This window comes from Acomys minous (assembly GCF_964271855.1).
Source record: "Acomys minous genome assembly, chromosome: 6".
Taxonomy (NCBI): Eukaryota; Metazoa; Chordata; class Mammalia; order Rodentia; family Muridae; genus Acomys; species Acomys minous.
Genome location: NC_140487.1, coordinates 33,503,803 through 33,575,891, shown reverse-complemented (window position 1 = coordinate 33,575,891; position 72,089 = coordinate 33,503,803).

Here is a 72,089-nt window from a genome sequence, read left to right as displayed (position 1 = left end):
TGACCGCAATTGCATTTTAAGATCTTTAACTTAATTCATTTGGAAACTCTCACCCACCATGTAAAGGTAGATAGCCAATGTTCCTAAGATGAGAATACCAGCATCTTTGGAGTCATTAGCTGGCCTGCCTCAGAGGCTCATCTCATTACCTTCAGATCAAGAATGAAGTGCTCAAAGCCAAACAGAAGCCTATCCAAGATAAAATATTCAGCATTTTAATAATCCTGTGCACTTGCTAGGACAGTTAACTGTGACTTCTAAAACCAGTATCAGGCATGCACTGAAAAAAATATAGCCCAGAATTTGAGGGTAAGTCTTTAGATGTATGATGAAGTTAGGAGATGCCACTGCTGGAGGCCCTCATTATCTGAAAATAGTTGGTAATGAAAAGAATCCTAAACTGAGTTACCCTAAAATAGAGAAAAGAATCCATAAAAAAGTAATGGAAAATGAAGTGAGGTTAGGGTTTTTCCTTTTCTGGAAAATTAAGCTTAAAACTCTGAAAATATGTGGGCTACCATATGTTTACTAAAATGTAGGTGACAGTTTGAAATGTGCTGTAGTTGAACTAAGAATAAAGCAATGCCAACTTCATTGGCATAGTTTTAAAATAATAACAATAAGTAATAGAACATGACTGACTTCCAGTTTGGCTTTCATGGAATGGCCACAAAGAGTTGTTATTGTCAGACTATCACAGAAAGTTTGAGGTTTCTTACACACGTTTTAATAATTAACCTCTCAAGGCCTGTTGGATGACTCACCAGATGTAGACATTTGCCTCCAAGCTTGATGACCTGAGTTTAATTCCTGGAAGCCACACAGCGGAGGCAGAAAGCTGACCACAAGTTGTCTGACTTTACAGGTGTGCACACACATAAATAAGGGTAACAACAGTAAAAACAACAGCAACAAACATGGCAGGTAGAGAATGAAGATGAGGGGAGAAAGTTGTTGACAAAAAATGTGTAGCAAAGTATGGAGAGTAGAGATGTTGAACAAAGGTAGAGGAGATGGGTAATTAAAAGGCTGTGCTCTGCTGCAATGGAGAACCATGGGGAGAGGTTTATAGTGGAAGACAATTCCTGTCTTATCACTGACTGGAGTGCTCATAAGAGATGTTGTCCAGAGCTGATATTTCAGTTCTTTCTCTTTCAAGAATCCTCAGGACTGTTGCATGAATGACTCTTCAGCTCCCTAGTTCTTTTTTTAAATTAATTTATTTTTTATTTTATTAATTTTTTTCAGATTAGAACTCAGTTGTTATCCCATCACTTATATCCTCTCATTCCTCCCTCCCTCCTGCTTTCAACCTATTCCCTTCCCCTAGGTCTACTGAGGTACAGAGTCTAGAATATGCTCCAAAGATTTTTCGGATTGACTCCCACACAAGTTAATTTTAAGAGCCCTAAGGTAAATCATTATTACAATTATAGATATTGTGAATGATTATGCAAAGTGCAATGAGGTAGAAGGTATACATGCATATAGACATGAAATGTGTAATAAAAATATAACAAGTACACCTCCATGAGACATGAAGTTACATTGTGTTTGGGGCCTTGTTTCTTTGTCCCAGGTCACCTCTTTCTCTTTCTCTGTATGACTGACCAATGCTTCAATGTTTGTGTTGTTTTGCACGTTTTTACTCACTTAGTACATATATAATATATATCATATACATATATGGCATATATACATTAGCTATACACACACACACACACACACACACACACACACACACACACACACACACACTCCAGCTAGCTATTTAGTTTTGGCTTTAGACACATGACCCCAGCTTTCAGTTTCTTCTTATGACGTGCATAGGTAGATATTCTATACTATGAAATGCATCCATGTTGGCACTCGTTGTTCCTATCTTATTTTCACTGCTAAATCTTAACATCCTATATTCTCATGTACTAATTTATTTAGTAAATTTTCACAGCGGAACATTTTGTTAATTTCATCAATGTGTAGTTGGTACTGCTGTGGACACACTCCTCTTCAGCAGATAGTTGGGAAGGTATAATAAGTAGACCCAAAGTACACTAGACTTCACTAGATTGGAGAGTGTTTTAAAATGTGTTTTCAGGTTATTCATAGCTTCAAGAACACTTGGTTTACTTGAGCTTGCAGCCAATTTGCAGCACAGCTACAAAGTTTGTTCCACGAACAGCTGCTAGGAGGCAAAGCTTGTGGAATTTAGAGTTAACCCTCTAGGAACATCTTTGTTGCTTGTTCACACTCATCCTGAGTTCAGACTCAGCTAGTCTGGTGGACATCCTGTTAATAGGAGGCAATTTGTCTGAGAAAATAAATATTTATGTAAGATCTATCTCCTTACAGCCAAAAGACATTCTGTTCTTTGCAGGTGTTTGCACTGACAAGGGCACTGTTGTAACAAGAGAGCAAAACCTGTTGGACTATCTTTGTCTGGAATATGAAAACAGAATATTTTTCTATTGACTTAGCTCCCTGATTCTTGTAGGACTCTGTGGAAGATGAGATCAGAGAAAAAAATGTGCATTTTAAAGGGTACTTAAGTTAAATAAGAAAAGTTGAAAAATTGATGGAGATAAGTATGATTATCTTTTTACAGCAAGCAAGATAGACAAGACATTCTAAACTCATCTTAGTAAATAAGGTAAAAATGCTACTTTTGCCTCTTTTTTCACACTAAATCTAATTCAAGCTTCTCTGGTAAGCTATGCCCTAATCCTCTTTTATATTTATAACTAGCCAGGCCTATTTTTCACAACCTTATCCAAAATTTCACATTGTGTCATCAGACTGGTCTTCTCAAAGGCATGTGAATAGCCATATTCATTGTCAACATTTTTCTTTCCCTTGAATGACCTTGTCCTACTCTTCTGATATAAATAGCCTGTGAGGTTGTACAAAATTATTGTATTTTAAAATCACTGAGGTGGAATACTTCACTAATGTTACAGAAATTCCAGTAGGTATGAGAACTTCTTTTTCTGGAAACTTCCACCATTTAGTTCTAGAAATATAAGAAATATTTCCCTTTTGTCGTATATTTCAGAGCTCCGAGGAAGTAATACCCCAAGTAAATCTGTTAGAGGCCAAACTTAAGTCCCAACATCCTTTCTTCCTATGATTGATCATAGTCTCTGAGACTATGGATAATGCTCTTATTATCTCTGGTAAATATCAGATATAAAATGTTCCCATTAACTTGACTAGGAGCCTTAATAATCCTGCCAGTTTATAGCTCACCTGAACACCATTCACCTCCCCTATATGGTGTCTCATTTGTTCTCCAAGACCCCAAATAAATTCCCATCCTTGGCTCTATTGTTAGCTCTGTCTTGTGAACAGGATGGCCCATCCATTAATCAAACTTATTTGACCACACAAGTTAGTAAGGATCTGGTTTTCTTTGTGATGTATCTATCACTTACTATTTTCTTATTTATTTATACTCATAATCAAAAGTTTAACTCTGCAATCCAGGCAGACTTGGAGGGGAATGAAGGAAATATGAACCAAAAGAATCTCAGTGAGAGCAGAGATTACACAGTACTGCCAGCAGATAGGGTGGGGGCACTCTCCTGTGTTACATAAAGAATGGTCTGGTGGGTAAGATGCCTACAAGTCAAAAGAATTAGAGTTATCCACAGTTGGAAATGGTGATCTTCTTGTTGGTCTTGCCATTCCTGGGACCAAAGCTTCCATGATGCCCATGCCTTCTTTCATCTTTCCCAAAGACCACATGCTTACCTTCCAGCCATTCAGTCTTGGCAGGCAGATAAAAAACTTGGAACTGTCTGTGTTTGGTCCAGCATTTGCCAGGGACCTGATGCCAGGACCTGTATGCTTCCTAGGGGTGGTAGTGTCCACCTCTGCACTTGAGAACACAGAGAAGAGGATGAGCTCTGCCATATGCAATGATACTTGAAAGTTTTTATGCACTCTCACTATGTCCAAGATCTTCTAAAGTAAACTCAGTTAGGACACTACACTAAAGGCTTTCATGGAGGTGTGTGTGTGTGTGTGTGTGTGTGTGTGTGTGTGTGTGTGTGTGTGTGTGTGTTTAAGCTTTCCCTTTCCAGGGAGTTATAGAATAAATGCCTGAGATGTCTGAAAAGTCATTTTCCTCTGATTCCCAGGTACATTTCTTTTTGAGGAACAGACACTTGAGGACATGTAGGCTCCACTGGCACCTCGTCTGGTTTTAACATACTTAAAATCTCAGGAATCCTATTATCAAGACCTCTTTTCCTAGGAATCTCACAGACATAAAAAAACATACAAAGGAAGGGATGGCCAGGAGAGGCACATGAAACCCATCCACTAATACCAAAATCCAAACACTGTTCAAAGTAATCTGAGTTCCAAGTTCCAACTTTCTAAAGTTATGTGAAAATCGGAGGCTTACAAACATAGAGCAAAACTAACTGCTCTAGAAACCTCTACTGTTTATAGACACGTGTCAGCAAAGTGTTTCATTTGCAATTGACCTTGCCACTCTAAAAAATGGAAAGAAAGTGAGAGAATTGTCTGCCAGACATATCTTGGGAGAGCAGGCATAATGGACTCCAAAGCTGCTCATGCTTTCAGGTTGTGAGAACAGGCACATTACGGTTTTGGACTCACCCCTCCAGCACTATCTGACCCAGAGCTCACAGCTTTCCAGCTGCATGGTGCCTGCCAACCCTTTCAGCTCAGAGCTCAACAGGGCAGAGCAGCAACACCTGAGTTCTAAGTGCCTAAAATGAAATCTAAAATTTCTATAAAGATTGCTTTTCATTGATTTGGTAGATGGTGAAGCAGCAGACTGCCTCCACCTTTGGTTTAAAAGCCATCTTTCAGTAAAGCTGAACTAGGTTCACCCGTGTTTATGATTAAATCTGATTTTCAAGGATTGGGCTATACCCCACCTGTAACCTTAACTACAAATAGTTCTGCTTTCCAAGAATGAGAATCATGTCTTTGTTTCAAAAAGTTAATAACCATCTTGCAACCCTACCTTTGTTCAAAGATGGTTGTTTTGGCAATCTTAATATGACTACCTGTTGTTATGACCACCTTGCAATCATGTCTTTGTATCAGAAAGTTTTTATGACTAACTTGCTTTGCTTATTCTCTGCTCCTCTAATCTCACGTATTTTCCCCAGCAAATCTTCCATTTGGAAACTCTTTATCCTAAAACTATAAAACCTAATCTTCTGCACATCCAATGCTAATCTCTTGAACTCTGCCTTAGGGGGAGACAGCCTTTATGCATGAAATCTTGCTCTAATTAATTTGGCCATTATATTTTGGGCCAGTGGCCTTTCTCCTCCCATTTTTGGGATTAATAATGGCTCTACAAATAGACAAGGAGCATACATTTTACATACAAATTCCATATGTTATGTACACACACACACACACACACACACACACACACACACACACACACACAGAGTTGTCCTTATCCCTAAATACTTAACTGTTACAGCTCAACAATTTCCTGTAATCAATCAGCTTTTATTACCTAGTTCTCAGCCATTGTCTATTTTAACTGATTTTCCTGCTAATTAAATTTGATGACATTTTATTGGGTGGACCAAAGAAGAATCAGCATCTCCATTCATGATGGATAGCTTTGGAAACTTAGTTTGTACATCCTCACACAAAATGTGTACCCTGAAGGAAGATTGAGGCTCAACACTATGTGACATCACATATAAATTAGCAAAGGAAGGATAGAGATGCACTGAGAATGGAAGCTGACCTAACTTCAGAGAGAAAAGGAGTGTTGCAGGAGGGTTGTCAATTTAGAAAGGGTTTAATGGAAGGATATATGTGATACACAGAAACATTATTGATTCCTCTTCCTGCTCCTCTGGCTCTGGGCCACCAAGGATGCTGACAAAGGGCAAGAAGACAGTGGAAGTCACCAGAAAGATGGTAATCTTCCGATTGAATAACAAAGGGAGATGTTGGAGACCATATATAACATCAAAAGTCAAGTCTAGCCACCTGCGGCCAAGTTAAGGCTCTATGTACCAAAGGAGAAGATATTTTATGAAACATACAGAGTCCTATGTCACCCAAGAATCTTTTTCAAATAATGTTAGCTTCTTTGACCTGTACATCTGTGGTAAGTGCCTCTGAACATGTCTATCCAGCTGTTGTTATCTTTACTAATGAATCTGTGCTTATATCTTGGAACCTAACACCATAACAGACTCATTTTTCCATGTGAAGTAGGCACCTTGTTTAATTTTTCCTTGGGATTTTAATCACTTTTTATTTGTGTAGGACCTCATAATATCTGTACTTCTACAAGAAGGTATCAAAACGAAAAAGGGAAAATAATTCAGAATGAGGATCATATGTTAATCAACCAGGCTCTCCTAGAAGATTTATTTCTAACTGTTCTTTGGATTGTAGTCAATGGTTTAATTATAATCAATGAGTTTTATGGCATGTTCATAATCACATATGGGAATAGACTAATACCATCTACAAGAATTGTGAGAGAACGTAAGTTTTGTTGCTAAGTATGTACAGCATTTTCGACACATTCTCACATCACTTACCAGGCATTTCTTACAAGGATATTACTGAAAGAATAGCTAAGGAGTTGGAAAGAATAGATTCTTGTTCTTGGTTGCACAGTACAACTGAGTTCTTTCACTGATCTAATATAATTTACTGTATCTATAATTTGCTAACTTATAGGATACCCATGCATTAATGACAATAAGATTTATCAGCAACATCTCAAATAAAAACCCTTGTAGACATACTGTGCTAGAAAGAGAAAAAGGGGGAGATGTCAGAACAAGTTCTAAGAATGAAGTTATGTGAGGATATTTCTGAGACCCTCTGAGAAAGCACCAAGAAAACAAGAGGAGAGTCTTGCAATCTCTGTTCCTCCATAACATGGGTTGTTCTTAGAATGCCCTTTTGTGTCCCTCCCAGGTGTAATGATAGTAGTGGGTTTTACTTTCAATTACCGATTATCTTACCCATAATTATTCAGAAGGTGCTTCCAAGCTTGAGTTGTCCTCCTGACTCTGTAAGCCTAAACCTATGTGACCTTGCCTTTGTGACTGTATACAACTTGATCTCAAGCAAGCGTTGCTCATATGACCCTCAGAATATCCTAGATTATAAATTGTCTGATGCTGAATAAAGTTGGCTATTGCATGAGACTTTAGTCTGCCTCGATTTTAGACTCCACTTTCCCAGGCTCATGAGGCCAAATAGAGCAGACACAGAAAGTCCTAGGTGACAAGCCTCTGTGTATGAATATGAGGGATAGTTCAGACTTGTTCTGAACCTCTGGAAAAACACAGTTATTTGATTTATATTACAATTCAGAACAGTTGAAAATGACATTTATTAAGTAGCAAAAATATAATGTTATGGTTAGGAGGTCAACACAAAATGAAGATATGTATTAAATGTTTGAAGTCATAGGAAGGTTGAGAACTACTGATCCAGACTGTGTTAATTGAGGTGTGAAAATCCACATTAATTGTGACTGAATAAAAGTGAGAAACCCAGCATTGATCTCTCTTTGCCTCTTGACTGTGGATGTACCATGCCCAACTACTACAAGCTCCTGCCACTTTGACTTCCTTGTCCTGGAACTATTAGCCAAACAAAATAAATACTTTTTTCCCTTAAGGTGCTTCTATAAGGTATTTTGTTCCAGCAAATACACATGTCCACTGTAAAAATTATAATGGAGACAAAAGTGGAGAAATTTTTATATTATTTTATGGTATTATAAATTTGAGAAATAAATATGAAGTTCTTCAAAATATCTTTGTGAAGAAATACATTTTAAAATAATATTTAATTTTGGTTTAAATAGAGAATGAAACCAATGATTTGAGAAGAAGTGAAAGAACATACAAAATAATGTGAAGGTTCACCACTGTTTAAAATTTTATTAAAGAATTGTTCTCCATCCTCAATAGTGGTATGTCTGACCTACATTTCTTTCTAATTCAATATAGAGCCCAGGAACTGGCACTGCTAAATCTTATAACTCAGAGACACAATTCAGTTAAGTATTTTATGGTTTGTCTATACTAATTCATTATTGTTCTTCTGATTTTCCAGAAACTTTGGTTAATTTATAAAAGACTCCTTTTCTGGAGCAAAATATTACCAAGGAAAATTTGATTTTATATTCTAGTCTGAAGTGTTTCCCAATATACACTAATCACCTCAAAGTTCTCATAAATTAATATCTACTTTAACAAACTATCATGGTTTAATCAGATAAAATATAATTTAGGTCAAAAGTATAATTATTTTTTCATATTGTAACTTTTTATAAGGTAACTTCCACTTTAAAAAATACTATGCTACAATGTCAAATTACTTAGTTCTTATTATTACTCTTTTCTATGTAGCACAATTGTATTTCATGCTGTTGGTGAATAAAAACCAGTGGGCAACAATGCATTTTCATATTGAGAAAGAACAAATATTAAAAGACAAACATTGGCATACTTTTACAAACCATATACTTTCTTTCCCAAGTCTCTTTTATACTAGGAAAGAAAAACTGTGAAAGAGCCCAAAGTGTAAGAGTCACTTTAGCTCTTGCTTGTGAGATGCAATATAGGGTACCACGGAAACCACAAAGGCAAAATCAAAGCTGGCAAACTCAAATGAAACAAGGAAAGCTTGGAACCAAAAGCTCAGCTGCTTTCTCAGCAGTCAGAAAAAAAATCTGGCTTAGCAGATGGATTCTGCACTCAGCCTCAGGCAAACAGACTGGGCTTTGTTAGACCATGACCACTTCTCATGGCTTTGTCCTTCTCTTGTCTCTAAAGTATAACACTTTACTTTATAACCCTGGAAAATTCCAAAGCTAAGGTGACTATTAAATTAACATTGCAGAGCATGTTAAAAACTGACAGGAAATGTGAATGAACCAACCCTCTGTACGTACTTAGCATTCCAGATTATTATCATGCAACATATAAACTATAAACAAAATTGTCTATTTCTAATCTATTTTATCTTCACTCCAATTTTTCCTGATATATACTTCTTTCATATGATGGTTACTATTATTACTCTTATAAAATTCAATTATGACAGAAATAATGAAAAGGACCTAGAAAACTTTCTCATTTGAGTCATGCTAAATGGGTTTTGTATTTATTTATTTATTTAGAGACAGAGTTTCTCTGTGTAACTTTGACTATCCTAGAATTCACTTTGTAGACCAGGCTGGCCTTGAACTCACAGAGACCAACCTCCCTCTGCCTCCCAAGTGCTGGGATTAAAGACTTGCACCACCACGGACCAGTGGTTTTGAACATTATTATTGGTATCATTATTCATAGATGTCTTAATCACCAGTCAAACATATTTAGCAAGTAACAAGGTAAAACAGTAAACAAAGTCCTGTAGATCTACTTTTGTGCTAAATATATAGAGTATTTATAATTTGTAATCACATATAAACAGAAAAGACATATTTTAAGGCTTGTTATGGTGATAGACAATAGTAGTTTCAGTATCCACGAGGTTGAAGTGGGAAGCTGTTGAAGTCAAGGCAAGCTTGGATTGCTGTGTGTGTGTGTGTGTGTGTGTGTGTGTGTGTGTGTGTGTGTGTGTGTGTGTGTGTGTCTGTGTCTGTGTCTGATTTTACACTAGGTATCTGGGCTATCTTGTCTATGGTGCTTGGACACCTAAACAGCATCAAGCATGCATTTCTTCTTGTGGAGTGGGCCTTAAGTCAAATCAGACATTGGTTGGATAACCCACAGGTTTGGGCCACCATTGCCCTAGGATATTTTGCATGCAGGACAGATTGTAGGCCAAAGGTTTTATGGATGGGTTGGTGTTTGTTCCCCTTTGGTAGTCTGCAGAGTATCTCTCCTTTAGAAGGGGCTAGAAGGCTCGGTGTACACATCAGCTTGACTTCTACTTGCTCATTAAGCTGTATGGGTGTTGTTCACTGCAGTAGGGTCCCGCTGTCAGTTCACAGAGAACAACCTTTGTCTGAGAACAGTCAGTGATGTTTGGCTATTTTCATGAGCCTACTAATTGAATTCAACCCAGTCCTGCCACTGGAAACTTCATCTGAAGACAAGGGATGGTCTGTTGAAACTCCATGTCCTCCATTACCAGAGGTCCCCACTAGGCTCATCTTCATAGATTCCAGAAGTTTCCAGTCTACTAAGTTTCCACATCTTCCCCAATACCCCCAATTCCAGCCCTCTTTACTTAAGGTGGAGAGCTTTGTCACATTTTGCCACCCACCTGATCCCCTGACTCATCTCTTTACCTGCCCACAGTCCATTCATAAAATCTCTTCCATTTCCCTCTCCTAGGGAGATCCATGTGCCCCCACCTCATCCCTCCTCTTTAACTACCTCTCTGGACCTATATTTTGTAGCTTCATTTGCATTTACTTAATGACTAATATCTAGTTATAAGTGAATACATCCCATATTTGACTTTCTGGGTCTGGGTTACCTCACTCAGGATGATTTTTTTCCCCAGTTCCATCTATTTGCCTGAAAATATCATGATGTCACTTTTTTAAACAGCCAAGTACTTCAGTACACAATACTCTATTGTGTAAATGTACTACATTTTCTTTATCCACTCTTCTGTTGAGAAACATGAAGGTTGTTTATCGTTTCTGGATATTATTTGTAAACCATGTAAACATGGTTATGTAAGTGTCCTTGTAGTAGAATTTAACATCCTTTGGGTATATTCCCAAGAGTTGTATAGCTGGATCTTGAAATAGATCAATTTCTAATTTTTTAATAAGTTGTTGTGTTGATATCCATAATGGTGAAACAAGTATGTCCCCTTCCCCACCAGCAGTGAAGGAGTGTTCCCTTTACTCCACACTCTCAACAGCGTGAGCTGTCACTTATGTTTTTGATCTTAGCTATTCTGAGAGGTGTAAGATGGAATTTCACAGCAGTTTAGATTTGCATTTCCCTGATTGCTAAGGACATTGAACATTTAAAATGTTTCTCAGCCATTTGAATTTCTTCTATTGAGAATTCTCTGCTTAGATCTGTAGACCCAATTTTTAATTGGATTATTTGGATTGTTGATACCTAATTTCTTGAGTTCTGTTATATTTTGGATATTAGTCCTCTATTGAATGTTGAGCTAGCAAAACTCTTTTCCCATTCTGTAGAGTGCCGATTTGTCCGACTGGTGCTGTCCTTTGCTGTACGGAAGATTTTCAGTTTCATGAGGTCCCATTTATTGATTGTTGATCTTAATGTCTGTACTATTGCTATTCTGTTCAGGAAGTTGTCTCCTGTGCCAATGCATAAAAGGCTAGTCAGCAGTTTCTCTTCTGTCACATACAGTATATTTAGCATTATGCTGAGGTCTCTGATCCATTCAAGCTTGTTTTGTGCAGGGTGATAAGTATGAATCTATTTGCATTTTTCTTTTTTCTTTTTTTTAAATTGTATTTTATTAATTTATTCTTATTACATCTCAATGGTTATTCCATCTATCTGCATTTTTCTACATTCAGACAACCTGTTTGACAAACACCATTTGTTGAATATGCTGTCATTTTCCCAGTGTATACTTCTGGTTTCTTTATAAAAAAAATCAAGTGTTTATATATATGTGTGTGGATTTGTTTGGGGTTCTTCAGTTAATTAATTCATTTCCATTGACCAACATGTATGTTTTTACAGCTATACAACAGTGTTTTTATTACCATAGCTCTGCAGTACAAATTGAAACTGGGGATCATGAGGCCTCCAGCAGTTCTTTCATTGTTCAGGATTGCTTTAGCTATCCTCAGCTTTTTATTTTTCTATATGAAGCTGAGAATTCTCCTTTTGAGGTCTGTGAAGAATTGTGTTGAAATTATAGTGGAGATTGCATTGAATCTGTAGATTGCTTTTGGTGAGATGGCCATTTTTACTATGTTAATCTTATCAACGTATGAGCATGGAAGATCTTTTCATCTTCTAATATCTTCTTCAGTTTCTTTCTTCAGAGACTTAATTCTTGTCATACAGGCCTTTCACTTCCTTCATTAGTGTTACCTCAAGGTATTTTATATGATTTGAGGCAACTGTGGCAGGTATTGTTCCCCTAATTTCTTTCTTAGTACATTTGCCATTTGTATCAGAGACCTCAACAACTGATTTTTTTAAAAAGTTAATTTTGTATCCGGCCACTTTGTTAAAGGTGTTTATCAGCTTTAGGAGGTCTCTGTTAGAATTTATAAGGTCACTCATGCATACTATTATATCATTTGCAAATATAGATACTTTGACTTCTTTCATTCCAATTTTTTTTTTCTGCTTGATACAAATCTCCTTCGGTTTTCTTATTGCACTAGATAAAACTTCAATCACTGTATTGAATAGCTCAGCTGGTGTGTCCTTGAGGAGTGCTTTCTGGCGTTGGAGGCTGGAATATTGGGATGAGTGGGGGAGGGTAGGATGGAGGAGAAGTTCTTTGTGATCTCTTGGGAATGGTGGTCAGAAAGAAAAGGGAGAATACAGACAATTTTCTGATACTGAGCTGGGGTGAGAGTGGAGGCAGTTGGGGGGTGTTGGTGGGGGTCAGGGTGGGGGTTGTGAATATCAAAAGAGGTAGGAGAGGTATGGAGCTGCTTCCAGTCTACTATTGTCTGGGGAGGAGTGTCCCTTGGGTTAGTAAGAGGTGCCTGCTGGGCTGGGGTTTGGGGCAAACTGCCAAGTGGAGTGAAAAAGGGTAAAAGGGGAATATCTCTGGGATCCACAGGAGATAGGTTGTGAATGAGCTGCTGAGGGTTTTCTATGGTGAGCTGGGGATAAGACTCATATTTTGAACAAGTATTTTTTAAAATAAGAATTGGAAATTGAGATGAAATAGTGTTGCTGTAGATTGGATTTGTAATTTTTTTCCTGAAGGCATTTGTGTTGAAGGATTGGTCCTTTTGGGAGATGGTGGAACATTAAAAACCTGAAAGTGAGTTCAATCATTGGGGCATGCTTCTTCCTGTCCCTACCTTGGCTTTCTGGCTGCCATAAGGCTAGCAGCTTTTTCTGCCACTGATTCCTATGACCCACTGCCCCTTCAGGAGCAACAGGGGCAAGTAACTATGATGCAATCTCTGAGACCAGCATCCAAAACAAGTTTCCTAATTAAAAGTTGCCAAAGCAATGGAAGCTCAAGGCAAGATTTTAGGGAATGTAGGCTTGGGATATTATAAGTATTCAGTCTTTTCCTTTGGGAGTAAAATCTAATTCAGTTGACTGGAATTACACAGGAAATTGATTGTTATTTAAATAGTTTTAGCAAATACACAAAACACGATTTCAGTAAGTGGCTCAAAGTATGAACAAAATATTTAGAGCATTCTTGTCAGTCTTCTTTGTGCCTGTTTTGTACTGACAAGAGTGATAAAGTTTAAGTATTTGTCCTTAACCAATACAATAAATGCAATCAAACAGGAGTTCAAAAAGCATCATTTAATCATTATTTATGATTCCTGGAAATCACTATGTATAAAAGTTGATAAACAAGTATTTAGTCATAGTACTTTTAAAGTAACCCAATTATCATAATTTAGAAAAGAAGAGACATCAAGGATTAACTATTTGAACACTTTCATTTTGTTCATTAAGAAGTTGGTGCTCACAACCTATACCTGCATGGTCAATAGATATATTCTGTGTCATAGTTATTCTGCACAGACAGGTAACACAGATGATGACGTATTCTGGTGTGCAAAATATGAACTAGATGTACTAATGATGCTTAAGAATTCTAGCATGTCCATTAATGACTACAGACCTTGTCCAGTGAATCTAAAGATCTGTAGTTTCAACAAGCACCCAGAGGCTGTGATATAGGTCACTTTGCTTAATAGCAGGAAAAAAACAACTATAGAATTATATTTTTCAAAATGAATGTTGTACTAAATAAACTAACTTGACCCCCTCTTCTCTATTTAACAGAATCCTCAATCCAAATCAACCCACACACCCCTTGCTTCTCTCCTTCAAATTCATAGCCTCTCTTTTTACTTATTGTTATTACATGCATATATGTACATGGATTTCCTCAGTTGCATTCAGTGATTGTTGCTGAATGAGCTTCAAGTCAAACACCCTCAGGCCTGAGCAATTTTCTGGGACTTGCCTCATTTGAAATCAGTTACCTGGTCCCAAGGTTACATCCTGTTTCAGGTTCTGAATATAGTCACTGGTCAGCCAGGATCCTGACTGAACCTCTCTAAGATGCCGGGGAACACATTTCCACCTGTCTGTGCACGCCTGGTTCCTACTTTCCTCCAGATGTGAAGTCAACGTTGCTCCACTCAAATTATTCTTAGTTAACTGTCTGTCTCAGAAAATGTATCCATGAATTAACTAATTCCACCCCACAGAGTGGGACAAGCAGGGAATTAGCTTTCAGCAAGGGAAGAGAACCACATCGTTACCACTGGAAAACATAAACTCAAAGAAGGCAAGTGGAAACTGTAATCTGGAGTCCATAATGGAATCAACTGAGCACCGGTACCATCAAATCGAGAGTCTCCCCACATCAGTGATCAAAACTTGAAAATAAAGTGGAATAATTCTAAACAGCAACACAAAGGTCAACAAGTGATGTATAGGAAATAGTTTCAAAAGTGTGGCTGAGGAGGACAACTACATGCTGTTTATCAAAATGCCACACAAAACTACAGTATTTTACATCAACTTAATACTGAACGAGAATTTTTAAAAAAAAATATTAAGCAGACTCTTCTAAGTGAAAACTCATGGAAATGTAAGGATTTTGTTTGTAGTAAAAGCAGAACTTTGTATTATGAGGGATGAGCGAATGAGAAAGAATAGTGCCTAGCCAAGTCTGAGCATGGGCAGATCGTTTAGTCAGATCCACTGTAGATTAAATATGCGTACGAGTTAACTTTCCACATGAGCCTTGTTTGCTGCAGTCCTGAGGTCTGCCATGACCTCATTGACCTTTCTTCTCATTTCCTGTTTTCTTTCTCTGTTCCATCAACATTAAGCATGCCGGCGACTTTCATAAATTGCATAACATACAAGAAGAAAATTCTCCAAACACAGCTAGCTTCTTGGAACTGCTTCCACAGGGCTCAGCACTTGACTGACGAGCTCTCTGTGCCTGCCTTTGTGTCTCTCCTCCACTGACTCTACTAACAGCAGCTTTTGTGATGCCTCTGGGTCCTAGACTGGGCCCCTTAGAACAGATACGGCAACAGAGAAGTTATGTCCCAAGAGTCTTTGAAATTAAAATCATTAGTGAGGATGGCAGGATTAAACAGCTGGAAGAGAAGATCTGTGGTCTCAATCCTTTGTGGATACTGGGAGAAAACACCTAATTCTCCTAGGTGAACCCAGTGAGTCAGATCTTACTCTCCTCACATGGCATGGTCAGTGGCCTGGACCACTTTGAGTGAATATTCTTTGCATGGAGAATGTCTGCTTTTGGATACCAACACCCAGAGGAGAACATTATATCCTGGGGATATCAGAAAATTCATGTTTCTGTCACCACAAACGCTAATAAACTAATAGGAGTTCAATATTTAAAGTGTATTTAGAGAAGTGATGACCCAAGAAGAGCAGATGAAGCCAGAATCCTCCTTCCATCGAGTCTCCAGCCAGCAAGCTTCATGAGGAGGGGAAACAAAGACAGAAACCATTTTCAAGTCCTGCTCTAGTCCCCTAGACAGGTGGGCAGCCTTGTCCCTGGATCTTGTGAGGTTGATGTTTTTTTTCCTTCTGTCTCCTGCACTTAAATGTGCATCATTACTGTCTCGGTGAAGCCAGAGGTGCCATCCGAGCTAGAGACTAACTCAGAACAAACAGTTCTGAAATGTGTGCATGCTGAGCTGTTTACAATGGGTATGTGCAGATTCCCTTTAACTTTGTGAGTTCCAAATGCATTCTAATTAGACAGAATAAATCTGCAATACTAGTCCTGCCCACCCTATGACAGGAGGAAGAAATTGCCTATACAGAGGGAAGGTGGGAGGAGCAACACACTGTCTGATGCACCCATCCTTGGAGAGTTACATAACTTCTTGCTTTCTAAATAACTCCTTTCCACCAGGGAAGACCTTTCCAGGAATATGGCTGGTCTCGTTTCCTAGAAAAATTCTCAGAGAAGAGTTAAAGGGATGGACTGTGCAGCCTAGAGGCTGCAGCTGACGTCATACAATACGTGACACTATCTCCTGAGTCTTCCACCCAGTCTTCCACTGATCTAGATAGATTTAATCCACTGTTGCTGTGCCATTCTCAGTTTCTGCTTGCTGTATGTGGATATGAAACCAGGACAGTAACACCAACAGGCTTCCTAGTGTATCTCCTGTATATTGCCATCTCTTCTCGTTGGGTAGTGGCTGCTCTGCCTCCTTTTGAGGATTGGACTGGATATCTCTACTTTGATGATATTTCCCTATTTCCTGTGTGATCCCTTGGCTTTAGGACTGGGGAGGCAGAATGGAACTAGAAGTATTCTAAGATTCAATGCTGCTATTACTAAGAATTTGGAAGCTCTATTACCAATGCCCAGTCTACAACCAACAGGTTGCAAGTGGCTCAGGATAGCTATGAAAGCAACCCAATGGAAACTAAGAAACTTTCTTAAAAGATGACGGGATTTTGTGTGTGCTTTTGGTAACTCTATTGCACAATTCTCAAGTCTCAAATTTGTGGCTCAAAACATCTTGTCACAGTGTCAAAAGTTGGACTCAGCTACTAGATCGTGGGGATCTAAAAGTCCTGGAGGAAAACACAAATGTCTCCAAGTGGGTCACTGAGAGATGGGCTGACTGACCACTCTGCTGCTGTGACTCTGTTATTTCAAAGCACCACACAGGTCTACACAGCAGCTGCTGCTATGTTATATGTGACGCCCTGGATGCTGGCACCCATTCTCAAACAAACAAACAAACAAACAAAAAATCAACAACAACAACAACAAAAAACACCCTCTGCAAGTTGACATCTCATTTAGGAATCTGAAAGTTCAATCTATCTTCATCACTCTGGTTGCTGTTAAGCTGTGCAGTCTGTGATACGATTGGTGGATCCCTGGGATGCTCATTAATCCCAAACCAGTGTAAGCCTAGTTTTTCAGAAACCCTGTAAAAACACCATGTTTTACTGTGGACCTGGGAAGCAGAGGGCCCTTAGAAAAGCTTATTGATATTAAGAATTTTTTGCTTTATGTGTGTGTGGGGCAGTGGGTTCATGTGCTGTAATTTTAGAAGATAATTGTCTCCTATGCTGTCTTGAGATTTAGCTCAAACTTGAGGATGAGGTGATGATAAAAATAGTGATGATATTTTGTTCAGAAGGGGGCTGTAGATAATAAGAACAATATGAAGGGCTAACTAAGATTCAGTATGGCGACAAAGGCATACTATTCTATTTACGATGGGTAGAGAGTAAGAATTCTATGTTCAGTCATGCGATAAGTTGTATATTGTATTTTAAGACAAGAAAGCATAAGGAATAGTTTAGTAAATTGGGGCTCTGCTTGATCTAGGTTATAGGCCTCTCTGCCTTATCTGCATATACCATGCACACACACAGACACACACACACACACACACACACACACACACACACAGACACACACATCCGCACACCTCAACAAATAGTGTACCTTGAAGATTTGGACTTCTACCTGCATCATGGTATATATTTACTCCTTTCTGAGAAATAGATAAGTTTTCACACCCTCAACATCTATTAAATTTAGAGACTTCCTCTTCAAATACATTTCCAATGTATCTATGTATAAAGACTGGGAAAGTTGAAATAGTCTGAGTTGGATTTGAGTAATATTCTGTAAGTCAAACTGTGTCCCACAAATAGAAACGAGGACAAATTGCCTATTTTACCATCTTATACTCATGTATAATTGCATGTACATATAATTAAACTAAGTGAATAACAAGAAGCTTTGAATATAGTAATCTAAGATTATGTAACCTAATCTGTCAATCAGAACAGAGAACCACCCTTACCATGTCATTTAGTGACTTAATTACTTCTCTTGAACTCCTCAAAAAAGAAGCCTCAAATAATCATCAGAGCCTTTGGGTACCCTCACTCGGGTGGGCCACTGTCAGTCCACACAGTATCTGCCTTTCTAATCTGTACTCAGTTTCTCTCCAAATAAAACTTCTTTGCTAATTTCTCAAGTTAGTGTGGGCTTTCATTTTCATCTGTTGGGACAAGAAGTTAAGAACTTGGAAACAGCCAGGCCTGATCAACCACAAGCAACACCTTTCCTTGCTTTAAACAAGAAGTCAAGCTTTATGGTGCAGATAATGATCATGGCCTGGAGGTTAAGGCCAGGTGCCTCTGAGCTCAAAGCCAGCTGGAACTTCACCATAAGACTCTGTCTCAAACATCCCTCCCTAACAATGACAAAAAGATGGGCAAGTTTTCACAATATTTGAATGTTGTGCAAAAAGGGAAACACATTAACTTGAATCATTTTCTGAGAAGCAAAAAATCAATAATACCTAGATTTAGGGGAAGAAATATTTTTGCATTGGAGGCTGGAGAGACACTTCTTCCAATAAAAGTAGAAGAGGAAAGGCAGATATAATTAAACATACACAGAATTTGTCTTAGTATCAGGGCAAATGAAGTGAGCAGTGGTGCAGTGAACTATTTACGAAGAACATGTGCAGGTGTGGTCTAGATATTTGTGTTTGCCATTTATATATATTGAAATCTTATCTTCCTGGGTGAAACTGTTAAGGAGCACAGCTACTTCTTCCTTGAATTCTTTTATTCAGTTTAGGAAACCAGCTCATGGGATGGCACTGCTACCCTCAGGGTGGGTCTTCCCTCTTCAATGAGACCTTGCTGGAAACGCCTTCAGAGATGTGCCTAGAGCTATGTTTCCATGGTGATTTTAGATCCAGTCAAGTTGACAATGCAGATTAAGCATTACACCTGCTGAACAGAAAAGGACCCCAACTTTGTGTTTGATTAGAAATAAATTGAATCTCTTGTCTAGCAGGAACATGGTCATGGGCAGATGAATTTCAGGGTCACAGCAAGCACCTACTTGCAATTGAGTACACTTGGTTTAATCTGATTTCAGACCTCTTATATGCATTCTCTATGTGACTTCTGATATTTGTTTTTTATATTTCTTTTCTGAATTTCAACTTTCTTAGCTGTGATACAAAAATGTAACTGTGATGATAAGCAAACATTTTTTTCTGATGAATATTACCTGCTGATATCACACCTCTGGACTATGATGCCAGGCATATCAAGGAAACTTCCAGGACAAATTTAATTATTTATATGTTAAACTTAAGAAGATTGTCCTAAATTTTGTAAAGTCACCAAATATGGTGAATTTAAAAGTTCAAGCTAAAGGCTGAAGAGAATGTTCATCAGTTAAAAGCACTCATGTCTCTTGCACAGGACTAGATTTCTGTTCCTACAATCTGAAGGCGGTCCACACAACCATCTGCAACTCTGGTTGAAGAGAACCTGCCACACTCTCTGGTCTCTGCAGACACCTACACTCATGTGCACACACTGCCACCCTATGCTCACATGCAAAAACATAATTAAAAATTAAAAAGAAATATTGAAATGTTCAAATGAGAGAGAGAGACAGAGAGAGAGAGAGAGAGAGAGAGAGAGAGAGAGAGAGACAGACAGACAGACAGACAGAGACAGAGACAGAGAGAGACAGAGACAGAGAGAGACAGAGAGACAGAGAGAGACAGAGAAAGTGCCAAGGCATACTTTGGCTAGAGCTTAGGAGTGAGAGAAGGGGAGGGAGAGGTGCATGTTGGAGGGAGCCACAGTGGGAAGGACTTCTCCAAGCTGCTGCTGACTTGAAGATGAAAGAAACATCTTCTGGGAACAAGAAGAACAGATGCATTTTGGCAAAAGTGAGATCGGTTGTGATGGTGAGGACACTGAGCTCTAACTGATACCCACAGGCTTAGCCAACTCTTTGATGTCAGCCTGCTTAGATCTTAAGCAAAGGCTCTAATCCCACTGTGCCAGACTTTGGACCTACTGAAATGAAAAGGCAATAAATGTTGGGTGATTAAAGGTGCTAAGATTGTGGTAATTTCTTATGTCAGCAATAGAAAACATATGTACAAATAATATAGGAAGAACATCTTAGGGGTTCCAAGTATAAACTAATCACAGGTATTTTATCTCTCAAATATAGCCTTAACGAAGAAGATGACCCACAAGACAAGTGGAAAATTTTATAACATCATTCTTGATAAGATAAAATTGGATGAGGTGGCTTGATGGGTAGCCAATTGAGACTTTCTAATGATTATCTCCCTATATAACGGTGAACTCTGTCTACATAGGGAATTAAGTGCCCCTGAAGCCAGATAGCTTATATAGAGGAAAGGTAGATAGCAGAATTCTTCACATATTCCCCTGGCCAGGAAGTCCCTGAAGGGGGCTGAGTTGTTAATGATCATTGACTAATGATGCCTGATCTCCTATCACCCTGTTTCCTATCATGAATAAAGCTGAGTAGTCACAGGCTTTCTCTGTAGGAGAGAAAAAGGTGGATCAAATTAGTCACTCTTGCCTAGTGTTTGAAAAGAGAGATTAGGATGGCTATTCCAACTAAAATGGGAAAAGAATCTATCTTTCATAAGAGACAAACTGTCATAGATCAAATTCCTCTTACATTGTTAATCAAATCGATTGATAGTTTGATTTATTTCAGTAGTATAGAATAATGGGACGCATGATACACAGGATGGTTGTTTCTTGAATATGGCCCTTGCTCTTCACATTGACTTTTAGATGCCCAGAGGTTTTCATCCAATTCACTGTTGAATTGGTACCTCTCACTAGCTCAGGATGCTCATTTGGCTGCCAGCTGCCTTCACCTCCTGTTCTGTTGTCCTTTGGGATTATTCTGTTGTCTTGGAAACCTGGTGCCATATCCTCTATACTTCTGCAGAGGAACACTTGTAAAGCACACACAGCAGTCATGGTAGATAGATTCTGAGGAAATAGAACCATAGAAAGATTCCTGTTCCTCCCTTCCTAAACACACCCATGAAATCCAAATCCTCTTCCACTGAAATCTGAGAATTCTCAACATTCATCCACTAATGACAACCTTTAATTTTAATGGAAAAAAGAAACATGGGTTAAATTGTATCCTTTCAGTTGTTTTTCCTAAAACTTTCGTATATGCCCCCTGTAATTTAATCACCACTTGTATACAACAAACTGTTGGTGGCATACTTTCCTGTTTGATAGAACAAAAGCATCTGTAGTGCTTCATGATGAGCATGACTTTTGTATTTTATGCCAGAAAAAAATCTTATCAAGTGTGACATAGTGTACACGGGTGCCAATAGTGGAGATTTCGTGCTGGTTAAGGAAAGGTGTAGGATGGCAGTTCTCAGCAGAGGATTTCAAAGAAGGAGCACACACTGCAGAGACAGCTCATAAATCACAGATGTAAATAGTCACTGAATTTAAATCTCAGCTTGGCTCAAGCTATAATACTATTTTATGCTTCACTTTCTCAACCAATTAAAATTCCAACAATTATGGGTCTATTTTTACTGTCTGTGTAAGGGTAGACAAGCATCGTGGAATCACAGGATTCCAAAGGCAGGGGGTGGGAAGGAAGTTCAGGTAGTACTGAGTCTTCTTAGTTCACTGATGCACATGTACACATGCATACATGCACACGTGTGCATACATAGATGCAAATACATACATGATACATACTCAGCTTGCTTAATTTCATAAAAAGAAAAATGTCTAAAATGTTTCTGGGGATTGATGTTCGGTATAAAAGTTCATTTGTTCTTGCTGCACTTCATTTACCAAAAAACAAACAAACAAAAACCAACCACAACAAAAACTCAGACCGACAGACACGTACACACACACAGAGCTTAGAATAGTTCCAAACACACACAACAGTAGGGGACTATTATTATGGTTTAATTCTATGTAGGTTGAAGGATTTTTAAAAATAGTACCTACAACCTACCAGTATTTTCTGTTTGTGAAATGTTTTAATAGTTCATAAAGTTAAACTAGTCATAAGTGAGTGAGGGAGATTTATGTCCATCTAGTAGATAAAAATTAATATTATAAATTCTAAGATTTAAAAAATGTTATTATTGTGACTAGAACATGTATTTTCAGTTTCCAACTAGGATTCTTTTAATGTATGATTCTATAGCTATATGAATCCCAGTAAAAATACTGTTAATTTTTCATTTTTCTATAAAAATTCTACTACAAGTAACAAATACAAGGTTATTTTCAAAAGAGAAAATATTAAATTAATTTTATTTAAACGCTTCCTTCCCCATTGCCTACATTTTTGATGGAATAAAAGTCAGTATCCATTTCTGTGTTTTGAGGTTCTGACTCAGAACATTTGTTCTTCAGATCATAATCAGACTATTTGGCAAGTGGCTTTCAATGACAAGTGTTTGCCTTTCTCAAACTCAGAGTGAGGACTCCTTTGAACAGCAGTATGTGTTTTGTCTCATAAGAGCAGTGACTAGGCTGACCTTTGTAAAATGCTCCAAAATTGAGTGCAAAAAAAGAAAACATAAGTGGCAAGAGGAAATGTCCAAGACACAAAAAAAAGCATAGTGAGCTGACACTGAAGGCCCCAAAGCTCACATATTTTTCCAGAAACAGAACTAGGAAATAAATAGAAATGAAATAGGACACTGTTGCAAAAATGCCAGTTTTAGGCATCTTCTATAGCATTTTACTTAGATCACATTTTAATTAGGGGAATAAGCACAACAAATGTCAGAGGAGTTGCTCTTTTAGGTGTGGTGGCCTAAGTTACATAGTAAGTGCAATTCCAGCTAGGGCTAAAAATAGTGAAACCATGCTTAAATAGTCACACACACACACACACACACACACACACACACACACACACACACACTCTCACAGCCACTAATTTGTGTTTCTATCTTCTTACCATTTCATTCCTGAAGGGTTGTGTTTCTAGATTAGAAGAAACATTGGCCTCTTACTGCTTAGGTTTGGGAGACGATGAAGCTGTGTACATCGGAACCCTGGATGTCAAAATACTGTCGATTCCATATCTTGAGTCAAATGTGAGTAAAACATGAGTTCCAACTAAAAAGGTTCACGAAGTTATTTGTGTATGTAGATTTGATGCCTTGTGACCTTTCCCCTGTCCAGTTAGTTATCCAATCCAAACAGGCTGTCCTGAAAGCATATACAAACAGGTAACATGTGGACTGAACTGGCTGTATCTATGTATTTAGGAATACACACACACACACACACACACACACAAACCTATGTAGCAACAATTAATGGAGAAGAAAAAGGCCATAGTCCTGAGGAAGAGGTAAAAGAAGAACGGATATATTGGACGGTTTGGGAAGAGGAAAGGGATGGAGTAAATGCGGTAATTATATGATAATCTCAAAAAGTAAAAGAAACAATTTTAAAAGGTTGCATGAAACCACAGAAAAAATAATCAAGATTGATACATAGATATGCTTTTAGATTAGTGGGCTACTGTAAGACTGGAAATCCACACTATGAAGATGCTGTCTATAACATTCTTAGCTTAGGGATGGGGGAATGTAGAAGTCTCACTTACTCATTTTGCAGGTAAGAGATTTGCCTAAAGTTTAAGAGCATTTGGAACCAGATACAAAGCCATTGAAAATGGCTGCTAATAAGGACTACTTCTGACATGGCCTCTGGCTCCCACACACTGACCACTTCCCCATGGTGGGATGGTCTTGCCCGGCCACAGAGGAAGAAGATAAGGCAGTCCAGCTGAGATTTGATAGGCTGCAGTCAGATGTTAGGGAAGAGGGCTCCCTCTTTCTGAGGACTAGGGGAGAAAGGGAGAGGGTATGAGAGAGGAAGGGTGAGATCAGGAGGCAATGAGGGAGGGGGCTACAATCGAGATGTAAAGTGAACAAATTAACAATTAGAAAGAAGGAAAGAAAGAAAGAAGGAAAGAAAGAAAGAAAGAAAAGAAAGAAAGAAAATGGCTACTGTAAAGGGCTGAAGATATCTCAAGATAATTTCGGATTTTTACTGTAATAATTCATCTCTCCACTATCAGGGTGCTCTATGAAGCCACAGTCAACTTGCCTTTAGGGTTTTTAATACAGACGTCACTTGATCAATCCTTTGAAATAGGAGATAACCCCACTGAAACAGGAAAGAGGTTGGGAAGGCCTGGGTTGGTGAGAGTTTTACCTAAGTCAATATTATTCCAGTTCCTTTCTTTCAAGCATTAAATAAGGTTCTAGTGATGCAAAGAATTATAGTCAGTTTTGGCCAGCTTGACACAGATCTAGGCATACTTGGGAGAGGAAATCTCAATAGAAGACTTGGCTCCATCCGATTCACCTATGGGGATATCTGAAGGGTGTTCTCTTTTCCCTCTTTTTTTTTTTAATTTTTAATTTTTTTTGTTTGTTAATATGTTTGCTTACTTGGGAGTTTCACTTCATAAGCATCCAGCACCCTTAATAATGAGTCCTCCCAGATCCACCCCTCACCATTAGAACTGCAGCCCCCACATACAAAGAAAAGAGTGGAAAAAAAAAAAGAAAGAAAATAAAAACAAACAGTCCCTACCAAACCAAACCAAACCACAGAAACAGACAGGTTCAATTTGTGTTTCCCATATACTCACCAGATCAGGGCTACCCACCCTGTGGCCAGCCCCTTAAAGATAACTGAGACCTTCCTGACCCACATCCCCACCAGAAGCCTTCAATTGAGGAGAGCTCCTCTTCAGCATCCTTATCACAATTTTTTTCAAGATTTCTCTTCAGTGGCTTTCTGTCTAGGCTATTACTTTTAGGAGTGAGATTGAGGGTATGGGTGATCACAGAAACCTTCTTTGTCACTTTCTCAACTGTGAGTCTGTAGTCATCAATTCACAGGTAGTGGAAGCATGGATCTTATACTTACACAAGGCTTTTGGTGACAGATCAGACTTCAGTAGTTGTACAGACCACGGCCATCAACATGCCCCTCTGTTACTGCAAAGGCCACAGACACCCTCACAGCCCTAGGTGGCAGCACAGGTCCTGGACATCACCAGGGCCTCAGGTGGCAGTGAAGGCTACCCAGTGACTAATGTGGGAGGGACCAACCTACTCTGGGTAGTGCCATTCCCGAGTAGGTGGACTTTGGTTGTATAAGAAAGGTAGCTGAACATGCGAGGGAAAGCAAGCTAGTACTCAACTTCTCTCTGTGGTCTCTGGTTCAATTTATTTCTCTTGAGCCATGACTTGAGTTCCTGCTTTGGCTTCCTTTGATGATGGACTATAAGTTGTAATATGAAATAAACCCCTTTCTCCCCCCTAACTTCCTTTTGCTCAATGCTTTATTAAAGAAATAGCAATATGGGAGAATTCATAATGGCACGGGAAGCCTAACTGCAGGACGCCAGAACAGGAAGCTGAGGGACTATACCTTTAACTGCACATATAAAGCTAAGAGAGGAACTGGAAGTGAAGTAAAGTATACTCTCAAACACTGCTCCCAGCGTTGTCATTCCTCCATGAGGCTATACCTTCTAAAATTTCCATAGCCTCACCAAACAACAAAACTAACAAAGAGCCAGAAATCCAGACTCTTGTTCCTGTGGCGAGTATTTCCCATTCCAGCCACCATGGCTACTATTGATATTTTTAGCCTGACTTCACTTCTTATTTACTCCTTATTCTGCTTCCCGAGTTGAGTGCAGTGTGAATAGGTGGCCTCCTGCTCCCATCGGCATGCACTTCCTGCCTGGTGCCATGTCTTTCACACCATGGTGGATTGTACCTCTTGGGACTGTGAGTCAGCATAGACCTTTTGTCTTTCTTCTGTAAGTTACTTTTATTGAGGAATTTTGTCACAGGGGCAAAAAAAAAAAAAAAAAAAAAAAGGTAACTATAATATACACCATGGTCCAAAAGGCCCCGACCATTTATCTCCAACTTCTTTCTTACGCCAGCTTGCTATTTTTTCCTCTTTACTCACCAGGTTGCTAGCACGTTGGGTCTTCCCTTAAGGCCAGGTCCCTCATTACTCTCATTTTCTTCTTAGTCTCATTACTTGAGTTATTTTTGGCCCAACTCTTGGAATGATGTGCCCTTTCCAAGGCAACCTCAGAAAACTGGCCCTGATGATTCAACCTATAATTGTGTCTTCTTTATTACATTTAATTTTATATCACCCTAATCGTTTGATAAGCATCACATTGAAATTGTCTTGCTTATATATTAGTTATCTGTCCTTTCCCATTTAAATGGATGGACAAAAATGAAGCAAGTCTTGATCACCACTGAATCCCAGTGACGTGTAGAACATTTCACGTATTGAAGATCCGTGGATAAATATTTTGAAAGACCGAGGATAATTTTTTTGTCATAGCTGATGAATTAGAGAGAAAACTACAGATAACGTGACCTTTCCATGTGTGATGGCACATGCCTGTTATCATAGATCGTGGGATGATGAGGCAAGGTCATCCTATACATACTTAGTTCCTTTCTCGGAAATCAAACCAACCAAATCCCAAAATTACTCAGTGGGTCAGCTTTTATGACAAGTGAATACCTGTGGGAATATATTTGGACTGCAGTTGCTGTACTGCATTGCTTCTTGCATTGATAGTCTTCATAAGACCAATTAAATGTGACTTGAAATCTAGTAGCATTGTCTGTTTTCAGTTTCTCTTTATTTATCCAATATCCCAAAGAGTAAAGAAGGGAGAATTCTTAGAATGGCTAAGATTGTAGTGGCAGGCAAGAAAAATTCTAGAGGATAAAAATATTATTTTCAACCTAGTAATATGAAGGGAACAAGACACATAGTTAATTAAGGCTTTAATTAAAGTAGCCATTGTAAGAAATATTTTTTAGAAATGAAATAAAGTTTGATTGTTGCTAAGGTCTACTTAGAATGAAGAATAATACATTATAAATCTGGGGAAAGGAATATAGAGCCGATGCTGGAAATAATATGAGAGAAATATATATTTTTTACAAGGAAGTAGCTCCATGATAGCAGAACTAATAAAGACTAACCTTTCATTTATTGTTGAATGAATTCCAAATGAGAGGATTTTTAAAAAGGAAGAAATACATTCAAGTTGCAGAGATAATAATATTTCCATACTTCCAAAAAGGAAATTGCTTTCTCTTTAATAAATATAAATTCTAATATTTTTAAAGTTCTTTGCAAGAAGAACACACATTTTTCATTACTACATGCATTATTAGAATTTCCCTATTTAGAGAAAAGTAAAAGTAATAGATCTTCATAACCATTAAGGTAATGTAACAGTGCATGCATTAATCTGAATTGATTTCTTCATAATTCTTTTTGTACTTGACATCTTCTATATTCAACAACTCCTGTTCTTTTAATCCAACATTCTAAATGAAAATTTTAATGTGAGTGGGACAAAATGTTGGCTATTAGGGGATTGAAAGAAAGAATCTAGAATAGTTTGTAGATATGGAGTGAGGAGTCATGAGTCAAGGCAAGAAATATTGGTGGAGGGTTAAAAAAAAATACAATCATGCTGGTTGTGGCGGTGGCACAGGCCTGAAATCCCAGCACTTGAGGAGGCAGAAGGAGGCTAATCTCTGTGAGTTCAAGGCCAGCCTGGTCTACAAAGTAATTCCAGGACAGCCAAGACTATACAGAGAAACCTTGTTTCAGAAAAAAACCAAACAAAACAACTGCCCCCCTCCTAAAGACCAAGTGTGTTTCTCTTTCAACTCATTCAGAGGCAGCTCCATTTGTCAATGGCTGCATCCTTTCACTTGGAACCATGGAACCCTAGCTCCACCATTTCTGGTGCTTCCAAAAGGAGAAAGTCTCAGGAAATCATTTCAACTTCTGTACTTTCTTGGTCTAGTCTATTTTCCATATAAAAATTATATGTGTCTTTTTCTCAGTTAAGTTCAATTTCTGATTACATTTTAAGTGAATACAGTATAAAGCATGTATTTTTACACACAGATGTTGTGTGTGTGTGTGTGTGTGTGTGTGTGTGTGTGTGTGTGTGTGTGTGCACATTCAGCTCATATATGTGTGCATGTGCAGGCATGTTTTTGGTGATCAGAAGCTGACTTCGGGTTTCTTTGCTATGGGGCTACCTATCTTGCTTTCTTGTGAGGTACAGTCTGGAAGCTTGCACTCACCATTGACTAAGTGAGGCTGGTTGGCAGACTACAAGGGTCCTCACATCTTTTTTTCTCCAACTCTGGGATTACAAGCGCCAATTATCCATGTCTAGTATTTTACATGGGAGCTGGGGATAAATGCAGGTCTTCCTGCTTGTATAGCCAAGACTTTACCAATGGAATCATCTTCCCAACCCTATTTTATTAACTATCACAAATTAACTTCACAAATTCTCCTTACCATTTTTTGTGGGAGTTACTTTATAATGTATTCTATTATAAGGTTTTACTTGCTGCTAGCTTAATAAATTTGACTGTGGGGATTTTTGTGAAATTTTGCAATATGTAGAGTTATATATCTTTACATCTAAAAGAAATTCTTGCCCAGTGATTTTTCAATATTTTTCTTTTCTTTTGCTTTTAAGCCATCTGACATTACATGGCATTTGATCTTTTGGATTTACTTTCTCAGCTTTATAACTTCTGTTTAATAACTTTTTGGAATCAGTTCTTATTACCTATGCCTCTATTTGCGAGATATGTTGTCTGCAAAAATTAAATTTAGAGAATATTGAACTATTGCTCCTAGGGTAAAACATTACTTGGGTTATAATCCCAAATTAGCAGACAAAGAAACAAACAAAATAAAACAACAAGAAAAATGTAAGAAAGCCTACCCCTTACCTGTTGCTTAGTTTTCATTGTCTTCATAGAAAAGAAGGGGAAATAAGACTGTAAAGTGAGTCACCTCATTTGTCCACCAGCAGAAGACAGAGTTGGGAACCAAACTTTACCCACTGAAATCTGGAAGTAGGAATTCTTGCACTGAAGTACATGAGTCCCTGAAAGGTCTATTCTCCAGTTACCTCTAGGGGTCAATACAAGGAGTCAGAGCATCACCTTCTTTGGTCTTAGCATGCAAGTATTATAAGTCAAAAATTTTGCCACTTTGTGCATGTCTTTGTATGACACCAAAAGTGATATATTAATTTCAGTTATTCAAAATATTGACAAAAGACTAATTTCTAGATCTTCAATCTATAAATAATTACAAGCTGTGTGTCTTTGTAGTGCCATGGAGGGGGGATTTATTGATTTTCCCAAATCACTGAGTTGACCTTTAGCTAAGTTTTTTATAAGCAGTACGTTGGCTGGGGTGTTTTGGTGTTCTGAGGCAGGGATTGTGAACAGCTAAAGAACAAGTCTTTCAGCGCTGAAAGTCCTGGGGTGCTGAGAGCTGACGGACTCCTAGAACTAGGCCTTTAGTGAGGTGTGTGAATGTGGGTATCTCTGCACACACCACAGCCAGTGGAGTACAGAGTCAATTCATGAGAGGCAAGAAGGACATTCAGTTCAATATGACTCAGTGTTGGCTCAAACTTCGAGAGTCTGACCCCGAGTAGTTTACTTTAGATATTTATATTTTAAGCATAGCACAATTTTGGTGAAAAAAATATTGTGATAATATAATCCTTTGTGTACAATAAAGCACCAGACATGACTACACCAAAATTCTTTCTAAAGTACATGTGACATCTTCTATAAAGATGGGTTATATAGAGTGACTGTGTGTACAATAAAGCACCAGACATGACTACACCAAAATTCTTTGTAAAGTACATGTGACATCTTAAGGGTAGGGGCAGGACTGGTATAGTCTGAGTCACACAGATACTGCAAAGGCCACCAGGCTATTAACCATGTCCATTTTCAGCCTTTTGGGTGGGAAACAGGTACTATAGCTGTCATATTAAAGAGACAAGTTGGTATATTTAATATTACTGGTTCCATATTAGGTGAATGACTTCCAGAAGCTCTGTGTCTCCTACACCTCAGGTCTCCAGGCCCTACAAGTTAGATATATTAGATTCGTAGTGCTTTGACTTACTTGCTAGTATCCTAGCACTGGATAGCTAGTGAAATCCTGGGTCCAGAGTAGCAGCTAATTATAGCAATATTTGGTAGCAGTAATACCAGGTAGTTTTATAGTTATCAACCTTAGAGGCTGGGTCCCTACCCCTTCAAGGCTTGTTAACTCCTAGGAATACTTCCAGCAACAAGGACCTGTAGTCTGTCATCCACCATGTTTTGCAGTTTTCATATTGACTGTCTACTTTATCTTATCTTATCCTTTATTTCTTATTCTCTCCAGAGCCCTTTGGTAGAGGCTGTCCTTACACCTTTAGCACTTTATCTTCTCTGTAAGCTACAGCTTAATGGCACTTTGCGTTTGGTAAAAATCCCAAGTAGGCAAAAAGGCCATTAGTGAGAAACATTTTATTGAGGGTAATGTGAAACAGCAAAGTAATGCACAGGAGAATGGCTCCCAAATGGTTCAAAAAGTAAACCAAACAGCTTGGGTAGATATTTAAGAAGAAGTGCTGTATGTAAATGAAGGAAAGAGTCTTCACCAATCATAGCACGGATTCTTGTTGCACCAACTCCTATGTTTTTGCATATTTATTGAAGTTCTGGGTGACTGTAGTTTCAGGGTCATCTAAATCTTGTCTCTCTTAGAATGCTGACTGATACCATTGTCTGAAGTGGTTGTGATTTAAACACTACCTGCTATAGCAGCAGCAGCAAGGTTTCAGTGTGTGGTCCCTGCAGCTGGAGTATTCTTGTGCTGATCATAAAGTGCCCAGAGCAGCTGGGTTGCCCTGATGGTGACGTGGCTCAGTGCCAGAGAAGAAGCTGCTTGCTTACAGATCTCAAACCATGCTGCCAAGCAGAAGAAAAGGGTCTATTTTACCATTCAAAGGCATGAATTAATTTCACTCATTCACATAAAAAGAAAAATCCACATTTTATATATATATATATATATATATATATATATATATATATATATATATATAAAGATTCAAAGGAAGCTCAACACAAAACTGTAAATCCTTCCAACGGCATTTAATATGACTTAACATCCCTTAACAATGATTTACTTTTCCTTTAGTGACCCAGGAAAACACTCTCTCTCTCTCTCTCTCTCTCTCTCTCTCTCTCTCTCTCTCTCTCTCTCTCCCTCCCTCCCTCCTGTTCCATCATTTTATTTTATTCTTTATGCTAAAAAAGTTGATAATTCTGAGATCTCTAAATTCTTTCTGCACAGCTCTCAGTTATTATTTTGTAATTGTTGAATTTGTGTCATTGATAGAAGATGCTAGACAGGACCCGAGGGATCATGAATATATCATATATTTCTTCAAAAATACTAATGACATCCATGCTTATTCAAATTATTATATTTCTGTATGATCTGTCTGGTACTGTATACTTGATTCATAGATGTGTTGTTTCCCTTTCTGGCCCTTTCTGAGATGATGAGTGAGTTTTGCTTCCATACTATTATGTGCTCTGGACTATGAGCTCCTATAGCAGGGCCTCTTATCACAGTCACTTTCTTAATAATGTCATTAATTTATATTTCATACTCTTGAAAAAGTTTGCTTACTTCTTTGCATCTGGTTTAATACCATTTTACTCTTCTTAATACAGCCATGTATTAATTATTGCCAATGTCATAAGCTTTTAAGAAGACCACCTCTAAACTGATACATAAGAGTCAGTTTTTGTATGAGCTGTGGGTTCCTATGTGAGTCCTCAGTCTACAATCTTGTAACTATAAGTTATACAGTGAATCTGCATGGAAAGATAGCTATGTAAATGAAAGTCCCTGAAAGAACTTGTGACACAAAAAGTAGTGCATAATGTAGTTAGAGAGCATCTCCAAAAGAAGAAATTTGAGGAACCAGATATTTTCATCCCTCTACCCAGCACACTGCACACTTGTTTGATCAGCCACAATGCCAAAAGTATAGAGCAAGGGCAAACATGGCTGTCAGCAAAATATTACACTTCAATCATGTAATATTTTCCTAGTTTCAGAAATATGCTAATTTATAACTGATATCTATAATTTAATCTCTACTCTATCTTCCCTCAGATGTTTGATATATCTTGAAATCTGCCAGTGATCTGAATGTCAACAGACTTGAATACAGGATAACTCAGAATTGCTATTTTTTTCTCTTATTGGGCCTTAGTACATCAAATCCCTTGCTTTTTAAAAAAAATTAAAATATCAATGAAGTAGAACAGTTAAAACAAATATTAGTTATACTCAATTGGTAGATAGTAAGTAAATTAATATACCATCGATAGAGGAAAACAGAAATATCGTAAGAAATACAATCTAGTAGAATGCTGACCATTGCAGAGCACCAGGCAGTATGTGCTAGAAACATATTCACTAAAACGTAGTAGGACACCAGCTAGTGGTACCAGAAACTGATATTCACTGACACAAATTCAGTAACTCATATGTGTCCAAGTTATTTGTTTGTTTATGTATTTTTGATGTGATAATAGAAACTCAACACTTAGTAGTTTATAAAGAATAGTTCTGGCTCACTGTTTTGGAGGGTAATTCTCAAACTCTTTAAGCAGTTAGGGCTTTCTGGTGTTTCATCTCAGTGGAAAGGTCAGTTGATGTCTGCAAGGAGGAAAAGGGGGCCTAGATTCTTCCCATGAGCAAGGGATTAATTCAGTTATAAAACTATGAAGACTTCATGACACAAACACTTCCGTATTTAACAGTGCCATGCTGATGACAGACTTCTGAAGGACAAACTCAAACCATAGCACTTTATAGTTGCCTTTATCTTCAACTCTACACTTAATGGTAAGGTACTATCTTTGAGTATTATTGTTAAGTTCTTCCCCAAAAATACTATGAAAAAGTACATAAAACCTGTATCCATATATCATTTCCATGATAAAGTCTGTTCTTAACACCTTCAAATCTTGAAAATATGAGGCATATGTTCAGTCTCTTTATGTTATCTAATTATAACTTAAAAATATTAGTAAACATTGTGTTTTAGGACCTGTGACCAGGACTGATAATGTGAGACTGAAAAATCAAAGCTCTTGTTTTCAAAAATTCATCATACCCTACAAGGAAAAGGCTCACAGACAATTATATAGGGCAACAGGTGAGACAAAGTCTATAAGTTAAAACAGATAAATTTGTATGCAAGAGATTGGCCGGGCTCAGAGGGAAGCTGTTTTGAAATACATTATATAATGGACTCATAAGTCTCCATCAAATGTGTATTTCTATAAATCAGATGAACTAGGGAGTTATTGGTCATGATAGTTATGATAAAACAACACAGCATTACTCTTACATAGAAAGTGTTACTTTTTTGTAGGTATTTTTATGTTAGTTAATACATTTTCTAATGTTTCCTTTCCTGTAACAGTGTTTTTCTATGTACGGCCCAAACTAGATTGGATCCAAGTCACCAATACTGCTGTGTCAGTCTCCTAACTGCTGAAATTACAAACATGTACCAACTGAAATGATATCATTTTATGTTTCCATATACCATACAAGATTAATGTAGATATTATCATCTTATAGTTGCAATGAAAAGACCTAGAAAAATAACCTTACATATAAAGACTGAAGAAATAATTAAAGAAGGGATGTTTGAGAACAAAAAATGTCTATATGAGATCCATTGAACTTGCTATTGAAAGGAGACAAGATGTATGACACGGGTTTTATGGAAAGGAGATCAGATATGTGAATATTAAGAGCCCACACAACAGTACATAAACAGCTTTCCTACAGCACGCATAATGGAAAAAAAGCAGTTGTGTACAATTATGAGAATCTATAATCCAACGATTAGAAAAACATGGTCAATAATGAAATATGATTAAATAAATTGTTGTTTGTTTATGACAGACTCCTAGGTGGCATTGCAAACATCATTTAGGGATGTCACTCAGTGAAAACACCAATGTGGTAGTTATGAAGCTCCAACAGAGTTTAATTCCCAGCACTAATAAATACATATGTGAGGATGAAAATACGATTTAAATTTGTACTGCAGTTACAGTAATGATAAAATAATTGGATTTTATGCAAGTTTTTGAATAATAAATGCACATGGCACCAAGTTCAGAAAATGGCAAAAGGTTTAAAGGGAAGCATATTTTTTTCTGACCCTTATTTTACTGTCTATTTGAGATTTATGCATTAATAGATCATATTATAGTTTCTACATAATCTCTAAACAAAAAAAGCATTTGTAGGTATGCAATATAAAAGTATATTTTTTCAATCCTCAGATTATACATATTTGTGGTTTTGTTTTTAAGATGTGAACAGTCTATCTATGAAATGGTTTCCTTCCCATTTCTATTAAGTTTCATTGGAAAATTAGACAAGGCACATTGATCTGTGGCCTGATGCTTAAGTTGTTTCTGATATTCTATTACTGAAAACATAGCTAACTAACCTGTGCCCATGGGGGCCTCATAGACACTGAACCACCAACCAAAGAGCATTCATGGACTGGTCCTTGGCCCCCTACACATATGAAGTTGATGGGCTCCTTGGTCCCTAAGTGGGTCCCCTAAGAATTGAAGTGGGATCTGTCTTTGACTTGGACTCTATTGCTTCATTTCTCTACCAAGGACTACCTTGTCTTTTCTCAGTGAAAAAGCAGGTACTTAGTTCTGAATTGATGTGATGTTTCAGGGTGAGTTGGTACTTGGGGGTGGAGTGTGAGGTGGGGAAGGGGGTATGGAGAAGTGAGTGAGAGGGTGGGACTGAAAAGAGAGTAGGGAGTGCAGTTGTGACTGGGATATAATATGAACAAATAAATAAATTAATGAAGAAAAAAAGAAAACAGTGATATCAGATACCAGAGTAGACACAATGTAAGATTAGTAGATGTTGCAAATTGCTTTCTAAAATCATTATGTCAGTGTGGGCTCTCATTAGGAGCACACAAGACACCTATTTTACTAGACATCTGTTACTATTCCCCAATGGGAAACTTTTTTGATTTCTACCAAAATAAATGAAAATGTACATATTCTTATTTCCAGGTTTGCCAGGTTTAAAAATATATTTCTTTTTCAGGCAGTGAATAGTTAATACTCTTTATTTTTATTAGATCATTGGTTTTTTTCCGTTAAATTATTTCTACAGTTATCTGTGTTACAACTTTTGCTTTATGGTTTCATTCATCTTCAACTTTTTCTTCATTTCTAGTGCTTGTTCACTGTAGCTGTTTTATATGTCTATCATGAGTTTATACTTTATTTGTTCTTCTAAAGTTTCTGTAAGTTCCTATGACTTAATGTTCAAATGATACTAAAAATAGAGGGAGGGATCCTTTTTGGTTTCCTTAACATCATTAATTGAAAAACCAATTTTCCCCAATTACGTTAAACACATGTATCATATAAGAAATTGACAGAGCTTTAAACAAATTTATGTGCTTTCCTATTTATTAATCTATGTGAATATTCCTTGAGTCTCATTATATTATTTAAAATGATAATTATTTTAAAACTTTTATCTCCTCACTCTCACAGTGCATACAAACACCGGTGTTGTTTCACTGTTCTTTATATTTTTTTCAATGTTCTATAGCCTATACAGTGACTTAATGCCAAAACTATTGGAATTGTATAATGTCTCAACAAAAATACAAAGTCAGATCTATGTTCTTCTCATATTGTTAAGGAATTTTGTTTTTCTCACTATAGTTCAGAACTTCATGCTTTTGCCTTCTCTCATAGTGTTTGGAGTCTTTGCTTGGTTATGGTAAAGCTGTAGTTTGATTTATTGAATGTGTCCATTAGCCTCAAGAGTATGCAGAGAAACTTGAGAATTTATTGCTATTCAATAAATTCTGGAATTTTGGAGAGTCACATGTATGTTCATCCGTGTTTCTTGCATAGCTTACTTACAAGGTCCTTTTGTCATAAGCAATATGAAGTATTTTCAAATTGCAGATCCTCTTATTTAAAACATGGTGTGCAGATAACAACAGAATTGGTGTAACATGTACATCTGCACCTGGCGTCCCCCTCTCAGAGTGACTAAATCAGAATCTTCAGTTTAAAACATATTTATTATTTTTAACAATTCTTCTCTCATGCATTATATCTGCATTTCCCCTCCCATTAGTCACCCTTGTCCCTCACCCAACCTTTCCTCTCTCTCCCTCAGATCCATCCCTTCTCCATTTCCCTTCAAACAAAAAAGCATCATAGTGCTCATTGTCACAACCCAGTTCTCTACTGTTTTATGAGACTGCTCCATTGAGTCGCTTTAATTCTCTACTGTCCCATCACATGCTCCATTGAGCCATCACCATCCTCTGTGGTTCCATCTCAGTGCTCCATTTTGTCAAAACCGTTCTCTGTTATCTCACCACAGTGCTCCACTGTGAAATTACTGTTCTCCATTGTCGCATCACAGTGCTCCATTGTGCTCTAACAATTTTCTATTGTTCCATAACAATACTCGATTGTATCATCAAAACAGTTCTTTATGGTCACCTCATTTTGTTCAATTGTGTCGTAGTGCTCCATCGTGCTCCATCGTGTCACCACCCTTCCCTGTCGTTGCAACAAAATGCTCAAATTTTCCTTCACAGTTATCTCTTGTGCCATCACAGCGATCTGTTGTCCCATCGTGATTCTGTATTGTTTCATTGCAGTGTTTTATTGTCCCATAATAGTATACTCTTGTACCGTCACAATTATCTATTGTCCCATTACATACACTATTGCACCATCACAATTATCTATTGTCCCAACACATATACTATTGTACCATCACAATTATCTATTGTGCCATCATATACACTATTGTACCATCACAATTATCTATTGTCCCATCACATACACTATTGCACCACCACAACTATCTATTGTGCCATCATAGTACACTACTGTACCATCACAATTATCTATTGTCCCATCACATACACTATTGCACCATCACAATTATCTATTGTACCATCACAATTATCTATGTCCCATCATAGTACACTACTGTACCATCACAATTATCTGTTGTGCCATCATATTGGTACATTTTCCTATCACATTCTCTATTCTGCCATCACAGTCCTCTATTGTACCATCAGAGTGCGACAATGTGCCATCACAATTCTTTATTTTGCCATCACAGTGCTCCATTGTGCCATCAGAGTTCTCTGTGGTCCCCAAACAGTTCTTCATTGTCCCATCACAGTACACTATTGTACCATCACAATATTCTATTGTGACACCACAGTGCTCCATTGTCATTCCACAGCTCTCTACTGTGCTATTGTCCTCTATTGTTCCATCATCACGCTCTATTGTATCATCACATTGTCCCGTCCCAATTCTCTATTGTCTCATCACATTGCTCCATTGTGCCTTCCCAATTCTCTATTGCTTTATCACAGTGCTCCATTGTGCCATCACATTTCCCTGTTGTCGCACCACAGTGTTCAATTGTGCCGTCACAGTCCTCCTTCTTCCCATCACAGTACTCCATTGTGTCCTCACAGTACTTGATACACTTCTCTATATTCCTCTCACTGTTCTCCATTGTGCCATCACATTTTCCTATTGTCCCACCGCAGTGCTACATAATATCACCACAGTTCTCTATTTTCCCATAACAGTGCTCCATTTTTCCTTCAAAGGTCTCTACTGTGCTATCACAGACCTCTGTTGTCCCCTCTCAGTGCTTCATTTTATCATCACAGTTCTCTGTTTCCCATCAAAATGTCCCATTGTGTAGTCACTGTTTTCTGTTGTCCCATCACAGTGCTTTATTGTCATCTCACAATTCTCTATTGTTCCATAACAGTGTTCAATTGTATCATCACAGGTCTCTATTGCCCCACCACTGTGCTCCATTGTTCCATCATAGATTTCTATTCTTCCATCAGAATTCTCTATGGTTTCATCACAGCTCTCTATTGTTTCACCACAGTGCACCATGGTGCTATCACACTTATCTATGGTTCTACCAGAGTGCTCCATGGTGTCCTCACCATTCTTTACTGTCACATCATTGTGCTACATTGCCCAATCCTAGTTGTCTGTTATCCCAGACCAGTGCTCCATCGAATCATCACCATTTCCTACTGTCAAATCACACTTCTCTGTTATACCTTCGCAGTTCTCTATTGTGCCACCACAGTCCTATATTTCCCTATCAAAGTAGTACTTTGTGTGATCACAATTCTCGTTTGTCACATGACAGTGTGCCATAGCGTCATCACAGGCCCTCCTGTCCAATCACAGTGCTCCATTGTGCCATCACATTTCTCTATTGTTTCATCTCAGTGATCAATTGTCCCATCACAGTACACTATTTCACCATCCCACCACAGTGCCGCATTTTGCCATCACAATTCTCTATTGTGCCATCCATCATGGTGCTTCATTGTCCCGTCACAGTTATCTGTTGTCCCACCACGGTGCCACATTGTGCCATCACAGTCCTCCATCTTCCCATCACAGTACTTCAATGTGTCATCACACTTCTCTAATGTCCCAATACAGTTCTCTGTTGTCCCAACATGGCTCTCTATTGCCACACCACAGTGCTCACTGCACCATCAAAGTTCTCCATTGTCCCATTATAGTGCTCCATAGTAGCATCACAGATATCTATTTTGTCATTGCATTGCACCATGGTGTAAAAACAGTTGTCTATTGCCCCATCAACTCTCTCTTTATTTCTATCACAGTGATCTGTTGTCCCATGATGGTCCTCCATTGTGTCATTCCGGTTGCCTGGTTGTCTATTGTCCCATCACAGTGCTCCTTTCTGCCATCACTATCCTCTGTTGTCCCACCACAGTGCTCCATTGCGTCATCACGGTTCTTTGTTGTCCTATCACAGTGTTCAGTTATGCCCTCCGAGTTCTCTTTCGTCTCACTCCAGTGCCTCATTGTGCCAGAACTATTTTCTGTTGTTTCATCACAGTGCTGTATTTTGTTATCGCAGTTCTCTCTTTTTTCATCCCAGTGCTCTATGGTGTCATCACAGTGATCCTTTGTGCCCTCAGTGTTTACTTTTGTCTCACCACAGTGCTCCACTCTGCCAACATGGTTCCCCTTTGTTTCATCACAGTGATCCATTGTTTCATCCCAATATGCTATGGCACCATCAAAATTCTTTAGTGTGCTGTCGGAGTGGTATATTGTGCCGTCGCAGTTCCCTATCATTCACCACAGTGCTACACTGTGCCATCACAGTCCTCTGTTTTCCCATCACAGGGCTTCAGTGTGCCATCACAAGGTTTTAACGTGTCATCACAGTCCTTTATTGTCCCATCACAGTGCTCCATTGTACATTCAAAGTTCTCCATAGTCCCATTATCGTGCTCCATAGTAGCATCACAGATATCTATTTTCCCATATTAAGTTCTTCCATAGCATCACTACAATTCTCTATTTTCCTGTCACATTTCTCTGTTTTTCCATCACAGTGCTCCACTGTACCATCAGAGTACACTATTGTACCGTCACAGTCATACACTGTCCCATCACAATTCTCTATTATCCTAACACAGTTGTCTATTGTACCACAATAGCCCTCTATTGTCCCATCACAGTGCTACCATGTGCCATCACAGTGGCTCAATTGTGCCATCACAGTTCTCTATTGTCTTACCACAATGCGCCATTGTCCTATCACAGCACACTACTGCACCATCACAATTTTCTCTTTTGCCATCACAGTCCTCTGTTTTCCAATCACAATGCTCCATTGTTTCATCACGGTTTTCTGTTGTTCCATCACAGTGCTCCATTGTGTCACCACAGTTCCTTCTTGCCCCACCACAATGCTCTACTGTGCCCTCAGAATTCTCTTTTGTCTCTATTCAGTGCTCCGTTGTGCTATCACAGTTTTCTGCTGTTGCATCACAGTGCTGTATTTTGTCATCACAATTATCTTTTCTGATCGCAGTGATGCACAGTTTCTTCACAGATATCCACAGTCTCATTAAAGCACTCCATTGTGCTAACACAGTTTTCTCTTCTTTAATCACAGTCTTCCATTGTCTCAACACAGTACACTGTTGTTCCATCAAAATTCTCTATTGTGCCATCACAGTGGTACATTGTCCCATCACAATTCTCTATAATCCTTTCACAGGTGTCTATTGTACCATCACAGTCCTCTGCTGCCCCATCACAGTGCTACAATGTGTCATCACAATTCTCAATTGTTCCATCACAGTGGCTAGTGCCATTACAGTTATCTATTGTCTCACCACAGTACACTATTGTACTATCACAATTTCTTGTGTGCCATCTCAGTGCTCCATTGTCCCATTACAGTTCTCTGTTGTCCCACAACAATGCTCCATTGTGAAATCACAGTTCTGTATTTTCCTCTCACAGTGGTCCATTTTGTCATCACAGTTTTCTACTGTTTCATCACTGTGCCCCATTGTGCCATCACTTTTCTCTGCTGTTTCATCACAGTGCTCCATTTTCCTGTCACAGTACCCTATTGCACCATCACAGCTCTCTATTGTGCCATCACAGTCCTCTCTTGTACAATCAAAATACTGTATTTTGCAATCATAATTCTTTATGTGCCATCAGAGTACCACATTATCTTATCACAGTTAACTATTTTCCCACCACCATGCTCCATTGAGTCATCATTGTCCTTTGTTTTCCCCTCATAGTGCTCCATTTTCTCATTATAGTTCCCTGTTGTACCATCACAGTGCTCCATTTTCCATTGCAGTTTTCTCTTGTCTTATGATAGTACTCTGTTTGTTCATCACAATTCTCTATTGTACCATCACAGAGCTCCATTGTCTGAACCCAGTTCTCTATTGGTCCATGAGCATTCTCCATTATTTCATTGCAATTCTCTATTGTCCCATCACAGTGGTCCATTGTGCCATAACCATCTTTTGTGATGTCTTCCCAGTGATCCATTATGTTCTCCCATCACAGTGCTCCACTGTGCAGTCACTGTTCTCTGTAGACACATGACAGTGCTCCATTGTGCTCTAACAGTTATCTATTGTTCCACAACAGTGATCAATTTTTATCACCACAGTTATCCATTGTACCATGACTGTGATCCATTGGGCCGTCACAGTTCTGCATTGCTCCATCATCATGCTCCCTTTTCCCACCACAGTTCCCAATTGTGCAACATACTACTCTAAGGTCTCATCACAGGGCTCCTTTGTCCCATCACAGCTTTCTGTTGTCCCATCACAGTGTTCCATTGTGCCACCACAGTTCTCTTTTGTGCCATCCCAGTTCTCTATTGTCTCATCATAATGCTCCATTTTGACATCCCAGTTTTCTATTGTTTCATCACAGTGCTCCCTTGTGCTATCACACTTATCTCTGGTCCCATCACAGTGCTCCATGGTGTCCTCACAATTCTCTACTGTCACATCATTGTGCTACATTGTCCAATCCCAGTTCTTTGTTGTCAAATCCCAGGGCTCCTTTGTGTCATCACCATCCTCTATTGTCCAATCACATTTCTCGGTTATCCCATCACAGTTTTCCATTGTCCCCTAACAGTTCTCTATTATCCCATTACAGTTCTCTATTGGGTCAACATAGTCCTCTACTGTCCCATCAAAATGCTACATTTTGATGTCACAGTTCTCTGTAGTCCCATCACCGTGTACTATAGCACCATCACAGGTGGCTGTCGTCCCATCACATGCTCCATTGTGCCCTCAGAATTCTCTTTTGTCTCATCCCACTGCTCCATTATGTCAGCACAGTTTTCTGTTTTTGCACTGCAGTGCTATATTTTGTGATCACAGTTCTCTATTTTCCCTTCACAATGCTCTCTGTTGTTATCACAGATCTCTACTGTCTCATCATAGTAATCCCTTGTGGTATCTCTGTCCTCTGTTATCCCATCACAGTGCTCCACTATGCCAACAAAGTTCTCTATTGTGCTGTGTCAGTGTTCCATTGTCCCATCACAGTTCTCTATTGTCCCACTACAGTCTTCTGTTCTACCATCACAGTGCTAGGGTATGCCATCACAATTTTCCATTGTTCCATCTCTGTGCTCCACTGTCCCATCACAGTTCTTTTTTGTCCCACCACTGTGCTCCATTATAGCATTACAGTCCTCCATTGTTCCATTATAGTGCTCCCTAGTACCATCACAGACATCTATTTTACCATGACTTTGCTCCATGACATCAGTCTGGTCCTCTATTTTCCCATCACAATGCTCTCTTGTGCCATCATAATTCCTTATGTGCCATCACAATGCTCCATTGTCTTATTACAGCTCTCTATTGTATGCCCACAGTGATCCATTGTTTCATCACTGTTCTCTGTTGTCCTAACACGGTGCTTCATTTTCCATTACCGTTTCTATTGTCTTACGACAGTACTCTATTTTGTCATCAGAGTTCTCTATTGTACCATAATAATGCTCCATTTTCCCTACCCAGCTCTCTATGGTTCCATGAGAGTGCTCCATTGTGTCCTACCAGTTTTGTCCCATCACAGTGTTCCATTGTACCATCGCAGTTCTCTGTCATCCTATCTCAGTGCTTCATTTTTTCATCACAGTTCTTTGTTCTGAACCATCATTACTCAAGCCTAACTTGCAGGTAGGACAGAATGTAGGTTGAAAGTTTTGTGGCTTGGTTAATGTCCTAGTCCCACTGCTAGAAGCCTTTCCTAATTATAAAAGATGACCAGTTTTGGCTCTGTGTCCTCTATTACTAGGAGACATACTAGTATCACTTTCATAGATTCCAGGAATTTACCATTCTATTAGGTTTTCTGCATTTCCCCTGTAATGCTCCCCAATTAGAGTCATCTCTCCCAGTATTATTTCTCTCCAATTCTCCCAGGCTCCCTTCCTCCTCCAGCCTTATCCTTCCTGTTCTCATCCACACTCATCTCTGATCCACCAACAAAGTTTCTTCTATTTCCCCTTCCCAGTGAGATCCATGCCCTAGCCTTTGAATTCTTCTTGTTACTTAGCCTCTCTGGGTCAGTGTATCATATGATTATTTTTTAACTTAATAGCTAGTGTCTACTTATAAGTGAGTATATACAGTGTTTGCTTTTCTGAGTATGGGTTACCTCAGTTAGGATGGGTTTTTCTAGTTCCATCTATTTGCCCACAAATTTCATGATATTACTGCTTTTATCAGGCCATTATGTAAATGTACCAATTGGGCGGTGGGTATTGAGACATGGTTTCTCTGTATAGCCTTGGCTATCTGGGACTCACTTTGTAGACCAAGATAGCCTCATACTCATAAATATCTGCCTCTCTCTGCCTCCCAGGATGCTGGGATTACAGGCATGGACTACCATACCATGAAGACCACATTTCCTTTATCCATTCATTGAGTGAGGAACAACAAAGTAGTTTCCAGTTTCTGGCTGTTATGAATAAAGCTGCAATGAATATGGTTGAGCCAGTGTCCATGTCCTTGTGGTATCATGGGGCACTCTTTAGGTATATAACCAAGAGTAATACAGCTTGATCTTGAGGTAGTTCAATTACCAGTTGTCTAAGGAACGGCCTCATAAGGTCTACATTGTCTAATCATAGTTCTCCGGTGTGAAACCCCAGGATTCCACCTTTCTCTATTGTTCAACCATTGTTATCTGTTGTGAAATCCCATTCTTCCATTGTGTCATCACCGTTCTCTACCATTACATCACAGTAATCCCATCACAGTGATCCATTGTGCCATCACAGTCCTCTGTTGACCCATCAAAATGCTATATTGTGCCATCACAGTTCTCTGTTGTTCCATGATGTTGACTTGATGGCCAGGATCCAAAGGTAAGACAGCTTAGAAACTCAGAAAAGAGGCAAACATGGTTGGAAAGACAAAATGTCAATGAAATGATTCCTAATAATATTCTATATACTCAAAGATTGGCAGTTAGCACAACTGTCATCAGAATGGATGTCATTCAGCAACTGATGGACGTAGATGCCGAGACCCACAACCAAACACTAGGCAGAGCCAGGTGAAACCCACAGGAGAGGAGGAAGAAAAACTGAAAGATCTAGAAGGGTAGAGGACATGATGAGAACAGAATCAACTAAGCAGAATTTACATTTTAATAGAAACCACAGGTATATATCTGCCGTTATTGTTTGAGAAGCATATTTTTAGATACTTTATATCTATTTTCAAGGAGACAAGAAGTAGTCACTTTACCAATTTTTAAAATAAAACTTATAACATTTAAATTATAGAATTATATAGCAGCAACTTATATTCTTCATGTTTATTTATATTCCTACCTAGAGATTTTTCACTTTAAATTCATGAACACTTGAATTGGAATACAGGTATTTGAATACTAAATAACTTCCCTTCTTTATAGTTTTCATTAAAGATGATGTTGTTTAATACTATGTACAACCGTCAATCTCCAGAGAACCAAGGAATAGAATATTTGGTTGTTACAAAAAACAAGCATGGTTACATGCTTACAACATGTTGGAAATGCTCCTAGGTTGCTTTCTGACCTTGTAATCCTTGTAAGCAAACTTGGAAGCTAGTCCGATCAAACGCATAGAAGGCTGAAGTGATCTTTTGTAAGGGCCTGCATCTGGCCTGTGACCTGATTCCAGCCTCGTTTGTGTGAATCACCAGCCATACTGTTCATCATTGTCACTCCCATTCCATCTTGTGACAGCAGTGTTAAAAATTCATGGCATCATTTATTTCCATTTCAGATTTCTTCTCCTAAAGCATAAGGCATGGAACATGAGAATTTCTTTCCATTGGTAGGAGCAAAAATAAACATATTTTAATATATAATAGGTACAAATAAATAATCAAAAAAGTATAAATAAATAACATGCATATATAGCCCGTGTCTAAATTCTTTAAAGAACATCTTGGATACATTGCAGAGGCAGAAAGCTATTTGCTTTCACCTTGAGGCAGGTGAGACAAAGACATATTATTAATGAATAGGACGGGCAGAGCTGGAAAGAAGATGCATTTGGCTTCTTTACTCCTCTTGCAAAACAGGCAAAAACTGATTCTTCTGCCACATTAAGTACACAAACACACCATTATAGAGTGTGAAGCACCTGAGATTTCAAAGAACATAGTGATATATAAAAGAAGGGGACACCCTCCTCTGTGTGTCTATGTATATATATGGTAGTCTATTTTGAGCATTATTTTCTGTTTTTAATTTCAGAATATATATATAGTAGGATAAATATAACTAATGAGACCTAATAAACAAATATAGTTCTACATGCAAATGCCATTCAGTGCAATCTTACATAGCCAGCATTTATGATTTAATATGTTTCTATGAATTTCCAACTTTTTATTTGAAACAAGATAGATATATGATAAGAGAAGGAAGTTATTATAATACTCATAATTTGCTAATTATATGTAGAGTATGTATAAAACCTTGGGATTTTTTTAAGTTCCAGTAGTGGGAAGGATGAACAGTTCCCAGCTATTGACTTCATGCCAGAACAACTCCGATTGACTCATTCTCTTCAGTTACTTAATCTAAGTGATTTCCCCACAGCAGTTTCATAAATATGATGATGAGTTGCTTTTTTTTTCCCTAGAGGATTAAAGAAAAATTTAATGACCCATTCCAGTTTTGCAATTAGGGTAAGGGACTTATAATTTGCACCAAAAGATAGCGTTCAATGGTGTGAATTCAATTGGCAATCTCTGTGGAATGATGTCTTCCCTAAGGGACAAAATAAATACCGGTTCTTAGGGGAGTAATCAAACTTTAAAGTATAAATCATAGTACAGCACCCAGTGAATAACAGACACATCTGTGGTGTTAGTATTTCAAGGGAAGTTATTAGAAAAACATGGTCTAAAATACATTGATGAGGAAAAAAAAATGGTTGAAAACCACAGTTTTAAAACATGTCTTCTTCCTGGGTTTAACCCCTACCACAGGAAACATAACAATAATTAAAAAGAGGGGAGAGGGGCAGCCAGGCATGGTGGTGCACACCTTTAATCCCACTGCACTTGGGAGGGAGAGGCAGGCAGACTGATGTGAGTTTAAGGCCAGCTTGGCCTACAAAGCGAGTCCAGGACAGCAAAGGCTACACAGAGAAACCTGTCCCCCCCCAAAAAAAAATCAAACAACAACAACAAAATGATTACCTCCACCCCCAACTATTTCCTCTTTTTAGGCAACAAGCCACTCTGTATTACACTCACTAGGTGAAAAAGACATGTCACTTTCTTTTCTGAGCTTTAGTTGTCATAAAAGATACAGCATCAGCAGCCGTGTGGGGTTCTAGGTACAGAATAGTAGCAGAAGTGATCCCACCAGGCTTCTTTTAGCTTGGGAAATATGCTCTTGGGCTTGGCACATGGGAGTTATATGTTATCCAGGACAAGAAATTATGATTCCCAGAAAAGAAACATGTACTCAGTATGAGGCAAGCATCCCTCATGTCCTGTGACTGCTGTTTAGATTCATTCTCTTAGGGCCAAATCTGAACAAAAAGTAGTGACTTAGAAGAGAAAGCACAGTTGGCTCACTCCTGGGAGGTGTTCAACACATTAGAAGACTTAAGATTTTATGCTGGGCATGCACTGGATAAAATTGTGATGTAGAACTTCAGGTTTTGGTTCTTGGACAGAAGAAGGAATTATTTACTTTGTAAGTGTAGTTTCCACCATTTTCTCTTTTAACCTGTCATGCTCTGCTGTGGGGTTTCTGCCTGGCTTCCAGTGAAGTCATCCCTTTCGTCCACATCTTCTTCTTCTTCTTCTTCTTCTTCTTCTTCTTCTTCTTCTTCTTCTTCTTCTTCTTCTTCTTCTTCTTCTTCTTCTTCTTCTTCTTCCTATTGTTACCAAAGGGTTCAAAGTTCCCTTAAAGCGTCTTGTGAATTTGTTCAATGTATTTGCAAAGCTCATGTATATTATACTATTTGCCTTTAATTGGAAAATACTGATTTAATTTTTTAATTACATTAATATATTTACATGGAAAGGGGTAAGGTGGTTTCATGCCACAGCCTGCATGTGGAGGTCAGAGCACAACCTGAATCAGTTATGTCATTCCACTGTGAGGGTCTCAGACATCAAACCTATTCCATCAGGCTTGGCAGCAAGTGGTTTTATGCACAGAGCTATCTCATTAACTTTATAGTACTTTGTAATGTCAAAAATATTTCTGACTGCATTTCATTTCTAATTTTTATTTATTTACTAACTTTACATATATGTGTCAATGTGGTGTGTGTGTGTGTGTGTGTGTGTGTGTGTGTGTGTGTGTGTGTGTGCACACACATATGAGTATGTTGGGTGGCCTGCTCTGTGATTGTCCTCCTTATTTCTTTGAGAAAAGGATTTGTCCCTGACTGTACCTGGAGCACCCAGCGTATCCCAGCAATTTTCCTGTCTACTCCTTTCACAGATCTAGAGTTACAGATTCACATGTCTAGAGGCAGCTTCTCGGTCCTGAGACACACGCTCTGGTGCTAATGCTTGCCCAACAAGCGCTCATACACACTGGGCTAGCTCTCCAGTTCAAGCATTATTTTTCAGGGTAGATTTTTCTTCAAGTACCACTTATGATTTCTCCAAGTATCCAAATAATCTTTTGTAGGCTACTCTGTTCTTTGCTAAATTGTAATACTTGCTTCAAGAGCTATGTCTTTACCTCAGTGATGGTCTAGAGTCTAAAAGTTTTCCAGGCAGAGCATAATTATTTCCCTTTTATTTTCCTCCACACAGTGGTTTCTTGTCTCTTCTTTATTTCCCTGAAATCATTTTTTCATTTTAATATAATTTCCTCTAGTATACTCATTAGAACAGGATCTTATATTTTATTTGAGCCAAAAATGAAAAGTTAAGACCTAAATGATAATCTTAATCTTTGAGTCTAATTTCAAGTTTTTAAAATTGAATATAGAATCCTCTCTCAGACAATACATCCTGAGCACAGTTTCCCCTCCCTCCATTCCTCTCAGCTGCCCTCACCTTCCCAGTCACCTAGATCAACTCATCCTGTATTTCCTCTTCATAAAAGAGAAGGCCTCCAAGAGACAACAGCTAAACAGGACAAAACGGAATAAAGTAAGACAAGGCAAAAACCCTCATCTAAAGGCTGGACAAGGCAACCCAACAGAAGGAAGAGTTCCAAGAGCAGGCAAAATAGTCAGAGACACACCCGTTCCCACTGTTAGGAGTCCCACAAAACATGAAGCTCACAGCCATAACGTGTACACGGAGGACCGGGTGTAGACCCTTGCAGGCCCTGTGCTTGCCACATCAGTCTCTGTGAGCCCATATGAGCCCCTTAGTTGATGCAAGTTGGCCATGTTCTCATGGTGTCCTCCATCCCCTCTGACTCCTATTTTCAGTTTTTATCAATGAAAACATGAAGTTAACTGTGCCTCCCAGTGCTATGTAGATTAGGAAAGTACAGGAGGGAGCCATTTCTTACATGGGCGAGCTTCCTTGTGAAGCCAGTTTTAAAATTTTTTTTTCTTTTGCTTCTTTGCTCCTGCCTTTTGTTACTTCAACTCCTTCAAACAGGGTTCAGTGTTACCAATACAGCCTTGGTTGGTTCTTTCTATAATGAAAGTGTTAAGAAAATCAAATAACTTAACATATACTTGTTTTATTAAGTGACACATTTTAATTTAAAAAATATACATAGTAGCGTAGTCCCTCCTACTGTATAGAATTTTACCTTTAAAAATGTTAGTTTTCCAACACAGCTGAAGAGTAAAATTTGTTAGCAAAGTTTAAAATGTTACCTGATGTGTCCAGTATTTAGCAGGATTTTATAGATATTTTGAAAGCTTTGTTTGAGACTTTTTCACCATGTTTCATTGCCTGTAGGATAGTGTGCAGGTTGTATTCACACTTAAGTCTGGAGCTATGATATGCTACGTAATCCATAATATCCACATTGTCTAATCTTGTTAATGTTAGATTTCTAATCGTGGTCTTATCTTCTCTGTGTTTTAGCACTTCTTCATTTTGGTTAAAATTTATGTAATATGTCTTAGCTACTATGTTCTTTAATGAATGAGTTACAAAGATTATCTTATATAGTATTTTCCACATTACACACAACAATTAATTTTATATCCTTTTTTAACCTACTATTTTTCTTGACATTATCATAGATACTACAACTAATTTTTTCAGACTTGCAGAATAATTTTTGATCCATTAATTATAATTATTTTCATTATTTGTTTAACTTTTGTTTTAAATATGTTTATCCAATAATTGGAATTTTGTACTTTATGAGATAATTAAGCCCTTTCAAAATTTAGTACTATGTATATATAGTTGATTTTATTTTTACAGTTTACAGTGTAATTTAAAAAAAAATCTTCTCTTATATACTACATCCCAAACTAATTTTCCTTCCCTCCTTTCTTCCCAGTTTTCTCTTGATACTTCTCCTCTCTCCTAGCTTCCTCTGTTTCCCTTCAGAAGAGGGTAAGCCTCTCAGGGATATCAGCCGACTGACCGTGGCACATCAAGTTGCAATACGACTAGACACCCCTCCTCATATTAAAGCTGGATGAGGCAACTCGGGGAGGAAAAGGCACAAGAGTCAGAGACAGGCCCCGCTCCCACAGTTCAGAGGTCCACAAGAAGACCATGCTACTCAGCCATGAAATATAGGCTGCGGGGCTAGTCAGTCAGATTCAGGCTTCCTGATTGTCATTCTCAGTCTCTGAGCCCGTATGAGCCCAGGTTAGTGGATTCTGGGGTTTTCTTCTGCTGTCATTCACCTCACTGCCTCCTACGATCCTTCTTCCCCCTCTCCCACAGGATTCCAAAGCAGTGGGCCTTTCTCTATTAAAAATTACATTAATATATTTATTTATTATAATTTGTTCACATTACATCCTGATTGTTATTCTCTTGGTCTTATCTTCCCGTTCCTACCCTCCCTCCCTCTTCTGCTCTATTCCCCTCCCTTAGACCTCTGACAGGGGGCCCTCCTCCCCAACTGTGTACCCACAACCTACATCCTCTTCCAATGTGGGTCTCTTTATTTGTTTCCATCAGTTGCTGGTGGACAATTGGGCTAGGCACCAATCTATGAGAATAGCAGAATATCATTAGGAATCATTTCACTGGTATATCTTTTTTTTTTTTCCAGCTGTGTTTGGTTCTGTCCTAGGTCTCTGGGCAATCTAGCCTCTGGGCCCTGCCCCTCCAGGGAGAACCAGGGGTGGGCTCCCTCTTGTGACACGGGTTCCAAGGTGGACCAGTCATTGTTTGGCTGGTCCTACAATTTCTGTCCCTCCTTTTCCCTAGCATGTCTTGTAGGCAGGACAATTTGCAGGTTGAAGGTTTTTTGTCTGGGTCGGTGTCCCAATTTTTCTACTGGAAGTCTTGCCTAGTTACAGGAGATTTCCTGTACAGGCTCAGTGTCCCTATTTGTAGGCGTTTTAGATAGAGTCACACTTATCTATTCCTGGGAATTTCTAATGTGCTAGATTTCCAGTTTCTTCCAGAGATGTCCCCCATTCCAGTTGTCTCTCCCAATATAGTCTCCCTCTGTCCTCCCCAACCTGGTCCTTTCTCTTCCCACAGCCCACCACAAGCCCCCCACCCTGCCCCAGGCCACTGATGATATCTAGTTCACTTCCAGTTTTCAGGGAGATTCATGCATTCCTTGCTTGAGCACTTCTTGTTACTCAGCTTCTCTAGGTCTGTGTTTGTATCATGGTTAGCCTTTACTTTAAAGCTAATATCCACTTATAAGTAAATGCATACTAGGTCTGGGTTATCTCACTCATGATAATTTTTCCAGTTGTTTTTATTTGCTTGCAAATTTCATGTTGTTATTTTTTTTGACAGTTGAATAGTCCTACATTGTGCAAATGTACCATATTTTCCTCCTCCATTCTTTGGTTGAGGGGTATTTAGGTTGTTTCCAGTTTCTGGCTATAGTGAATAAAGTTGCAGTGAGCATAGATGAGCAACTGTCCTTTTGATATGGTGGAGCTTCCTTTGGGTACTAGCCCAGGAGTGGTATAGCTGAGTTTTGAGGTGGATTGATTCTCATTTTTCTGAGACACTGCCATATTGATTCCCAAACTGGCTGTACAAGTTTACACACTCACCAGGCATGGAAGCCTGTTCTACTTGTTCTACGTCCTCGCCAGCACAGTGTTCTATGTTGTTTATTTCAATTTATCATTACTTCTTCTCTTTCTTTTTTTGTCAGTTTGATTTGATAGTAATTATAATTAATTTCAGAGATTTTTCTGAGTTTAATTTCTCTAAAATTTTTCTTATTTGACCTGGTGTCCAAATTCATATGTGCATTTTCTACTGTTTCATTTGAAAACTAAACACCAAATTTTTCTGAAGGGTAACTAACTAAATTGTGTTTTAAAATGTTTTGTAACAGATACCATCAGGAAAGTTAGTGGCAATCTATAGAATAGGTGAAAATATATACGAATAATGAATTGGATTAGGAACTTGTATTTAGAATATAAAGAATACTTATATCTCACTGCTTTAAAAAACTCACTTAAAAGTGGGCAAATATTTAAAATAGCCATTTCTCTAGAGTGATAAACCCAGTAAGCACATGAAAAGGTATGTAATGACACAAAACAAAGTAAATGCAAACAGAACTGCAAGGATGTGACAGTATGTGTTAAGTAGTTTATAATTTCAAAGAAAAAATAATAGCAAGTATGGGTGAATATATGACATACAGTCTCTGATTCCTCTACATTTTATGGTGGGGTTAGTGGCTGAACCCAGGACAACGTGAATGGTAAGCTTGCACTCTTTACCACTGAGATACACCTCTGTGATATGTACATATGTACAACACATTGTGGATTTTACTAATCCTTCTTTCTCCTAAGATGTCATATGACCTTTAGAATACTGGCTTTCCAGAAGCATGTTTACCTAGCAGAGTCACTATTAGTCAGAAACTGAGCTCCCCCTAACTACTTCTCAGAAATTCATAGAGATTAGCCTTTACACATACAATAAAATCTCTCACTCAAGAAGTAGAAACAAGCTCTTGTTACTGTTAACTCTAGGTTAGATGGAGAACACATTTTAATTCATATTTAATGTGCTAAAATATTTATCACTGTTCATGTATATACACTAACAAGTATAGCAATATTGGGCAATAGCTGCAATGTCAGTGATGAAATTGGAGCAGAGAAGCAAAGTGGGCATGGATCTAGAAGGAGGCAGAACTTTGGGATAGGCATTGCCCGCCAAGCCTTGCTCACGCTGGAAGCAGTTCTGCCAACAACTCTGGTAGCACCCTAGCATCTCCACTGTGAGGAAGCTTATTTCAGAGGCAAGTTTCCATGGATTTTACCCTATTTATTGATTCATACCATTTCCATGCTCGATGGCTGGCCTTCAAAGACTATTTAAACTTCTTTCCTAGTTTATGTTCTTATTTTGATCCTAGCACAAACACTTCAAAGGTTAATTTAAATTGTCATTATTTCACTGAGATTTGCTTCTTAGTGAGTCATTTCTTCAATAAGCATTTGTGAACTACTTCCAGAGTGTTACTATAAACAGCCAACTTGTGTTTCCCTTTAAGACACTCACTTACAAAACTCTTAGGGTAAAATCACACATTTTTTTTTCAACTTCAAAGTGGTATGTAGAAGCATCTTAAAGTTCAAAAAATATTACTAGATTAAAAAATAGAAATTTTTATTGTCCTGTTATTCTGGAACACAATGACTCCTATAAAATAAGCTTTGGTAAAAAAGTGAGATTGTTCTTAGGTCACAATTTTTAATCAAGGACATTTATTACATAGCTCTCATCTTTATTAATTAATTGATTAATTTTATGTCCTTATTACAGCTTCCCCTCCATCCTCTCCTTCCAGTCCCTCCCTCTCACTTCACCTCCCTACCACCCTCCTGTCCTCCCTTTCTCATAAGATGCTCAGGAAAAGGGAAGCTGCCTATGGATATCAACCCACCTTGGCATATCAAGTTGCAGTGGGACTAGGCATGTCTTCTCCTATTGTGGCAAAGGGATACAAAGAGAGACAACAGAGTCAGAGACTGGCCTTGCTCCTACTGTTAGGAGTTCTACATGAAGCCCAAGTTGCACTAATGTTATAAATGGGCCAGGAGCCTAGGTCTGTCCCATGTATGCTCTCTTTGGTGCCTCAGTCTCTGTGGCTTCCCATATGCCTAGAGTAGTTGATTCTGTATGTTTTCGTGTGGCGTTTCTGACCTCTCTGGCTTTTTACATAGTTTGCCCCCTCTTTTCAGTGGGATTCTCCAAGCTCTGCTTTATGTCAGGCTATGTGTCTCCACATCTGTTTCCATCAGTTGCTGGCTGAAGCCTCTCAGATGACAGTTATGTTGGACACCTTTTTGGAAGTATAGAATATCATTAAAAATGTCATGGGTGGGCTCCCTCTCATGTCATGGGTCTAAAGCAGGGCCAGTCCTTTATTGGCCATTCCCTCACTTTCTGCTCCATCTTTATCCCTGCATATCTACTTGGCAGGAAAAATTGTGAGTTTAAGATTTTGTAGCTGGTTGGTGTCCCAGTCCCTCCATTGGCAGTCTTTTCTAGTTACATGAGATGGCCATTTCAGGCTTTATATCTCCTATTGCTAGCAATCATAGCTAAGGTCACCCTCATAGATTCCTGGAAGTTTCCATTGTCATCCCCATCGATTCCAGTTTTCTTTCCCCCCTCTCTCTCTCCCTCCCTCAACTTGATCCCTTTTGGTCCTCCCACACCTGGTTCCCTCCCTCCACCCACCCCTGATGTCTATTTGATTTCCACTTCTCAGTGAGATTCAATAGTCCCCACTTTGGGCCCTCTTTGCTACTTGGTTTCTTTGGGTCTGTGGATTGTAGTATGATTATCCTATACTTCCTGGCTACTATTCTCTTCTAACATACCATGTTTATCTTTTTGGGTCTGAGTTACCTCACATAGTTCTCATTTTTAAGGCAGGGCTGAAAAGTTGGGTGCAAAGTACACCACGTTTCCATTCAAGGTGAGTTCATATTTACTTTAGTTTTTCCAAGTAAAAGAAGTAACATCATAATGGAGAATAATATCTTTTATACTGTGTAGGTTTTAATGTCTTATTTGAACTCCATGTTTACTCTGGCTTTCATAAGTGATATGTATTAGCCATCATATAGGCTTAATTATAGCTTTGGTATTTAATAATTCTCATGCCAAAAGGTAGATTAATTATCTTCAGAATTAAATAATACCAGAAATCAAGCAATCAAACTTAAAGTAAACACATTTGTCTGAAATTAAACCTTACCTTTTTCTAAAGTGAAAGGGGGCCTGTGCTATTAGTCAGGATGAACTCCTGCTGTCACAGATAGAGGAAACATGAATTTGCAGCCTATTTAATGGATGCTATCTTTTTGCAATGTGTGTGAGGTATATATGCTCTTTTAAATGTTCATGTATTTTGTTTACTTATCTAGTCAGCCTGAACAATATTAGATTAAGGTAACAGGGTAAATGTTTTGAAGTCAGGATTTTGGTGAAAATGAACTACAGTTAATTCTGGCATCTGAGTGATTTTTTTTCTTTGACTTATGTAGTCAAATCTGGAGGGGATCAAGAAACAGAATGTTGCTGAGAGAAGTGGTAGACAGCTTTCTATGCCAAACACCCTTTGTAACTGTTATGTTGCAGAAGTGAGGCACATACGATGGCCTTCATGCATTTCATTTATTCCTTTAATGTAAACTCATGGGAAGCAAAGTGTAATATAAGCCAGGTTATAAAGTAATAGAATGCATACTTGCAAATTCTTAGGTTTAATAATGATAATCATGTGCTAGTGATTCAACATAGGCCTTTACCTGTTTGATTTTTGTGTTTTAAATCTGATCATTTCATCCATTTGTGTAATGCATTTTGCTGCATTGCCATCTCTTCCTCTCCTCCCAACTCCCAGTAAGCGTCTTTTCCTTCTCAACAATTTCAACAATTCCTCATTCTACTTTCACTTTTACATAGTCTTTGTGTGTGTGCGCATGTATGTGTGTGTGTGACTAAGGTTGCTTCCTTTCAAGTGCATAAGTGGGGTGATATTTTAAAGGGAGTGGGCAGCCTACTTCTTGAGGAAGAATGAATGACTCTTCTTCCTCCAGCAACCTTTATCTGTTAGTAACTTCTCTGGGGTAAGGCTGGGGCCTTATGACCCCCTTCCCCCTCCATACTGGAACATTGATGGGTTACATCTTGTGCAGTCAACACTGCTGTGAGTTTATGAGTGCAAAAGCCACGTTGCCATGTCATGCTCAGGAGACAACATTTCACAGCGGTGCTCTCCATCTTCTCCTCTCTTCCGTTTACTGCTGTATTATCTGAGCCATAATGGGGTGGTATATACATATGTGACATACATGTGCTGACTAGGGAGAACACTCAATGGTTATTTTTCTCTTTGTATTACGTTTTCTCTCAGTTTGCCTTATGAAGGTCAAACTAGGGGCTTTTGTGGATGCCAATTGCTACCACTGTACTAGAGACACCTCAGTTTTATTCTCTCTATCCATCTTTTCCTAGGGAATTATGTGAAATTTTAGGTTCTACTATGAAGACACATATTTTTTACAAACGTTTTCATGGCTTAAAGCCAATTTAAATTTTTTTCAATAAAAACTTCTCTTCACCTTTTCCTTTGTATTGTAGGTAGGAAATGTTTCCACAACCTTCTGAATTGATATATTGTCCCTTGGTCACTATATTATTAATGTGGCATAAGTGATGTTTTGTCATCTAGAATTGGGAGAATAGCAAAATAGAAGGATCCAGAGGGTCCTAGAAACCTACAAGAAGAACATTATGATAGGCAGATTTGGACCCAGGGGTCCCGCTCAAACTAATGGCACCAGCCGAGGACAATACAAGCCGTAAACTTCAAACCCCTACCCAGATCTAGCCAATGGGCAGAACATTCTCCACAGCTGAGTGGAGAGTGGGGTATGACTTTCACAAATACTCTGGTGACTCATATTTGGTCATGTCCCCTGGAGGGAGAGATCTGGTGGCACTCAGAGAAAGGATAGCAGGCTACCAAGAAGAGACTTGATACCCTATGAGCATATACAGAGGGAGGAAGTCCCCCTCAGTCACAGTCATAGGGGAGGGGAGTAAGGGGAAAATGGGAGGGAGGGAAGAATAGGAGGATACAAGGGATGGGATAACCATTGAGATGTAACAAGAAAAAATTTAAAAAATAATAATAAAATTAAAAATAATACAAAAAAGTGTTGTTTTGTTCTTTAGCAAGAAACTGACAAGTCTCAGTTCCTTTTCTTTGATTTTCCACCATAATGGCTAAATCCTTACAGTTTAGCAGTTAGTGAGGGAAAGCTCTGAAGTTAAGAAACCACAGCGGAGGCAATGCTGGCCTTGGAAGATGACTGCCAGAAAATATGTTCAAGGTTGCTCCATAAATAGTCAACCTGTTTCCTGTATAATCTTTAATAGGAGCTTAAAATGGATCTTTAGAAGGCTGTGTGGGTTGAACAACAGGAAATTTTAACCCAGTCATTAATAGCTAATGAACTGAACTGTAGACAACTATCCACAATCAGTCACAAGAATGAGGGGAGACAAAAGCCAGATCAAGGCAAGGGGGGAGGTGGCCGTTCCTGCAGCTGCTTTGTGCTTCTGCCTGATGTATCTAATACTAGAAATAATTTGCTGCCTCCCTGGGTTTTGGGTTTGTTTGCACATGTCATAGCTTATCTTTATATCCTTGTATGTATTAATGTAGGTACATTTGTTTTCAGCAAATGCAGTTAATCATTATAACTTTTTTTCTGTGTTTTACATTATTTTCTCTGGTCATAGAACACTCAAATTTTTGTTTTCCATTGAAGCAAAGCTGACATGTGTTTACATACACCCTGAAAAGAAGCACATGTATGAAAATATAGAATTGTCTCAAAAATCATTAGGGGCTAATGATGTAATTTATTTTGGAGAATGCTTGCCTGAGAGGCATGAGACCCTTGGTTAGATCACTGTGTTAGGCCTGAACACAATGGATGTGGTGCACGTGCCTGCACTGCTTGCACTGTGGACAGGTTGGAATACGCAGGAATTGCAGAAGTTCCTGCTCATCCTTATCTACATAGTAAATCCGAGGCCAACCTGAGCTCCAGGAGACTGTCTTTGAAATAGAAAGAAACCAAATAATTAAATACAAACTAAAAAGATTCCATACAAATGGAAAGGAGGCCTCTCTAAATTGAAACAGTACACAAAATATTCTTAATATTATCGGCTATTAGAGAATGGCTTATTAAAACTACGCCGAGACAGTCCTGGGAGAATACGAGAAATATGATTAGCTGAATGTAAGAGAGGCTGTGGAAGGAGTAAAACATGCACTTCTGGCTGGTATGTAACCACACAATCACTTCCCAAGCACCTACTTATCCTCTGCAAAGCACTATACACACAGTAAGAACTAACCATTCCATCCTTGAATATTTAATCCAGCAGAAATAAAAAAAAAATAACATTCTGTTTACACAAGCACATGCATAGCTATGTCCATAAGAACTATTGTCTCAAACAGAAAACAATTGAAATGTCTATCAATAAGTGAACAGACAGACAAAGCTTACTGTACTTAGATTATTTGTAGTTTAATTAAGTGGTTAAAATATACACATTAAAAGATAATTATGTAAGCGAGCACATGATAGCACTGAAGAATGCAGTGGACGTCAGGGTCAGTGTTCAAGTTCACTGGAGGAAATGACACGTGAGATACGTTGGGAACGGATAGCTAAAACTCGGAGCTTTGGTTACTGCCTCTGAATAATTAAACACAGAAGCTCAAGCACAAAAGAGTCTACATGAAAGAAGTTTACAAAATGTGACAGACTCCAGTTGTGATTATGGATTAATATCCCATCAAATTAGCAGAGGTCATCTCACATCTTTTTTTCTTTGCTCTGCACACGTGGTTCTTATTTTCAGATTCACCTCAGGGCATGATATAATTGCTGGAACTGCAGACATTGCACCTCAGTATGAAAGCCACTGTGACACAACCTGAGTGGGAGGGGCTATACCATTTCATGCCCTGTTCTACAGCTAGCCTACACAGTGACGCCTCCCAGAGAATGGAGAAGAAAATGCAGCAGATCAGGTGAGACTCGTTTCATTGGACCCTGGTTCTTGATGTAGCTTTTCTTCATTGGCTGTCCTGGCCATTTTCTGTTACATTTTTGCTAATTGCTCAATGAATAGCAGTTAGTCGAATGACCACACAGGGCCTGGTGTCAAGTCTGGCTAACGTACCCAGTGAGATTCCATGGAAGGAATCTTTTGCCAATGAGTATCAATCACAGATAGCTCCTTTAATACGAATGGGAACCCGTCCACTTCACCATCCAAGTTCTGAGACTATATCTGGCTTGAAGCTATTTAGATTTTGAGTGTGCTGAGAGTCACCATGAGTTCATATATGTATCAGCCCTTTGTGTCTGGAATCCACTGTCTTATTTGGAACCATCCATGACGTCTGATTCTTAAAATTGTTCTCCTCTTCTGCACAGCCCCCTCGCCTTTCAGAAGAGAAGCCATGCAGTCAGAACTGAGTGCTTCAAGGTCTTTCATTCTCCACACACTGCCCAGTTGTCAGTCTCTGTTAATTCCTATTTACTGTAACAACAACCTTCTCTAATGTGGGTTGAGTGAGGCAGTGATTCTCTATCAGATGTATAATTAGTAAAATTGTTTTGCTATTACTTAGTATGCTGCCATTTTGCCCAATGCTGATGTGCTTTGGCATATGAATGCTTTTCAGCTTCATGAAGTCCCATTTATTAATTGCTGGTCTTATAACTCTTGTGCCATTAGAGCTGTATACAGAAAGTCCTTTCCTGTACCAATGAGTCCAATCCTATTTTACAATTTCATTTATATAAGATACAAGTTATCTGGTCTTCTGCTGATGTCTGTGATCCATTTGAACTTGAGTTTTATGCAGGGTAATTTTATTCTTCTACATGCAGTGATCCAGTTTGACCAGTACCATATATTGAAAATGCCATGCTTTCTACAGAGTTTTTCCACTTCTTAGCCAAAAATCAGGTACCCATGGGTATTTAAACATATGGATCTTCTATTTGATATATTCCATTGATCAGTGTGTCTATTTTTATGCCAATTTTATCTATTATGATAGCTCTATAGTACAACTTGAAAACTGAAGTGGTGACAATGCCAGGTTTTCCTTTATTATTAATTATTTTAGCTGTCCTCTGTGTGTGTGTATGAGAGAGAGAGAGAGAGAGAGAGAGAGAGAGAGAGAGAGAGAGACAGAGACAGAGACAGACAGAGACAGACAGAGACAGAGAGATAGAAAGAGACAGAGAGAAGTTTCCATATGAAGTTGAAGAGATCATTTTTTAATTTGTGTAGAATTATGTTGATTGGGATAGGTCTCAATGTCTAGATTACGTTTGGTAAAGTGACCATGTCCACATTATTAATCCTATGAGTCTATGAGCATGGGGGATCTTTCCAACTTCCGTTGTCTTCAATTTCTTTCGTTAGTGTCTTAAAGTTTTATTATGCAAATCTCTCATTTGCTTCTTTAGAGTTATCCCAAGATACTTTAATTTTTAAAGATATTACAAAATAGATTGTTTCCCTTGTTTCTTAGTATATTTATCATGTGTAAATAAGGAAGCTGACTTTTGTGTGCTGAATTTGTATAGTGCTACATTTCTGAAAATGTTTATCAGCTGTACTTTAACATTTTTTCTTATTTATATCTCTTTGATCTCCTTCCATTGCCCTATTGTTCTAGATAAGACTTCAATGGCTATATTGAAGAGTGCACATCCTTATGTTCTTTTCTGGACTTAATGGAAATGCTGCGAGTTTCTCTATGCTTAGGTTGATGTTGGCTGTGGTGTTGCTGTAAATTGCCTTTAAAATGATGAAGTACATCTTTTGTATCCTTAGTTTTTTAGGAGTTTTATTATTAAGGGATGTTGAATTTTGTCAAGAGCCTTTTCTGCATCTAATGAGATGATATGTAGTTTTTGTCTTTCAGTTGGTTTATATTCTGGATTAATCTTACCAATATATGGACATCAAACCTTCCCTGTATCTCTGAGATGAACTAAGTTTGGTCATGGTAGATAATGTTTTGATGAGTTCTTGGATTCAGTTTGTAAGTATTTTCTTGAGAAGTTTTACATCTATTTTCATAAGAGATGTTGATCTATAATTTTCTTTTTTCATTGAGTCTTTGTGTGTTTTGAGTATCAGGTAAACATGGCTTTGTAAAAAGAATTAGGAAACCTTCTTTCAGTGTCTATTTTGTAGAATAATTTGAGGAGTTCTGGAATTAATTCTTCTTTGAATATCTGTTAGAATTCTGCACTGAATCAACATAGTCCTAGGGTTTTTTTTTCTCATCTTCCTTCCTTCCTTCATTCTTTCCTTGCCTTTTTTTTCCTGTTTAAGAAGTCTCTTAAGCTATTTAATTTAATTACTTAAGTACTGCTTCCATTTCACTAGGAGCTATGAGTATGTTTAAATTGTTTATCTTATCTTGACTTAACTTTGGTAGTTTGTATATGTCAACAAATCCATTGATTTCTTCTAGGTTTTCCAGTGTGGTAGAATACATGTTTTTGTTTTGTTTTGTTTTTAGATTAATACTTTTGAGGCAATTAGCACATTGTATATACACCGAGGACTTATAACCACATCCTTAATATGTTTGTATTTTAACAGAAAGTCTTCATTCACTTAGTTTATTGTATGGATGCAAAGATGCATAATATCAAATCTCTGAATCTATGATATCACTGTAGGATATCACAAAGAGGAAGATCTATGTCATAGACTTCTTCTACTTTGTGTGATGATAAAACATGGTTATAAATTATTACTGGATAATAAGGAAAACAAATCTTCATAGGTTGAGTCAAGACAGGCTTTACACAGAAAATGATAGCTACCCTGAAGAATAAATAAAAGACTATTCAAAATAGATATAGACTATCCAAATCTCCAGAAAAATGTGTCACAGGCAAGAAACGGTGATAACTACATGGAATACTTTGGAAAGGTCCTAGTCATCCTCTGTTCAACACCACTCATGTCCTCATTTTTGGTAATGTCAACAGACGTGTAGATACCTGCTCTATGTACTGGCTTCTATGTTCTTTATTTGAAACTATTTATTCAGGTTCCCAACCCCCTACTATCCTACTATTACAATAACTGCACAATATCTCTTTGAAATTCTAAAGTTACCATTTCAGGCATTCGGAGCACAGAATTCCAACCCATGCTGTTTCAGTCTTAGAACTCTTACATTGTAACTTCTTCAGTTCTGTTAGGAATCTCTAGTCAGCTAACAATCTCTGTCACTCTCAATGCTTCTGATTTGCATACTTATCTCATTTACATGTACTCTTAATTACCATACCCTGTTCTTCTTGATTTGATAAAAAAAACCATGATTAAATCCAACCCTCTACCTATTGCATGTCTAAGCACTAACAGTTGACTACAACTGGAGAAAAGGAAATGATCAATTTTACTTAATTCTACTGATCTCAAAAAGATACCATTCCCATTCTTTGGCAATTTATGTTGCTTTTGCCAAGGCTGAATTTCCCCGAGACAGTCATATGGCTTGCTACTCTGACATATTCAAGTATCTGTTTATATCCTAACTTCTTAAAGAGACATTTTTCAGGCCACTCTATCTAAGAATGTCATCTACCTTAATCTAGTTTCTCTCTCTCTCTGTGTCCTTTTATTCTGCTTTCCTTTTACCCATAGTACTTATTATGAAATATCTTTGTCATCTCCACTAGAACAGAAACTTCATGAGGATGGCAACTACAACAGTCATACTTGTCACATGATGAGAGAAGTGGTTAACTTTATACCTCTTCTGATGGGGTTAAAGGTGCCCTGATATTCAGTTGAACATTATTACGGATTTGTTTGAGAGGGTCTATCTGGCATATATTCTCTTACCTTTGGACTCATGCATAGACTAAAACAATATTGAATGTCTGGGTCTCCAGTTTACTAACTGACAATATTGAGTAGTTTTAGCCTCCAAAATTACATTACATCACAAAGTTGCCAGAAGTGAAGGCCAGTATGTGTAAGTGAATTAAAACAAAGAAAATGTGCCGCATATATACAATGGGATATTATTCACCAACTGAAACAGATAAAATCCTGTCATTGTAGCGGCATCAAGAGAAACTGAGAATCCTTTATATACATAGAAAGACAATATTATGTGGTCTCACCCACTTGTCTGGCTTAATGGAGATAATACAGTGGTACATAGTAGTACTGTATTGTCTAGAGTTTGAAAAGGATAGGGGGCATGGCATAGGGAGAGACTGGTCAAAAAGTGTAAAATTTTAATCAGGATGTGTTCTTGTGTGCAATAGAATGAATAGAGTTAACAATATTGTGTATCTCAAAATAAGTAGAAAAGATAATTTTTAATCTTATCATAAAGCAATGATAAATGTCCATGGGGATAGATACCGAAAATACTTGGGTTTGATCATTGAAACATACTGAAATGTCAAACTATACCTCACAATTATGGATCACTAAACTCACATTATACTCACAAATATGTATCCATTGACATGGCAGAGCAAAAACTTAGATTCCTATATGAAAATACTAAGCATATAAAAGCAAGGAGGTTTATAACTACCTGAGAATCAATCTCATGCAATTTTTACATCACTGAAAGAATGAAATTAGTTATTGGCATGCCAACCCAGCAGAAAAAAAAATTGAATATGGTATTGTTTGAATGTTCTGCCTTTTCCTATATTAAACATGTTGTGTAGAGTGATTACACAAAACAGTAACTGTACAACAATAGAGAATTTTGAGGCTGTTTTCATTGCTGCTTTTCTCTTGTTATGTGGGTATACATATTTTGCACATGCTGCATCCTTTTCATGCTTAAGAATGAGAGTGAGGAAATTCTTTTGATTAATTGAGCTTCATAAGTATTAGAATGCTCTGTCATTTATCTTCTTTAGATAAGCCACAAAATAAAAAGAGCTAATATCCCCTATTGTGTGTCCTGCTCCCCCTGAGTTAGAATATTCTCTGGCGAAATTAGACTGTAAGTTGAAATTCAATTTCAAGTTCTTTGAAAACCCATGTCATTCTGTTCTCTTCTATGTCAGCCAATTGACCCAGCGGCAGACAGATAAAGGGCATAGCATATCCCTACTCAGCACACACCATACGCTATTCCCAAAGAAGAAAAGGAAACAGACAGATATAATTATGCTACTAAAAAAATTACTGCTCTGCAAGACTTTATTTTGAGGAATGCATTTTACAACATATTTGTCTATGGGACTCTGCTAGATAGGGTTGAAGTCTGACTTCTCCAGATAGGTGGTTTGTGCTTGGTCCATGGAGCCAGACTCCCTTTTCTTAGTGGGGTTCTCACTCCATCTGATCTGGTAACCCCAGATGCTCTAAGGACTGTCACACAGCCCTCAGGGAAGATTACAAGCCCTACCCTTTCCCGATAAGGAACTTGACCAGCAAGCACAGGGAATTCCAGAAAGTACCGCACCCTATGCTGAGCAGATCTTAGCCTCCAGCAAATAATCTTTTTTTTTCATTTTACTTATGTACATATATTTTTAATTTTTACATTTTAATTTATTATAATTTATTCAGATTACATTCTGAATATTATCCTCTCACTTGTATCTTCCGGTTCTCATACTGCCTCCCTCTTCCACCCTCCACTAGACTTCTGACAGAAAGGCACCTCCTCCCAGACCATGTAACCACAGCCTACCAGGATAGCCTGCTTCCCCTTCCTCTGTGTGCCGGTCCAGCCTGCCCACCAAGGGGAAGTGATCAAATCAGGGGCACCAGAGTTCAGGTCAGAGGCAGTCCTCACTCTCCTCACAACCAAAGAGAATGAGCTGTCCATTGGCTAGATCTGAACAGGGGATCTAGGTTTACTGCATGCATTGTCCTTGATTGGTGCAACAGTGTTTGCAGCCCCCCTAGGTCCAGTTCCACCAGCCTTGATGGTCTCTTTGTGTGGCTCCTGAACCTTCTGAGTCCTTCCATTCCCTCATTCTTCCATACCACTCTGATCACTCCACCTGGAGACCAGCATGTTGTCCCAGCATTTGTCCCTATCCTCAGCAAATAAGCTTTAATTGTACCTAGAAGTCATCCCCTCACACAAAGGATAATTAAGTACTGTTCTCTCCTTCTTGTCATAGGGCCAGGTGTTATTGATTGTAAATGAAGAATTGTACCACTGCATGTAGATCAAGTATCATAGTACTCTTCGCCCTAGTGAGTCAGACACATTCACCCTCAAAACCTCTCCCCACTGCCCAAGGTTTATAAATAAAAGCTGGCTGGCTTGCTGGATGTGTGTAAGCTCACTCTGGTGCTCCCTTGCTCGCTTGCTCGCCATTCCTCCATTATGACCATATGAGACTCCATTTATTCCTGGGGACGGGGGCACAGCTGGATGCCTGGGGCTTGACTCCCAACTAAGGCAGTCAAGGCAGCTCTGGCAGAGCTGTCTTGGCAGTTGCTCCACCACTGTGAGCTGGGTGCTAACCCCACCCCTCACAGAGCCACTCACCTTGAGATTGGGAACTTGGCCTAGTGCCCCAGGCCTTAGGCCTCACCCTAAAGTGCCCTAGTGGCCCCTGAGAGAAAAGCAGGCCCTTTGGGACCTTTGGTCCCAAGATCCCTCCTTTCTTGGTCTAGGGGCCAGCAGTATCTGAACTTGTCAATAGCATGTGGAACCCAGACTGGCCACCAAACCCTGAACAATGTTTGTCAGACAGAGACAGCTCATGCTTTAGATTTTGCTTCTGAAATCTATGCACCTTGAACACTTTTGTCCTTGGTGCAGTCGAAAGTAACAGGATGCTTTCCATTCTTTCTGTCTCTTAAAGACAAACAAAGACAAACACACCAAGGCCATTTGCATTTGTTTACCAAGCATCTGACCATCCATTGATTGTAGGTATTTCACCTTTGCTGATGAAATATAGAGGCATATTCAAGGAAAATTATCAGAATGCACACAGTTCTTTGTATCTAAAGTTTGTGAGAGTGTGAGTAAATACACACTTATTATAGACTCATAGTAGAATTGTAAATTGCTTTCTCTATATAGATATGAATTTAATGATTTCTATTAGTCATCATGAATGTAATACTGGGTTCATTGCAGGAAATTTACCTCGGATGAGTCTGCAGAAGTGTTCAATGATACATGGATTTTTACTGCAGTTTTTGGCAAATCAACATGAACAACCTATTTCCATATGGAGGGGACTGGTTAACTGAACTAATCCTTGTGGAAACCAGTTCACATAAAACTGTTAATATAGTAAAAATCATATACCTCCATTAAAGATACACAAACATATCAATACTTGTATGTATATTTGTATAACGATGGAAATTTTCTTATGAACATACAGAGTTTACAGTAAAAAGGAAAGAATTGTAAAGATGAGATATTTTACCTTTTTTTGTAAAAAATTCCTTTTGTGTTTTAGCATGAAAAGAATTGATTTAAAAATCATAAAGAGCTAATAACAATTTTAAAGGAGGTATTACTTTTTTAAAATTTCAAAAGTTCTGCTTTCAAAACTCAAGTTTTTATTGCTTTAACAGCTGAACCTTAAAATCAGTATCAAGGAGAACACATAGAACCAAGGCCAAAGAGTAACAAATGGATGTACTAAATACAATGCAACTATGAGCACAAATAAGAACTACCAGAAACTTCTTAAGTAATAGCTGAAGTAATCTGAATGTGCATGCAAAGATTCTGTATTTATTTTTTAAATAATCCCTTTATTAACTTGATTCCTAATTAGGATTAGCATGTGAGAGTAATATAAATTTTCTGTTAGCGATGACAAGAAAAAATTACAAGCATTTCCTGCATTTTCTGTACATTATAGATATTTATTAACTATATGTTAAACATTGATGAGTCTATATAAAGACATCCCATCAGTAGTTCAAAATTCAGCTTAAAATCATTTTATATCTCTACATACATATTAATAAGTGTGTATTCATTTATATGTGTATGTATATATATAGACATATATATATATATATATATATATATATATATATATATATATATATATATTTATGAGCACATGCCTCACAGATATTGCCCACTTATGGGTAGTTCTCAAACACTTTGCTTTATCAATCCTATACTTTTATTGTCTTTGCATAGAATGGACAACTATGGCTATGGTGAGCCAATTATACTAATTGTCATCATTTCTAAGGCCTTCTTGGTAAAGCAAGGTCCTTTGGATATCTTATGTGTATTTTTAGTGAGCCAAAGACCCAGAAGGCAATGATACAAATCTTTGTGTAGTAAAAACTTAACTTTCACAGGTGAAAGTGCTTTGAGTGGGTCTAGGGCGTAATTGATTGAAACCCAGAAAGGAATACTTGACTCAGAAAGGCAAGTGGTCTACTAAAATTTAAGACTTTGGATTAAGTGAGCAAGTCCTAGACTTGGAGTTTAATTCAAAAACTTGTCTCTTTTATGGTCCCTCCCCTCCTTTCCCCAACTCCTCCCTCACTGCCTTTCTCCTTTCCTCCACTCTTCTTTGTTTTACATTTTCTTTGCCCAACATCACCAAGACAGACAGGTCCTGAGATCTAGTTAAATGCCACAATAGGATTCTATCAGATTAACAATTATTTTATCTCAATTCTCTGTATAGCTTACATGTGTCTCATTTTTTTTAACCTACCAATAGGTTAACCATAGATTCTCATAAACTTGATTAAGGACTGAGCCAAAGTTTTCAATTTTTAGCCAAACCATCAATTATCAGCCTTTTTCTTTTTGCGAAGAACTTCACAGGACTTTTTACAAAGTCCATGAAGCACTCACACAGTTTTACTTGATAATGATCCTGTCCAACTCTTTGAGTAAAGAATCTTCTCTCTTATGGAAATTACAAACATTTCAAGGTTTTGTGTTCCCCTCTTCTCTGTTTTTGTCATTCTACTACATTGTCTTTACCTAATATTACTATTTTCTATCTCAGAAAGACAGAGGCATAGTCAGTGTCAGCTAGGTCTGCATGGAAGGCAGCCTGCTCCTTAGGTGGCCTGCAGATGCATGCTGCTAACACTGGTGGTTGCTGACACTGATGAGCGTATTGCTGAGACACCTGAAATATGCCAGATACTGAGCATCGAGGCACTTAAACACAGTGTTGCTACTGTCTAACTTCTTGTGTAAAACCATCTTTTCATAAGAAAATCACCACCTGAGATGTGCAAGAGATTTGTTTATTGGTCATTTTTTGAATATCCTGAACAGAAAAAAGAATACACTTCATATAGGAATGAGTAGGTCTTACTTGCATCTTGTTAGAGGGCAGGTCACATTTTCTTCTTATTTACCTTCAGTCTAAATTTGGCTGTAGAAAATGAATGTTGTCCCAGCGTTTTTAATCTTGATATGTGCTTGGAATTTGGGGCATGTTATTACTAACACATTATGCAACTGTTCATATAAATGAATCAAGTTGGGCTGTTGTTTGTAGCTGGGTGAGGCACCCCACAACTGTAACCATGACTACAACTTACACAACATAGCAGAAGGATAGTGAAGGAATACTTAAATTACAGTTGTATACAAGTATCATGGGGGAACTCTGGACAAGTTACATTGGTCAATATGTATTGGCAAAATTAAAAGACAAAATGTCATGATTTGTACAGTGTATCCTTTGAAATAAAAACTGAGAAGCAAAGTGGAGTAAACTTTCTTATCTTTGAATCAAAGACATAGGAAAGATCTTCTGTTTGCAGAAATGAGCTAATTGGAGAAAGTTATGCTCATTATAAGAAAACTTTTCTAGCTACTTTCACAGCTGCTATAACCATAGTAGTTGTAACATGTAATACAAGTGTTATTATAATCAAAAGACACTACATTGTCAAACTTTTGTTTTATTTTGTTTTACTTCAGACATGGTCTCACTGTGTAGTCCTGGTTGATGTGAAAGTCACTGGCCTGCTTTCATTTCCTGACTGCTGGGATAAAATATGTGCACTGCCAGGGCTAGCAGTTGTACAAATTGGAAAGGATTGTTTGCATTTGAAAGAATACTTTATTAAGAAATGAGATCAACCCTTGAATATAAAGAATTGAAGCTTAATAAAGCATCTACCTGCTTTCCAACCATGATCATTTTCCATACTAATAATGACATGCAGCATGTGTAAGTTAGCATCATCAGCACCGTGTGAAAGTCCTATGGTAGAATTCTTTGTAGACAGGCAATGGGTAATGCTGTTGTATTGATAAACTCACAGCACACATCCCTGAAAACTCTTGAGCACCAGGTTGTACTGAACATTTCTCTCAATGTGTAGAATAAAATCAGTGTGGGAGGATTCTAAAGTCAGCTTGCCACAGAGGACAGAAGAGGCAGCAGACAGCAGCCCATTGCAGTGGAGTGGCTGTACCTTTCTATGATAAAGATGATTCCTGTTTGTGTTAGTCACCTTTTCTAGTTGGGTCGAGTTCAGCACTAAGTCCATCTGGTTCTGGTCATTTTGCTCTTGGGAGATGCTTAATTGCTATTTCAGTCTCACTGATTATTATAGGCCAGTTAAATTGTTTCTACTTCTTGATTTAATTGTTTTAGATTACACATGCCTAGAAATTTACCCATTTCCTCTAGATTTTCCAGTCACTGTTCAAATGTGCTGGATAGTTTTTGTAAACATGACAGAGCTTGGGTTATGGAGAAGAGGGACTGCAACTGAGAAAATACTTCTATCATTTTGTCCTTTAGGCAATTCTGTAAGGCATTTAAAAAGTTATTTATTATTCACTTTCTGTGCCTCCTCTCCTCCTATAGCTCTTCTCCCCTACTCATCCCAGTCACTGTGGTAGCACATTTTATTTTAAATTAATGATTGACATATGAGGGCTTTGTGCAGTGTGGGCAGTGGCATCCCTAGGCACGTGATCCTGAGATGGATGAGAAAAAAGGGTGAGCAAACCACGGGCAGCAAGCCTCCCCTGTAACCTTGTCCTCTGTTTCTGCCAACAGGTTCCTGCCTTGAGTTTGTGTACTGACTTCCCTCCAAGTTGGACTATAAACTGTAAGTTGAAATAACCCCTTTCTTCCCCAGGTTGTTTCTGGTCATGTTATCACAGAAATAGACAACAAAATAAGACAAGTTTCTTTCTCTTTTGATCATCATGTTGTTTTCTGAGGTGGGCTCTCTCACTGTTTCTAGTTTTGTGGGGTGCAACATGTCTAGAATCCTAGCATACCCAAGGCTGAGGCAGGAAGATGATGAATACATATTAATTTTGGCACACATAGTAAAAAACTATATTAAAACAACAAAAACAAAATCAGATCAAAAGAAAAGAAAATGTCTTTTCTGCTAGCATTATTAAGAGAGAGCACTGAGAAGGACACTGGATAGAGTGTGGACGGAGGACCTTAAGACTTAATACACGCGGGGTGCTTTCTTGGATGAGGTATTTTCTTACATTTAAATATTCACCTTGTAAGTTCAAAAACTTTGAAAAACGTGGTTCCTTTAATTTTAAAATCTTACATATAAATTCTTATTAAAATATGAAAACTTTGGTCATCACAGCTCTATGCTTCTTCCATGCTCAATTCAAAATTACATGGTTTGTTTGTTTGTTTTTGGCTTTCTGAGACAGCATTTTTCTGTGTAGCCCTGGCTGTCCCAGAACTCACTCTGTAGACCAGGTTGGCCTCAGATGTAAAGAAATATGCCTTCCTCTGTCTCCCAAATGCTGGGATTAAAGGTGTGTCCCACTACCACCTGGCTTAAAATTACATTTTAAAAGACATGCAGCATTTTTTTACAGTTCTATAAATAATTTCCTGGGAACATTTGCTATTTTAATGTGTTATGGTAAGTTCTATGAATCAATGGGATAGGGGTCAAAGATACCCATATTGATAGTAAAAATGCCTGAATGCTTCTGAGACAATGTTGGAGAAAAATAGCATTTTCATGACTAGACCAACCAAAGAATAATACCATTACCATTTTAGATCTAAAATGCAATTCATGGAGGGCCTGAACAAAACAATATTATGGAGAAAAATGGAATTTACTCTTTCATCTTGAGCTAGTACATCACATACATCTTTCAACACTGGTCCTCCCAGTTTTATGTACTTTGGGGTTAAATTAGAATGTGCGTCATCAGCCTTCTTCCCACTGCAGCTCTCAGGTCTTCAGACTCAGACTGATCAATACTATCATAGTTTTTTCTTCCTCCACTGGAGATTCTCCTTACTTGTGACCTCCTCTTAGGGTTGTATCCTGAAGATATTTACCTACATACCCCATGCTGGTTTTGACAGTAGATTTTCCTTGCTGAATTAGATTGCAGGTAAATAACTCTTCCATTGCAAGGGCTTCCCATGATCTAAGTTACAAGTAGCCACTGGACCCCCAGAATGAAATGTTGGTACTCCATAGGTTTATAGAATTTGGCACAGAGCTGGGCCTTATGTTCTGGCCTTAGGTCCCCTAGTATTTACGGCATGTTGAAATTCAGCCAAGAAAACTTGTCCCAAGGCTCTCTAGAGGTACAGAATGCAACATTCAGTTTAAGTGGCTCAGCCTGGCAGTTGGGGAACAGTAGGTTCTTCATGATGGCCAAAGAGTTCCCAGAGCAGCTGAGCATCCCAAGCTGGGAATGGGGACTCAAGACAAACAGGATGGCACAAAGCTAGAGAAGCAAGTCATCCCATGGTGGTGACAGAAGCCAGAGGGATTTGGAACTGAACGTTGTCATGTAGATATTTTCAGACTCAATTATTTCATCTGACTAGTGTTTGAACACGTGGCAGCTTCAAGTCTGATTCCTTTAGCAGGCTGGACTTCAAGCTGAGAGTTTCCAAATAAAAGAAACTCACGAGTGTTTTTGTGTAGTTTTACTTTAAGAATGTGCCATTTAAATCTTGCAGAGATTGCCCAGATTTTGTACATAAGCAGTGTGTATATAGAAATGACACTTATATTATGACTCAAAGAGGTACATGGTCGAAGTCATATTGATGAAGGAAATTTTCTGAAGGTTACTGACCCAACTGACATAGACACAAATATATTCAAGATATCTCTGTGCCAACACCCCACCCCCAGATCTTCCTTGCTCTCCAGCTGCACAGCCCTCAGAACCTTTTGCATTCTGGACGTGAATCTGACCAAAGCAGAGCCTCTTTCAGCATAACAGGACAACCTGCTTTCTTGTCTGTACCCTGTTCCGAAGCAGGCTTGGAATAGGTCATCTTCAGTGCAAAAGTCTATGGATATCCAAAGATTCTGCTTTGGTCCCCTCTCTATACCATGGCTGTATATTTGCACATATTCAGAGTACTTTGTAATCAGGTGTCTGCTGTGACTTTATACCCCAATATTCTAGAAGTTCTGATACATAATTTAAAAACTGAGCACTTGAGGTTTCCACTGCTAGGGACAAACTTTCCAGGGCAAGCAAAATAACAAGCCTCTCCATGGCAAATTGCAAGGTTTCCAAGTGGGGCATCCTCATCAGAATGCTCAAAGGCACATGCGTGAAAGACAATACAATAAGTAAAACTCCCAGAAATATGGGCTGTGAACTCAGGCTCCAGGAATCTAACATCAGTTCATCAATTCTCTTGGTACTCTGGCCATCTTTTCTTGTTCTTGTTCTTGTTCTTGTTCTTGTTCTTGTTCTTGTTCTTGTTCTTGTTCTTGTTCTTGTTCTTGTTCTTGTTCTTGTTCTTGTTCTTGTTCTTGTTCTTGTTCTTGTTCTTCTTCTTCTTCTTCTTCTTCTTCTTCTTCTTCTTCTTCTTCTTCTTCTTCTTCTTCTTCTTCTTCTTTTCTCTCTCTCTCTCTCTCTCTCTCTCTCTCTCTCTCTCTCTCTCTCTCTCTCTCTCTCTCTCCTCTCTTGTCTCTTTCTCTATGGTAAGTATGCAATTTAGAGAAAC